The 71480-nt window shown below is 39.1% G+C and overlaps 5 protein-coding genes across 6 annotated transcripts in view; 3 read left to right on the top strand and 2 right to left on the bottom strand.

The window, feature by feature from the left end:
* tmem110l (transmembrane protein 110, like) overlaps positions 1–127 on the top strand; it is a gene marked incomplete at its 5' end in the record, with an annotated part of 13274 nt that extends 13147 nt beyond the window's left edge. The window contains one exon of the mRNA XM_079262806.1: positions 1–127. This exon is cut by the window's left edge and continues 885 nt beyond it.
* Positions 128–2684: 2557 nt separating this feature from the next.
* On the bottom strand, positions 2685–22340 carry itih5 (inter-alpha-trypsin inhibitor heavy chain 5). The gene is made up of 14 exons (XM_079263526.1): positions 22150–22340; positions 22028–22072; positions 21195–21358; positions 20177–20278; positions 16684–16964; positions 16157–16326; positions 15774–15890; positions 12261–12432; positions 11248–11557; positions 6334–7010; positions 6010–6063; positions 4486–4602; positions 3324–3701; positions 2685–3179 (listed from the first exon to the last, which is right to left on the bottom strand). Exons 1-14 carry the CDS (start codon positions 22261–22263, stop codon positions 2920–2922), a joined length of 2961 nt encoding a protein of 986 aa, XP_079119652.1. The 5' UTR covers positions 22264–22340; the 3' UTR covers positions 2685–2919.
* Positions 22341–24112: 1772 nt separating this feature from the next.
* Positions 24113–36700, top strand: itih2 (inter-alpha-trypsin inhibitor heavy chain 2; the record flags this gene model as incomplete). Its single annotated transcript, XM_079263017.1, has 21 exons — positions 24113–24208; positions 24636–24662; positions 24921–24959; positions 27665–27837; positions 27916–28020; positions 28102–28264; positions 28341–28448; positions 29196–29324; positions 29437–29553; positions 29652–29820; positions 29893–30018; positions 30102–30283; positions 30884–31069; positions 31266–31405; positions 32347–32519; positions 32861–33016; positions 33104–33217; positions 34968–35166; positions 35246–35418; positions 36368–36479; positions 36553–36700. The coding sequence occupies 21 exons, from the start codon at positions 24113–24115 to the stop codon at positions 36698–36700; spliced, it is 2835 nt and encodes a 944-aa protein (XP_079119143.1).
* A 254-nt stretch (positions 36701–36954) lies between these two features.
* kin (Kin17 DNA and RNA binding protein) lies at positions 36955–43324 on the bottom strand. The gene is made up of 12 exons (XM_079262921.1): positions 43101–43324; positions 42921–43015; positions 42760–42803; positions 42569–42691; positions 41049–41233; positions 40874–40922; positions 40736–40787; positions 40521–40656; positions 40322–40441; positions 39245–39344; positions 39062–39162; positions 36955–37121 (listed from the first exon to the last, which is right to left on the bottom strand). The coding sequence occupies exons 1-12, from the start codon at positions 43212–43214 to the stop codon at positions 37062–37064; spliced, it is 1179 nt and encodes a 392-aa protein (XP_079119047.1). The 5' UTR covers positions 43215–43324; the 3' UTR covers positions 36955–37061.
* Positions 43325–44067: 743 nt separating this feature from the next.
* atp5f1c (ATP synthase F1 subunit gamma) lies at positions 44068–48814 on the top strand (the record flags this gene model as incomplete). 2 transcript variants are annotated; one of them, XM_079263480.1, is made up of 9 exons in its annotated part: positions 44068–44154; positions 44669–44703; positions 45328–45459; positions 45544–45751; positions 45942–46085; positions 46224–46288; positions 46368–46523; positions 48021–48117; positions 48624–48814. In XM_079263480.1, the coding sequence occupies exons 1-9, from the start codon at positions 44114–44116 to the stop codon at positions 48625–48627; spliced, it is 882 nt and encodes a 293-aa protein (XP_079119606.1). In that variant the 5' UTR covers positions 44068–44113. The 2 variants fall into 2 exon arrangements, with proteins under 2 accessions (XP_079119606.1, XP_079119607.1); XM_079263481.1 differs by lacking the exon at positions 48624–48814 and having other exon boundaries at positions 48021–48121.
* Positions 48815–71480: the final 22666 nt, after the last annotated feature.

The following is a 71480-nucleotide window of genomic DNA, read 5'->3' on the forward strand; positions in this document are numbered from 1 at the left end:
GGATAGTTTTACTTTTATAAAATTAGATGCAAAGTGTGGAATAGGCAGCTTTGTGGTTGATTTAGGTTAGAAAAACACCCAGCAAGAGCTGGGCAGATAATGTCAGATTGGTCGCACATGCAGGTTTTTTTTTTTTCTCAGGGAAAACATCTTTAAAACCCTTTTAAAATATTACTTTTCTAGCTTTGTTTAAAAAATATGAAGGAACTTTTGTGTAATTTTGGCACATTTCCCATGGTAGTGAAAATATTTTTAGATTAAATAAATATGTAATTAAATGTCTTCATATGTTTTATAACAATCAAAAATTGGACTTTTTCTGCATATCAGACATTTGTGAAAATCTAAGACTGTGCAGCCTTATTTAACTGTCCTATTAAATTCAGTCTATTTAGATTAATAACCTGTTCAGTACGACCAGCTGTAGTCCTGAATATGTACACTTTTTACATTATGACACTGCTTTGTAGCTGGGTTGTTGTTTTCCGGGTGTTTTTTGTGTTTGAATACAACTAGATCACTTCAAATTCCAAACCTTTGGAAATGAAATGGTGACGATGGACTTAAGTTACAGAACTGCTAAAATCTGATTTTAAAAAAGTAAAATAGCCGAGTTGCGTGCTGTTGGCAGGGTAGATGGCAAGTGGTTGAAGATATGAAATGTGGTCGATCCATACTTGTTTTATTTCCCCTCGCTGCTTTCTAAAACATCGGACTTTAATATGAGGAAACTCCTTTTTGGACTTTTTTTTTTAAACCTACAATAAACATATTCTGCTGTGGGAAAGGCAAGCCTTGCTGGGGTTGTAAAATCCTACCAGAAGGCTGCTTATTTGTCCACTATGTAGTAAGTCATGAACACTAAGTGCACAAACTCCTGTTTACAATTACACAAGTACAAGCAACAAGGATGAAATGTGAAAGGGCTGATCTAAAAAAAAAAAAAGAAAAAAGAACTTTGTCTCTTAAGGGCTCCTGTAGTATCATAGAACATGGAAAATACCCAGTTACTGCAAAAAATGCCCATTTTGAGGCAATGAAAGCGCAACAATTCTTATTTTCATATGATTCTAAACAAATGGAAAATATAGATAGGCTTAATAAAAATCTAATTCTGACAAAAATAAAAATTGCACATTAAACTTAAACACTGAAAGTGCAAAAATGATCAGTTTTGTTTACTTTTGTTTGAAATTAATTCTCATTCTGAATATGGAAAATTTTCTGCATTATGTCTTTTCATGGTCTAAATTTCTTTTAAAAAAAAGTCTTTAAAAGGAGTATTGAAATAGCAGCGGAATAGCAAACAACCAATCTTTAAAGGAAAATAGGAAATGTGTAAAAATGAAAATATAAAGGCAACCCTCCCAAAACTTTGTCATAATTTAAGTTTTATTTTTGTATATTTTCAAATGTATTGTTGCATAGAGATTATATCTTTCCCAAATAATCTCCTTTTTCAGTAATCCTTTAAGACGTCATTTATATATTTGTCTCCCACATTCCTCATCACTGTTGCTTTAAACCAATTAGGTTTAAGTTTTATACTTCCTGACATTATAAAAGAAAAATAAAATGAAATTTTGAAAAACAGTAAAACAGATGTGTAAACAAATGAGTGCACTCATAAATCCATAAGGAAATGAATGCATAAATGAAACATAATAGAAATTGAAATTAGAAATATTAGTTTTGTCATTTGCCTTTATATTTCCAAATTTGTTTATTTATTTTTAATTATATATTTGTATCTTCTCTTACTCTGTTTTTGTACATATTACTTACTCTTTATGGCACAGGTCATTACATAAAAACAGCCCTAATGTTAGATTTATAATAGTACTCTCAATAGGATGATATAAAAGCTGTTATGGCACATTCAATTTATTTATTCTGTTTATGTTTGAGATGTATTTTTTACTTTATATGTGATGGTTCAATCTGTGGTCAATATTTTGCAATACACAGACCAGTATGTAAAGATTAAAAACAGGGATTTTGAGAGTAATGAGTTTGCAAACTACCAGTAGTAAATGTGTTGTAAGTGTCCGGTTCTAAGTGCAGGTGGTAAACTTTATGCAGGTGGATCATTTGTTCTATTCTTATTGCATTTCCATGACATCATTTATACTTGATTTAAAGGCTTAAATGTCTAATTATATATGTAAATGTTTTACTTGTGTTTAAAAGTATCTTGTGCATTTTTTTTTTTTTAAACAACCAAAATATGAGCTTGTGGATGACGGCAACAGCGGATCCACAAGTTCCTGGACGACTTTGGTGCTTCTTATCGAATGTATCTCTTTACTCTGTACTTGAATAAAAGTGATTGACACATAAAGCTGTGTTTGGTGTTGAATTCCTGCGGTGGTCGGTGCAAGGCAGCGCGATGAGAGACGACCTGTGTGGGACCTGGTCAGAGCACACCTGTGTGGGCGTGGCCTGTAGCCCTGTGACCTCCACCTGATGAGAAGGAAGAATATGGAGCTGTGTGTTTTGTGTGTAGTTGGGTGTTAGGTGTGCCTCTAGTCATTGACTGTGAGACAAAGGGTTAGTTACTCAGGCTGGTCTCCGTGGTAACCAGGTGTCATCTACGGCTTGAGACTGGAGACATGCTGACGTTCATATGAAGTGTGTGAGAAAAACACCAAGTTAACTTTTTATGCCTCAGAAATCAGCCTAGAAATTTTGCTCTGTTTTATTTAAATTAACAAATATATTGAAAAAATATTAAAGATCAAGTTATATAAAAACATTAGATTTAATTAGAAATGGTACAAAAATATATTTAAAGTGGTGGAAAGAAGTTTGAAACGTGAAAACTTGGCGTTTAAAGCCATTTCAGTTCATTTGAATGTGATCATTCTTTATAAAATGGGTTAATTAAAACGATTAAATGGTGGCGCTGGAGTCTGGCTGTCACATTTTGTTGGTCCCGTGGGGCCAGTCTCCTGTGTCAAACATGTGTGACATCAAGTAGTCCTCATACTGTCCATCTAAGAGCTTAGCTGCATTGTTTCGGGCGAACCAGCAGTCCACACTCTGCGTCCCGCTGTAGATCTTCCTGCTTTTGTGAATCACCGGCACTGAGCGGTCCTTCAGCTTGAGGACCGACGAGGGCTTCATGTCTCCCTGTGCAGGAAGCTCTGCCAGTCCCACTTCCTCATACAGGAACTGACCTAAAAGTAAATCAGTTCTCTCAATAATGAAAAAAAATTCAGTATTTTTATATCATTTTAACAATGAAAATCTCTGCAATTCTTCTGTAAAAGTAAAATCCATCCAGGAAAAAAGAGATTGTAGATGGATTTTATGACACCTACCCAGCAGACCGTGGCAGTTGTGCGACAGCCCCTTGCTGTTGCCGATGTAGAACCCCAAATGGTCTCTCTGGTAGGGAGCGGGGTTCTTGTACTGATGCAGCAGGATTACAAAGCTGATGTTTCCTCCAACTGTCACCGTCACATTGGATTTTTCCACAATGGCCACAGACAGCAGGCCACTGTCCACCACCACGGTGGAGTGGCAGGGCAGGACAATGCGGTCCCGTCCGTCCAGGATGACTTTCTTCGGGGTTACTTCAATGTAGGCCCGTTTGGGATGATCTACCACAATGGTGATGGTGCTGAAGTATGTGCGCTGCTGCTTGTGGCTGCCTGGGGGAGCTGGGGCACCGATGAGCTTACCGTTAACTGTCACACCTGAGGAGGAAAATTGGACAAACATGGACTGATGAGCTGCTAAAATCTGGTATTTAGCAAAAAATAGACAGATTCCTCTTTGAAAACTGTCCCTGTCCCCATGTCCAGCAATTCCAAACTCCAGTTAAATCAAGGATTACGTAACACAACAGTAAACATGCCTCTTTCCCATTTCTTTTCCTCCATACTGTTTTGTAGTTTATCAGGGAAGACCCTAAAAATAATTTCTGTGGATTTGTGTCTGTTCCAAAAGGTTTGCACATAGAAACAAATTACAATTTATAATGTTGACAGAAACTACCCAGCTTTGTGGGCAATGCGGGTCCTTTAAAGGTTGGGTTCCTTTAACCCTTTCATGCATGAATTAATAAAAAGGAAAAAGCAATGCAACATTTTTTTATATACAGTATTTTACCTCTACAGACATGTAATGATACTTCTTAATAGCGATATTACAAATTTATCATGATTTATTTATTATGATATATTCTATAAAATATTTATAAAATATATAATCATAATTATGTAAATCTATAAAATATAGCTGTATCATTTTCTTTTCCTGTTTATTGCAAAGGCAAACTTGTGTAACTATATTATGTTCAGTTATATCATATATTTATTTGTTCTCCAGTGGGTGGAAACGTATTGGATGACTCACTAACATCCACTGAAGTGGTTTAGTTACAAAAATACCATCCTCATTCATGAATATGCAAGAAAAAAAGCTTGTAAATCAGTGTCCACTATGCATGAAAGGGTTAAACAGCATCCTAAACCTTACCAGAGTACTTGTGGTCAGACACCAGGCGAAGGACGTGTCCAGGTTCACCGTTGATGTTAAAGCACACGGTTAGTTTACTGAGAGGGAATTCCACCACAAAGTGGGGGTCGCCATCAGCTAGGAGAGAGGTACACAAACGATGCATTTAAGAAGTGCATTTATTTAACAAGGGTCACTGACAATTCTATATATATATATAAATATATAAATACGCAGTCAACACTGATGGCAAAGGGATGGGGTTTAATAAGTTTTGGGGTTTTTTTTTTTACTTCTGCCTACTCCTTTTAGAGTATGTCTGGGTTTGTTGTTTTTTTACTTTTGTTTTTTTCATTTTTTTTTTTCATTTTATTTTATTGGACGTATATCGAAATAAACTTTCCAAACCAAAAAGAAAAGACAGGTAGAGACACTGGACACGGACATTCATGCCTGTAACCTGTTTATCTGTAAAGCTATTTAAAAGATCATGATGTTGATGCCAGACAGGTTGTGATCGCAGTCACGTCTTTGATCATACTTGTGCAGATTTTTCTTAAAGATGGATTTTAAATAGGCTTTTTTCAAGTAGGTAGTTTTATTCTTTGCACGCAACTGTGGTTAACTTTGACATTGTTGATTATGATGGAGAGAACGCCTCAGGAAAATGCCAAGGCTTCTCAACATTTATAGTCAGAAAACCCATTTATTTACAGGTTTTTGTTCAACAACGCTTGTTGTGGTGTGTGGAACTAGTGTCTGCAGTAATAGCTATATACCAGGAGGTGATCACCTTTGCTCTGACCAGACCAAAGCCACAACACAGTCTGGTTTACTGTCGGAAGGGTTAGGGGGTCAGAAACTTTTGAGAAGTTAAAAATACTGTATATATGTATCTACATATACATATCTATCTATATAAATGTGATGTATGTATAAAAAAATTTACAGTAATGAAGTTGCTCAGATTTTTTTTTTTACTGTGCATCCCTGCATTAATTTACTCAATTTCCCTTCTGTGAGAATATTGAAGTCTTCAGCTTTAGTTCTCTGACTTATGAGAACCAGCTGAATGACGAACAGATGAATAGAGGCACAATGAGATGATAGAGCAGCCTTAATGACAGGGTCATTAACCCTCACTAACTGCTTCTGATGGGCTCCTCTGTTTACAGTAACATGTGCACAAACATCCACTTCTCTACTCTACTCTTAACTCTGTCCCATCAGTATTTCAGCTCACATGAGAGTGTACTTGTACAATTAAAGTGCCACTCAGTGCCTGTGTTGGTATTTCAATTAGACCCTATTTGGGTTCAGAAGAATCCCCGAGCCCCTTGCTGTCTGTGTGATCGCTACAGGCAGTCTGACAAGGATCTAAATTACAGGCCACCCATACAGAAAGTGTAGAGAGAGTCTACTCTGCATCCCCCTTCTCCACTCTTTCAAGTTCTTCCTAGTTATCTTGCATCAGCTACAAATAAGGTAACAGCTTATAGGATTCAAAGGCTGTCAGACAGGCAGGAGAAAATGTATAGGAGTCACCTGATGTTTTGGAGATGGTGATTGATTTCTTGGTTGGTTTCCTCCCAACTTGACCTGCAAGGAAATTTTATATTTATCTTGAGATAAATAAGCCCTCATGACTGGTTCGATTTCTCCTGATTAGAAATAGGAACTACTTCTAATTGTCTACACCAGGAGAAAAAGTATAGTTTGCTGTCTTGAGGGACACCAAATGTGTGTTGATTTTCATTCGTTAATATATCAAACCTCCAGTGGCTGCCAAAAGTTAAATATCTTCTAATGTGAATAACAAACATCGACAAACCCACCCTGTACAAGCAGACCTTATGGACACATTCTCACCTTTTTTGCTGCTCAGAGAAGCTGTTTGACTCCCCACCTTCCCGCCTGGTTTCAGTGGCTTTTCAGCATCTGGGTCACCTGGTAGCTCATTGGCAGGTGAGACACCCTCACCAGCAGCTGGTGTCAAGTTGGGTGCTGGTGCCATGGTGCCGTCAGCCTGCACTTCAGGCTTCTCCACCACAATGTTGGTGAGAGGAGTGAGGAAGTGATATGTCAAAGACAGGTTGGTAGCCTGTTGCGTGTGATGTTCCCTTTCTTTGCTAGTTTGGCTGCGCAGCCGTGACCGTAGCTCTTCTTTAACGCTTAGGAAACCCCAGACACGTTCTACAAAGTGTTCTGCGATTTTAGGGATTCCCAAACCCTGTGCCACCCCTGAACCCAAGGGCTTAGATCCAGCTGTCATCGCTGCAGTAGCCGCCTTTACATGTTTCTCGGTCTCAATCTGTAGATGCCTCAGAGGCACATCGGTCTCCAGGACGATGCTTCTGTCATTGTTGCTGGCAGTGACCTGGACATGGAGAGACTCTGCGCTCTGGTTGGTAAGCTTGCCAGCAATGACGATCTCAGAGCCATTGAAGTAGTTGGTGAAAAGATTCTGAGTGACGTAACTCACAGAGTTCTCTGTGTAGTTGATCCTGATGTCAGAGAGCAGAGGTGTTCCGATCTCATCATAGAACCTAGAAGGAAACACAAAGACAAATCTCAGATTACAGCACAGAGACTGAAACTGGTGAAATAACTTGTGAAATTAGAAAAAGGAAACTGTTTTGAATGAGCCTTTAGTTTCAGGACTCCCATCGGGATACCCCGAGGGACTCGGCTTGATTTGGCGGAGAATTCCAGAAATGTTGCTTCCGTTTAGTTTGGTTTGCTTTCACACTGCACTTTACATGGTTTTGTCTTGCTGAGTTAACAATGGAGTCTTGGGTTTTGGTTTTCAAATCAATACAGCAGTTTTTACCAAAAGCTGTCCAGTTTGAGCGGCAGGATATAACAGCAAGCTTTCCGGCATGTTGTGCTACGACAATGTCCGCGTAACTCCCACCACACTGCAAGTAAAACCAAACCAGGGTTCACTTGCAAATGAACCGGGACCCCTGGTTTTTTTTTCAAGCGGACTAGAGTGTGCTTCTTTTGTCTGTACCTGTGTGCAAATGAGTAGAGTCTGTGCCAGGGGTATTTAACTCAGTCTATGAGGTCCGGAATCCAGCAGGTTTTCCATGTTTCCTTGCTCCAACACAGCTGACTTGAATTATTGAGTCTATGTTTAGAACCTGATAGGCTGTTAGATCCATTTTATTTGATTCAGGTGTGTTGAAGCAGAAATACACGAGAAACCTGCTGGATTGCGGACCTCGTAGGACTGAGTTGAATACCCCTGTTGTACACGCCAAACAAACTAAACTTATCTGTGGAAGCAGATCAGGTTTTGTTTAAAGATGACTAAACAGTGCTATTGTGAATGTGCCATAAACTGCAGGGTCCTCTTTCATGTTAGCAATACTACTTTATCTACAAGATTGCATGATGGTTGAACAGATATGCTAAAAATGAGCAACATGAAATCAGTATTTTCTGCTCCAACGTTCCTGTTGGCTAGCTCTGTTTTGTAAGAAAACCGTGTTTTGTTTTATGCATATGAAGATTTTTAGTATTGACGGATTTTGTTTGCACAGGATTTGATTGCATGCTCCCAGAAAACATTAACTTATTGCAAATGGATTCTAGACCGATCCTAAAAATACAAGAGTCCTCAAACAACTAATGGCATTTTTTTTTCTGCTGAGGATCAAGTCTACTTGTTTCTAACATTCACCCACCAAAGCCCCTCTCTTCCTAGATACCTCCTCCTGCTCTTTACAGGGAAACATTAGTGCTTTCTCAAACTGGCCAAGAGTATCTCCAGCAAATCTGGCCTTAGGCCTCCTCCCAGGGGGATATGCCCTAAACCAGGGGTGTCCAAAGTCAGTCCTCCAGGGCCGCTGTTCTGCAGGTTTTCCATGTATCCCTCTTCCAACATAAATGGCTTCCATTCCAACAGCCAATGAAGTTCTGCACAATGACTCATTAGTTTGAGAGAGGTGGGATGGAACAAGGATAAATGGAAAGCCTGCAGGATTGTGGCCCTCGAGGACTGAAACTAGGCACCCCTGCCCTAAACATTTCCCCTGGGCAACATGCATGACCAACCTGGCTCTTCTTGACATTGAATAGAAAAAACCTTTACTGCTCTACAGCATCCACAGCTCATGACCATCTACTGTAGGTGAGACTTGAAACAAGGAATAGTTAGTTCAGTAGCTGGATTAACTCCAAGAAACTTTCCAGTACCCTACTGTAGATAAAGAACTGGTCTTCTGTGTCAGGACCTGAATCCAAGGTTTTACTTGCAGCCAAATATTTTCTCCAGCTCACTGGGAATAAACCCTCCCAGGATGGCTGAGAAGAGCAAACCCCAGTTGGACATTTTTATCAAACAAGGTCTAAGAATGAGCAATTACCAAAAACTCCTCTGTAGTTTCAAAATCCCACCCAGAAAGGACTGAATTCTCTTTATTGTTGCACCTCAAAAGCAAAACAACTGCAGTGCATGCTTTGCATTTTACAGTGTTGCCCAACTTTCCATTAATGCAAAACAAATGTTAACAGCTTATTTCTTTTTGCTAATTTTGTTTGGTATTCATGTAGTTTCCAAACAGGCAATCTACCAATTTTCTCTCCACTCATCTCCATTCCAACAGGAAAAAAAAGGTGCCAATATGGGTTTCATCACCTGGTTTATCTAAATAAGCCACCATCCGGCCTGAAACCTGCTTGTCTAACCTCTAAGCTACTGTCTCCTGAAGCCGAACCTGTGTGTGAATGTCTGTCCTGTCCTAGATGTCACAGCATCATAAACCTCGTCACCTCTTAACCAGCATGTTTGTTCAAGCGGGACAGAGGCTATTATCACCGTGTCTATCTGTTAACCCCACGTACATACTCAGACGCAGGTTTCACAACACACACACACACATTCCTGCGCAACTGAACAAACACCTCATGTGTCCAAGTGCGGAAGAATGAGAAGAGGGTTGTGTGGAGAGGATAGAAGAAAGAGGTCTGAGAGAGAAAGAGGGCGGCTGTTGTAGTCTGCGGCTGCCTCATGTTTAAGTTGATTAAAGAGGTCTGTTTTCAGCACCGTCACATTTGTGGTCTACATTCTCTCTCAGGCTGATGAGAGATGGACATATGTGTCAGCCGGAGAAGGGGAGGAATTAAGGACAGCTAATTGCCTCATAAAAGGCAGATTATATAGAAATGGGAAAGTCACAGGCTAAAAGCTTAAATAAATTTAATATATATGTATATTTGTAATTATGGAATAACTTACAGAAACGGGTCAGTCTGTAACACAAGTGCAACTAAAATAGTTTAAGAAAAAATAAAACCGGCATTATTCAGCAGCTCCAAGACAATGTAAGCTGGTTGAAAGTTAGATTTCAACCAACACTTTCCTCTTTCAGTGGTAAAATCACTAGTCTGGTGCCAATTTAAAGTGGTTTTCAAGATAGTTTTCACACTGTTTTGAGTTCAGTTTTAGACAACAAGGAGTCTTGGAGCAGTTTCACAGCAACTACAGTCCACAGACCAGCGTTAGGCCACTTGCCTTCCGGCAACAGCCTCATGATCAAACACTTATTGACCACTTTTTGTCAAGTATGTTTCTTGCTTTTAGACCAAAAAATATGAGTTTCCACTGAATTTATATCTTCAGGAAATATATTTTGATCATTTTAGATTCAATTACAAAAAAAGAAAAATCCAGAAAGTTTTCCATAGGAAGTGTGAGGGGGGGGGAAGGCAGAAAGTTTAAAAAAAATAAAAAAAAATAAAAAAAGTTGATAGGTGATTTGGATTTACCGTCTGCAACCATCACAAACTAATATAGTCTGATCAGATTGGTGGATCATTAAAAATGGGCCCCACCAGTGAATAATCATCATTGTGGACTGTGGTTATACTTTAAACCTGCCCATTGTTACCAAGGCTTGATTCTTTATGGCAGGGATCAGCAGGTCCAGTCCTGGAGGGCTGCAGGTGTTGGGTGACCCCGCCGCAACACACCTGATTCCAATGAATGGGTCATTAACAGACTTGTGCATAACTTGACGCGTTGTTGGAGATTCATCATTTGAATGAGGCGTAAAAAGGTAGGGAAGCATCTAATTCCTGCAGGACCATATTTGCTGATCCCTGCTTTTGTTCTTTATCAACAAACACATAGTTTGGATTTAACAATGTAGATTATTATTACAATTTCACAAATCTAAAGAAAATTTCCTAAATCACTTGGATCATATGTAATCTATTTTAAATCAGTTTTAGACCGAGTTCAGACAGCTTTTGACCTGCTTTTTGGCCAACTGTGCCAAACCTTCACTCCAAGACAGATTTCACCTTAGTTTAGACCTGTTTCACACCAACACCAGTTTATTTCCAGTTTACTTTTTAAAAAAAAAGTTTTGTCAACCCTTCTTGGGTTCAAACCAGATTAGAATGACTATAAAACCACTTTAGATCTTTTTCAAAACACATTTTTGTCTAATCTTGAATTAGTTTTACACAAGTGATAAAAGATTGCAAAGAGATCTTTTCTGATCACTTTAGAAACCACTTCAGACCAGTGTTAACATGCTTTCACTCCAGTATCAAACCAGGTTCCAGGAAGGTTTAACACCATTTTTTACACCATTTTAAAGTTTTTTGTCACTTATACCAATTCTAAAATAATCAATTTTTTCTTAATCAATGCTGGAGGATGCTGTTCAGAACTACTAAAAGAAAAGCTTGAAATTTTAATAATCCTATTGACAATGTGGAGGGCAGCATGGCCGGTGAAGCACTTATCCAAAGATCTTGGGAGAAACGTACCCTTTAAGCATTGAGCTGGCGTCGGCGTCCTCATGGATGCGCCTCGTCATCCCACAGTTTTCCAGAGACATGCGCTCCAGCAGCCGGTAGTCCACATCATTACCGATCCCAATCGTAAATATGCAGAACTTCTCCTGCACAGCTGAGCGAGTGTTCCCAAGGATGGAAGTAGACTGGATCTCTCCCACAGTGGGCCGGCCGTCTGTCAGGAAAATAATGAGCGACACGCTGTTGGGGCTGCTCTCGGGGCCTGAGATGTAATCTCGAAGCAGAGAGGAGCCGGTTTGGATGGCGTCGTCGATGTTTGTGCCTGCAGTGGAGGGTTAAAATGAAAATTTAGTTCCTGAGTCCAACTTTTGAGGTTTTTAAATCATTAATAATACAAATCTGCCCTTTCAGATTTAAACATCCAGTTGGTTAAATAATTTATGAAACATTACTGAAACCAGAAATTCTGGACCTTTTAAAGTCTCCAGGAAAGTTGGTGACTTTTATTGCCTGATCTTATGCTACGTAACATCCAGCTTATTCATTGTGTACAGCCTGAAGTGATGGTCAACCTGGAAAGCTTGTTGTAGATCAGAACATGTGAAGCAAATGATCGCTGGGATGATCAAGAACAATGTTTCAAGTTGTTCAAACTGAGAACTTCATGGTTCCTGGTGAAGTTATAAAAAAAAAAAAAAGAAGCATGCCAGAGTTTGCAGTTACCACTTTATCACATGTTTGTAAATCACTTCAGATGGCAAGGGTAATGCTGTTGATATAAGCGTATGTGCTGATATATGCTGAAGCCGCTTTCTTGTTTCAAAGGTTTAAATTGGAGCTGCTGAGCAAAAAGCCAAAACAGTTCCTAAATTGAGCTAATTTTGACTTGAACCAATGTTTTTGCTTCGTTCCTCAGGATGTTCTTCTGATTGAATACAAGTAATAAAACAACAGATTTGTAAAATTCATGTATCAGAATGCAACAATTCTGAGAAATGTTAGCTACATGGATGGTAATGTCTCACCTCCAGTCGGTATGAGCATGTATATAAACTTCTTGGCATCTCGGATGTTTAGTGGCGTTACTGGAACCAGACGATTGGGCTGCCAAACTTTAATCCGATTGGAGAAGCTGACGAAGTTAAAGCGATCGCCGGGTCGCAGATCTTTCAAGATGGTGAACAAAGCCTCTTTTGTCTGGGGTGGAAAATGTGCAGATAAAGAGGAATAATTAATGCTAAAAAAAAAACAAAAAAACATGACATGGCATATTTGTAGCCAGATATGAGGATGAAACATGTCCATCCTCTTTTGCAGATGCCATTTGGCACTTTTTAGACTCTAATACTTGAAAGAAGAACAAAAAGGGCCACGTGGGCGGCTTTTCTCATCCTGTTGACCTCACAAGGGAATAATGATTCTGAAAGTTTTAGAGCTTCATGATATCATTGCTTCATTCTGCTGCTTCACTCAAAAATGATAAAAAGAAACATTTTCTTTTCTGTGTGCATGTTTGAGTTTAAATCTGTCCTTAAAAGCCTTAAATCCCACAGAAAGAGCTTCCTCCAGTAAGAGAATAAAGTGTCAACAGTCATGGCATGAGCTGTATACGTAGACTGGGACTGTTTGCTGGTACTTGAACAAAGTGATTAATGAAATTCAGTCTAAAACACTGGAAACGTTTTGTGTGAACGTACAAAAAGGAAAACCTTGTGCCCCCTTTAACTCTTCTGTTTTCTCGATCTCAGCCTCTCCAGGTCTGAGTGTGGGTGAAATGTATAATTTGAAGCTGGGGGAGTGCAGTCTATATGGACTGTACACAGCTGGGATCAGCACCACAAACTGACATACGATGAAACTCTCTATTGTAAAGCCACATCAAAACACATTTGTTCTTTTTCTGCGGCTCACTGGGGTCTTGGGATGGGTGGGAGGGGAGGGCATAGATCAGCGGGTCGAGGGTGCTGTTCAGATAATTCCATTACTCCATAGACGGTGACCTTCCTCCCTCACAGCCCAGCCTTGTGCTGTGTGCTTCCACATATCTTCCTTGCTACAAATGTGTTTTTCAGTTTCGCTGCTCTCCTGGTTCTGTACTCGTTCCTCGTGGCAGCTGCCAGAGATCCGCTCGGAATCTGGCTGAGGGGATTATCCTGCTGTCGCAGATGGAGGAAAAAAGTCTGATATTGATATTCCAGTGTGGGAGGGCGGAGGTGGGGTGTCACGTTTCCTGTCCAGTGAAGTTATTTACTCCAAGTACATCTTTAAAAGAGGGGAAATTACTTTGTCAAGGAGAGAGAAATCAGATTTCCTCTGACTTGTTTGGGAGAAGAACTGAGGAGTTTGTGTACAACACTACTTTTCCAAGGTGGAACTTTGAGCTTTCTTTATGTAAAAACACTATAAGTAATATGGTGTATAAACTAATTTGCATAGTTTTTGCATGTTCTGCTGTATTTACAACTAAAATGGTAAATTATACATTAAGATTAACTGCAGTTTAGACAGTTATGATTTCATCTGAATTTTAACAAAATAAGCTGACATAATTTCTGCCTTAGTTTCCACCATGATCTTTATGATCAGATGGCGTTTGGCTAGAACTACATCTACACCTGTAAAAATAAACATCCATGCACAACGTCGCAATGGACAGAATTTCTTTAGTAATTAAAAATTCTCCTACATTTTCCCTTCCTTTTTTTGTGGTGTTTTTTGTTATATATTGCCTCATTCAAAGGAATTTTAACATTTTAAATTTGCTAAATGATGCTAAAATTTTATAAACCACAAAATTGTTGAACTGATTTAAAAAGATCGGCTGTCTGTGTGAAACTCAGAGTGATCAGTTTTTGCTTTTATTACTACGTCCCATCATATGTACAGATTTTAGGTCAGCAAAATAGCATTAGCTCACAGAATCATGGAAAGAGCAGGATCACTTCTGTCTCAGAGCAGCATAAAACTTCAAAATAATGATTTGCTATTTTTAAAAAAAATGTTTTTATGTATGAGAGTTGTTATCCCAGTCAAAATGTTTCCTGCAAACTAGCTGGCCTACGAAGTAGTGTTTACATCCTTTGTAGCACAACAAACCATAAATTTGTTAAGGCAGCAACGCGGACACACTTTGTTTGGTGAATAGTTGCTCCTAATATTAAATTTTATAATAATTATTATTATGGCTTCTAGCTGTTGTATTTTTACACAATACTTGACAAAATCCAAAAACACTCCCAAAGTTTTATTTATTTATTAAATGTTTTCCAGTTATGTAGTGCCTCAAATGAAGAAAAAAACAAACGGAAAGAAAACAACTTTTTACCCAAAAATATCCAACTTGACATCTAGTGGTCAAGTTGGAAATAGCAACCAGTAAACTCTACCTCTGTTGCTATGAATGGATGGTGGCCATCAGTGGCCAAAACTCTTCCAGATTTAAACCAATTTTATCTGCAAATGAATCTAGTTGCATCAGTTGCAGCAATGACTTCACTACAGGTTTCAGCTTTTCTTATCCAAAACCTTCAGATCTATTCTGCCCAATCAGAAACACTCCAGTAAAAATAGTGGCACAAATATGTCAGCTCTATGTATGTGAACTCATGGTGAGCAGAGACAAATGGCTCATTGTAGGAAAATAAAAGTTGTTACTTTAGTAAAGGGATTAGAAGCAAACAAACAGTTTTTAAATGATATATTGACCTTTGATTTTGTTACAAGCTGCACCTTTGAACAAAAATTGATGTCCATCTGTAGGCTCTTTATGAATGATTTTATATCTATGTCCCAGTGTTCTGCATGAGGAGCCGTGCATTACACGGTTATAATGCACGATGCAGAGTCTAGAACACAACGCGCAGAGTTGTTTAATCTGTTTATACCGTGGTCCCACACAGTAAACATTTTGTAAAAATCTTGGATTACTTTTTTACAACACTTGCTAAATATGCTAAAGTACAGGAACTATTTCATGTTGGCCTCAATGCACTTTTTATTCCACACAACTGCTGTGAAGCTACAGCACATTTCTGTCATTCACCTGTTAAAAGACAGCTAATCTGAACTAGTTGCTTAACGCGTTGCTATGCTGATGCCCCGTAACGGAGGGATGTTACAGTGATGTAACTACTAAACTGCGAACTACGTGTGCATATAAACAAAAATAATTCAGCCAGTTGGCAGTAGAGTTTTGACTGACCATGGCATAAATGGATATGAATCACTGTAATAAAAATAAAATTGGCAAATTAAAAAGATACTAATGAAAACACATTCTCAAAGGTCTTTGTTATTGTTTCTCATTGAAATTTTAGCATCATTCAAATGTCTAATCTCTCCATTTAAAGAACTGAATGCACCCTCATGAAATGTTCCTCGTTTTGTGCTGTTATGATGGGTTAAAACGGAAACAAAGGCACTGTAATAATAACTATTACTTAACTATTACTTGGCATTTCAGTGTAACATTACATAATTATTGCCACCAGCCGTTGTGAAGGCTGGTAAAGTCTTATAAACTGTTGGAGCTGCTTTACCTGTCTGATCTTAGTCCCCAACATGGAGGCGCTGGTGTCGATCACAAACACCACGTTCTTGGGCACAGCCGGCAGGTCTTTGGGGGCAAAGTAGTGGACGAAATGTCCATTTAAAACCTAGTGGAGACGAAAGTTTACAGACCATGAGATCGGTTGCTGATCTGTGCGGAGGACAAATAGCAGAGTTTTTCGACACCAAGTCTGGTGGCAGGATGCCAGAGAAATGAATGACTAACAGGTGGGTGGAGGAGTGTGTTTCAGTGTGTGACAGGATGGAAAATTGTTTGCACGCACAGGAAATATCACAACTATTTTCACAGATCTCTTTATCAGTGCATTCCTCATCTTTTATTCTAATCTTGTTTCCTTGTATGTGCTCCCACCTGGACGTCTCCTATCCCCATGTCTCTCTGGACATCGTAGCGGATCACAAAGTCTCCCAGGATGCCGTTGGTGGAGATCTTTGCTTGTTGGACAATGTTGGGACTGAAGGTGACCTTCCAGACGTTCTTTTCATTTTTGATCTCTGTGGTGATGGGAAGCTCGGGCTTGGCTACAGCAAAAAGACAGGAAGTGTAGAGCTTTTTTTTAAATAAAAAAAAAAAAAACCTGGATCAAACACAAAAAAACAGAAATAAACTGGCTTGGACCTCAAAGCGGATTTAAACTGGTAACAGGGCACTTTTAAAAAACATTACATCCGTGTGCTTTCTGGGCTGCAGGCTGAGATAAACACAGTCTTAACTTTACAATGAGTCACTTTTCCTTATAAAATAAAATGTCCAGCCTAAAAATATTTGATTATCTTTGTTTAATGGACTTAATATATAAATGAAGTAATAAACAAAAGCACCTCACAGCTTTCCTTTTCATGTTTCCATGCTCAACATAATACTCTGTATTCATAAACCTGATGTTTTGGGTGCATTAGGTCCAGCTGCAGTGTTGGCAGAGCCACCAGTCTTGCCGTTACGCAGCAGCAGCACCTCCACATCCGTGATGGGTGAATGGTCGACGATGGTCACATCCAGGCTGAAGCGACTGACCAGCTGCAGGGGTTTCAGACTGGTGATGTGTTCGTAGCGTCCCAGCCGACGCTGCAGAAGCTCCTCATACATCAGAATGAAGACGGCCCGGTTCCGGCCAGGTATGTTAACAACCATTCTGAACACTTCCATCTCAGGCTCTGAACTAGAAGAGATGGTGGGAGTTAGAAGTGTGTATTGGCAATAATCTGGCAATACAATATGTATTACTATATGAGTCAACAATACGATACATCAGGATACTATAAGCAAGACAATATATTGTGATGTTTTCTTTACTGGTAGTAAAGACATCAACTTACTGAATAAGACTCTATATTTCACTGCAAAATCAATAAAAACACTGATCTATATGTACAAGATAAATAAAAAAATGAAAATCTGCCTCATCACTAAAGATCAGTTGTTTGATAAAAGTGATATTGAAGGCTTTTGAATATTGATATATTTTACAAAACATATTGCAATATTTCGAGAAAGCAATATTTTTCTTACACCTGTAATGTGAGTGTGATGCAACTGATTTTAATCAGAAAAGGAATATAAATGCAAATGTGGGTCTTATGGATGTAAAACTTTAGTATGTTTTGGGAAAAAAGTCAAACATATTTGAATAAATAATAAGTGAGCAGCCATCTCTGCAGAATCTTTTAGAAATTTGCATGATTTTAAGCTTCTAAAGACTGGGAGGTATCTTGTCAGCCAGAATTTTGGTAGATATGACTCAGTCCTGCTACAGTCTATGAATATAAAAAGCCACAAACTGTGTTTCACCCCATATTATCATACTCTCACTTCCATGCTTTACTGGCAGGACATGTCAAGGCTCACAGGATATAACATCAAGCACATGCGGTCTATCTGATTAGATCAAGTTTGTCTTCATCTATTCTGGACAAAAAATTTGCTTCTGCTATTTTTCAGCTGTCTGTTAACATCTGTCAGAACAAGCTTCAGAGTGCCGATGGAGAGCTGAAACTGAAAATCACATAATCAGGGGAAAAAACGGTTAACATAAAAAAAAAAACATTGCTCAGTCAGCTTTGAACACTTTACGCATTAAATTATGTCATTACCTCCACCAAGGAGGTTATGTTTTTCATCTGAGTTTTTTTTTTTTGTTTGTCTGTTAGCAACAGTACTCAAAAAGTTATGGATGGATTTTGATTAAATTTTCAGGATATGTTGGGGGTCTCACAAGGAACAAATGAGTACATTTTAGATTCTGGATCACTTTGAAGTTAAGTTGGATGTTAATCACAATATGGTTGGCGGAGGTCTGCACTCTGCGGGTGCTTTTCTAGTTTTTATATAAAATGCAACTTTATTCTTTCTGTGTAAATCTTTTTTTGTCTCAATACAGATTTTCAGTATCAATTGAAATGTTCAATAACAACAACGTGTATATTACACCATGTCATAATTCAATTGATAAAAATACAGAAGCACTGTATATTTGTATATTTTTCCTCACCCACCCTCCCATCTCCTCTGGGCAGGGCTGGTAGGTGTTTATTTCAAGCTTGGGTCCTCTACCAGAGTCCCGGTAGCTTGATGGTCCTACACAGTCTCCCAGCTGTTTCTGGTACTGCACTCTTCTGGGTGGATATGTCCCATGCTTCTCCAATTATCTGATGGACCCACTTTTCCAGTGTGGGGGGGACATGGCCACTTCTCACCTCATACTCTGAGCTGTTTGTCCATTCAGAGACACCGTAGTAAAAATGGTGGGAATGTATGTCAGCTTCCATGTGTCTGTGCCCACAGCAAGTAGATATAAATGGCTCATTAATAGAGAGTAAAAACAACAGTTATTTTTGTAAAGAGAGTAGGACCAATAGAAACACTGGTTTTAATTAAAAGGTAAATTTTCCTCTCATTAAGCTCTGAATCGGTTACATACTGCAACTTTAGGTTTTCACACATTGCATTTTTCTCTTTAGTGTACTTTCTTTTCATGTAGTTGGATCCATATTTGTACTGGTAGACAAACTGGTTAAAGCTTTTTTTTTCCCCCCAAAAGGTATATTCTTGATAAAAACTTCATTTTAACTTGAAGCTTGAATGCATGCACAGATGTAGCTTTTTTAAAGGGCAACAACCATAGACTGTATATGAAGAGATGGACGGAGCCTCCGTGACGTCACCCGTAGGTTTCTGAAGAGCTGAATTGAAGCTCGGTGGGCGGTTCCTACCATCGCCATCTTGGCAGAGGCATGCGTGTCGTCTCGCCCGGACAATACAAATATGGGCAAAAAGGTAGAGTTGAGAGGGGGGGTGAGCGTCATGGTGGATGATTGACATTGAGCAAACTCCGAGCTTTTTGTAGCTAAAAGCTAACCGAGCTAACCCGGAGATGACAGGAGCTAACCAGCTAACAGAGGTAAGTGGGCTAAAGCGAAGTCACGTTGTTAACCGGCTAAAAACCGTGGTTGTTCTACGTTCTTCTGACTTTAAGCGGGAGGTCGGGGACCTGTCAATCAAAAGAACACGCCCCTAAATAAGCAGAATTTAGAGATTAAATTACTTTTAAACAGATGAGTTAGAAAAAAAATTCACTTCCCCCACAGTTGTCATGAAGCTAAACTTGGATTATTAACCAAAAATGAATTTTTGAACCAGGATGTAAACATGTTTATTTCTGCTGGTAAGTTGGTCTTTTTAACATGGGAGTCTATGGGGATTTGCTCTGTTTTGCAGCCCCTAGTGGATGAAGGGGGAACTGCAGTTTTCTGCACTTCACTTTTAACCGCCGAAGGCTCCGTCCATCTTTCATATACGGTCTTTGGCAGCAACACGTACATCCCCACACGTTGCCAGATTAAGTGAAGTGTGAGGGCTGCCTAAACGAAATGGAAACTGTAAATCTGAAATAAAACATGTGAAAAAAGCACACTAAAGCAGTTTGTAAATGCAGGGAGACTTCTGCGTAGCTGGTCCATGTGGTGATATCATCCCTCTGGTGTCCCATGCGCCTCGCTCCGGTCCAGTTCCTCCTCCTCTGTTCTGTTCACAGTGGAGTCTGTGAATCACTAAATCTCATTTAGTGAAATGTCACTTTCTGTATGACAGCTGGAAATGGTATGAAGTCATTTCTTCCACACGTCACTTCTTGGGTCACAGATTTATATGGCAGTTCTGCAGAGCCGTGACCACACCGTCTATCTGCTCACTTAAGAACACACACACACACTCTCCGGCTTGTTTTTTGAGGTGGTCTAGGTTTTAGATGGGATGCCATCAGTAAGTGTTTGCTAAATAAAAACATTGCATGGAGCAAGTGCTGCCCTGTGATTAGGAGGATATGCCAGACTGTAGGCGTGGTCACACACAAACTCGCTCTTTGGATTTTCATACCTTGTATCACTTGACTCTTTGTTCTTGGGTTTGCCGTTCTCCTGTTTGACCCTCTTTTCCTTCGGCATGACCTTGCTCTGGTAGACACGCCCTCCAACAATCCTGGTTTAGGTGGGGGTCAGAGGTCGAGGTTTAGAGTGGGGCACATGTCCAGGACCACTATTGTCACAGTTAAACTATTTTTTCTTGGACAAAGGACACAGAAAATCCTGTCATTACCTATTTATGGGCGCCCTTCCTGCACATGAATGAGCTAATCTGTGCGTGTGCGTTAACACCATTATAAAAATCCATCCTCGCATCTCCATAGTAACTGAAACATCATAAATAATTCTAGACACTGATTCCTGTTGAGTTTCCGCCATAGCATGCCATCAAAAACATCCAAAGCTGCACTTTTTGGATGAAGATAATGTCTGGTTTTATTCTTTTAAAGTTGCAGGATAAATAATGTTTGTTTACTAAAATATTACCAAATTTTCATGTTTTTATGATTTTTACAAGTAAATGTAAATATTTGGAAAAGAAAGGGGGTCTAATAATTTTTCCTGCAACGGATCCATTTATAAATAAATGAATGAAACAGTCATGTTGTTTATATACTACTCACATAACCTTTGCTTGTATTCTTCCTGTTTAAGATTCCCTTCAAATGACCAAAAACCTAATAGCCATTTTACAAATAAAACATACTCAGTGGTGTAGGTTAGCATGGTAACTGGTTAAGGATGGAGCCTCCTGGCTTTCCAATCTAAAATATTTCTTAAATTTGTGAATTTGCTGACATGGAGAGCCCCAAGTAGCCACAGAAAACAGAAATATATCTTCAATTTTATGTAGAAATCCTGCACGCTTCTTTATTTTTCAATTTGTACTCTTAAAAAGTTTTTCCCTCATGACCTGCAATAGAGCAAAAACTCAGCAGTTTTTGTTTTTTTTTTAAATCTCCAGCTTCTTTATAAGCTTGAATTATCTTTGAGTTTCGACCGCCTGATTCAGGAATGATTGTGCTTCTCACATGGTGAAGTTGGATACATATGCGTCAGCAGGGATCTGAAACTGGAAGGCTCCATCAGTGGCAGCTGCGTGCCGGTTCAGCATGGCGCAGTACACTGCAGTGAAGGCGTATCGGGAGATGATGGTGGTCTTGATGGAGAGTTCGTGGATGTGAGGTTTGGTCTCCTGCAAAAGAAAACATTGCAACTGTGAAACTGCAGACATGTCGTCACCTGGAGCAGACTTCCTCAATGCGACATGATTTACGCATCGTTTTGTGGGCTTTAATGACTCATAATGGTAAAGTTGCTGATTCAGTTCATGACTTCCCAGTTCACACACCAAGTGCTGATGTGCAAGATATTGAAACCCCCCCACTCCCTCCCCACCAATGCGCTCTTTCCAAGTCACTTTGGATAAAAGCGTCTGCAAAAATAAATAACTTTTGTCTTAATGAGTTAGAACAGATATAACATGTGACAGTTGTGATATCCACGTAGTTAGGATGAAAAAACAAGGATTTTAACTAAGATCCAGTGCATTACGGATCCTCTGGCACGTCCGCGCGCTTGGCGCATCTCCTGCGCGTCGCGCCCAAAACACGCAAGTTTGGATGACAAAATCTACTTCCAGATCATTTTAACTAGGTCATCCATTTCAGTCTATGCTACACAGCGTATGATAATCGATTCTTTATTATCATTCCATCGGAAAGTTCCATAAACTCCCAAACTCAAATGATCACATATCAAAATAACAAGAAAAGTCACTTCTTATCTCTTGTATTGGGATTTTATGTTACCAAAGGGCTCAAACACATAAAAAATAAACAAATAATAAAAATATTGTAATTACCTTGGCTAGTATAGTTTTCACCTGCCTGGGGACTCTGCGGGGTGCCTGCAGACATAAACAGCGTCACAATGAGGAAAACTCTGAATATCTTCATGTCTGGCAGAGTGTTGAAAATTTCTTACAATCTCCAAATCAAAGTCTTCCAAATCCATATTAACATCATCCTCAAACTGGGATTCCTCCAGCTGTCCCAGTGCACTCAGGCTGAAGCACAGCAGCAGAGCCAACAGCAGCATCTTTTCACTTCTACTCCCTTAAAACTCTTCAACAAGGTAACTGGGACATTATTTCCAGCTCGCAGCGGCTTCCCAGTCCGAGTCGGAATGGGAGTGGAGATCTGACTGGGAGCGGGACGATGCAGAGAGGAAAAGTACGCCCACCTTCTGCAGCCATGGATGCAACTTTCAGTGCGCGAGCGGCTGCTTGGGCCGCTGCTGCTGCCTTCAGGGACCGTCGTAAAAAAATTTCCAGAAAATAATTACAGCAGCCTGATACTTGGTTGGCATGAGCAATTCCAACATCAATTTTTTTACGCTAAAAATTGATGAAATATATAATATATGACGAATTTTAATGAAGTTGAAACTATTTCACTTTAATGTTCACCACAACTGTCCACTTATTGTTTAGTCATGGGAAATGGAGGCATTTGAAAGCAGAATTTCCCAGTTTGGACTTTCATCTCTGCTGGGTGGCTGATTAAACAGCCACAAATGTATCATGCATGATAGAGAACTAATAGGACTGCATATTATAAGTTTTCATGTTGCTTTTGAGTGACAGGAATTAGTTTCATTAGCTGTGAATATTATAGATGAACACAATGAAACACATCTTCCAAATAAAGTCTGACCTAACAGATCATTTAAAAGATAAGAGCATAAATGCTTTTAATATAATAAATTATTCAAAAAGTCTTGAACTACTTCTACAGCCAGACATAACAAAGTGCAGACATTTGTTGAAACATATGTAAATACTGTAAATGAGGTAAAACACTTAAACACTGTACAATTAACTGAAAGTCAGTATTTGTTCTGTGTACATTTTACTCTTCGTGACCGTTTAAAACCTCCTAAACAAGCTTTCCTGTCATTTCTTTAACTAGTCTACAGAACTAGTTCTTAGGCTTCTTAAAAGACCTTCTGAAGCTCCTTTTTGGATGTTTTCTGCCTTTCTTTCATTTCATTCATTACATTCGGCACCAGTCTGGTGGGACCGATGAATTCAGCTTCATATTTAGCAAAGAGCACATGTTTGGTGTTCTTTACTGAGACATGAGCATGTCTAGTGTCTTTATTACATCTGTATGTACAGTAAAGGCATTTATAAAATCTACTTACAAGAAGTACTTGTATAGTACGTATACCATCAGTTTCAAACTATCAGTATAAATATCTGTTGGCAAAATCCCTCTTTCTACTTTTAACAGTTGATTTAAACTCTTATGACTGCCTACTAATCAAAGAATATGTGTTGAATGTGTATTAAATTTAACTGTAAAACCACAATGCACTAAAGTAAAGCCATTTAATCTTTACACATCATGTCTGAAAGATAAAGATTAAATTAGCATAAATCAATTGTTAAGATTGTGACATGAAAGAAGTGTTTGATGCCATCTTGTGGTCAAAATGTTACATTACATGTTTGTAAACTGCAGATGTGACTCATGAAAATGTTTTAATGTCTTTATGTTGTGAGACTATTTGATAAAAGCTGCAGTTTTGCAGATCATAAAGACAAAAGAGTGATATTTGGACACACATTTGCCATGATGTTGTGTTTTATATGCAGGTAATGTTAATGCTGTCTGCATTTAATCTGCAAAAGACACAGATCTGTCCTATTTATCCTGCACTCACTGCAGGTCAAGGTTTCAAAGTTTCCTTCTCCTCTCTGGGTTACACGAAACACAACAAATATTGACAGGGGCTGGCAGTCGATCAGTTCAGTGGATTTTAACCTTCAGTTTTCAGCTTTACTCTGTTTCCAAAGGGCTCCCTGCAGATCGACTCCTTCACCTTTTTTAAAGAAAAATTCTTTTTATGTGTGTGAGAATATGAGCGTGTGAGGTTTGGAAACATGAGACGTCTGCTGTTGCTGCTTCTGGGGCTCCTGATTCCCCGTCAGGGTCGCTGCTTTGAGTTTGTGATAGACGGTGAATGGGAGGAAGAGGCGGTGAGTTGGAAGTCTTGGACAGTTTGTTGACTTTTATTTCCAGCTAAAGACCTGAATCAGAGTCGGGTTAAATACCTTTTATAACTTACAACAGAGCAAAAACTAAATTTATATCTTGTTAAAAGTCAGTTTTAGTTCTACTAATTACTTTAAAGGCATAACTTTTTTTTTTTTTTTTACATTTGTGACATTTATTGATTTCATGAGTTGTTTCAATTACAACAAGGTAAAAATGACATAATTTACAAGAAAAACTTTTATTTTCTGTCTTAAAGTATCACAAAGGAGTGAATTTAACATATTTATATTTTAAAAAGTTTGTATTTTTGTACATTTTCTAAACTTCATTGCTGGAAAACAGGAAAGATGCCAGTTGATCATGTTTTAATAAGTCAGAAGTTCATCAGGATTTTCTCTCTTCCATCAGCTTCCGGATCATCGAGAGAGGCATAAGGTGAGTTTCATCCAGACTTTCTGACTCACATTTCGTGCGTCTTCACAGTACAAATCATTACTGATGTGGCAACACTTTATTGATCTGCATTTTACTGATTAAACAAAAACAAACAAGATGTCATTAACGAATTTCACCACTCTGATCTGATCAGGACTAAATTCTACATCATCTTAAATGTAACGACGTGCTATTTACACGCTCACCTCAGGGAGGGGATTTCATTTTGTTTTGTATATGTTTGGCTTCATATTTCAGAGAGCGATTCTGACCAGCGCAGAGGAGGAAGACTTTGAGGTATGACCCCCCCACCCGCTGTTCAAGCCCCCTCCACAGTGACAGACTTTAACCTTATCTAGGAATCAATACGCTGCTGTTTGAAGAGATCCTCATGACTGACAGGTTATTGACTTTGTTGGCTGCAGATCCTGCTCTGCTTCCCCTTTCTCGTCTTAAGAAATCATGTTTTCTGTGATGTATTTTTGTGTGACAAACTAACTAAACATGCTTCATTTAGACTTTGAATCAAGTTTAAAATAGAAGAACAAATTACAAGGTGAGGTTCAGGAGACTCAAATTTCTGGGAAAAAAAGGAAAAATGTAACTAAATTAATCTCAAAAGTACAAAATGCACTCATGAAAGATACTATCTTGTTCCATCAACTTCCTCTTAATGGTATGGGAACTGATGACGCTGATTATCAGTTTGTCAGAAGAATGACAGTTTGTGCTGAATCCTGTTCAGCTGTTCACACTTGTTGTCTGACTCTCCTCTTCATGATGCTCCGTATAGTTTTCATAGAGACAGATGTGGACAGCAGGCAGCTCAGTCAAACACACACATCCTCAGATCTTCCTGAAATATGCTGCTTTCTCTGGAAAACAGATTAAGTTGATGTCGATGGTCACATATTTTTCTATCCAAAACGACTGCTTCTGCCTTCGTGGTACTTCCACACATATGAGGTCATTCATCCTATTGCACCAACACACATTCCAAGATTCTGGCTTCTGCAGCACTAAAACTTTTCTCATGATATGAATAAATCAGATGTTAGTTTTATTCTCACAGCGGCTTCAGGTTATGTTTTCTGGATGCAGCAACACATTGTGAGTTAAGATGGTTTTGGTTACATACAGATTCTAGATCCTGCCCCGTGTCAACCTGTTGCTGTGTCCTTGGCAAGACATTCGCCGTCCAAAATCCCTTGTGCATGAATGTACAGAGGTGGTTGGAAAGCCAAGGACTGTTTCCCATGCTTCCATCAGTCTGCCCCAGGCAGCAAACCACCTACCTCATCTGTCATTTACTGTATGTTTATGTGCACATTCACAGGTGCATGAATGTGGATGTAAACCAATTTTGGTGCCTCTACAGTCCTCTAATCCATCACAATAATTATTAATATCATCATGATTTCTCATGCAGTTCTGACCGAAAGGTTTAGAGGTCATCCAGCAGTGGTTTGTATCCTTGGCTGTTACACGCTGGGATTTCTACACAGTCTGGGATTTTTTTTCACAACTTTCTGCTCGGTAGAAACAGAAAAGCCAATCTTTTTCCAATTTGTCATTTTGAAAATCCTATTTTGAAGTGGTTGATAATTCTTTGGTGGATTTTGTCACAGAGTGGTGACGCAGTATTTATTCCTAAAAATGGTAAAAGACTAAACCTTTTCTGTATGCTTCTTTTATACTCAGTTCTGACACCCTCACCTGTCACCTATCAACCTTATTATTGTCCAGTAGTCCAGAAAGATGTTACTAAACACTTTATAGATATATTTCTTTTACCCTTTACAGTTTTTTAATGGTTGTACTGCGTTTTAAGTTATTATTTTCAATTCAATTCAATTCAGCTTTGTTTGTATCGCGCCACTTCACAACAATGTTGTCACAGGACACATTACATACACGAATCAACATCCACATCATTTCAAGCCAATTCATACATATCCTATAATAGAAACCAGCTGATTGCATCGAGTCATGACTTCGATCCAATCCCCCATCCTGAGCTGCATGAGGCGACAGTGGGAAGGAAAAAACTCCCCTTTAACAGGAAGAAAACCTCCGGCAGAACCCGGCTCAGGGAGGGCAGCCATCTGCCTCGACTGGTCGGGGTGGAGAGGACAGGAAAGACAGATCAACATGTACAACTGCACTCATTCAGGAAGACCTGCTGCTGGGAAAAAGGAGAAATAAGTTAGAGACGGCAATATTGGCATATATTTATAGATTAGTTTTAATGTATAAATGGTGAGTGAAGACTTAGGTCAGTTAAATAATGAATGAATTGTCAAGATACAGATTTACGTTTTCATTTCATTTTAGAAAACTTCCTCCCAGTTTTTAATATATGGTTTATGTGTTTAATATAAATGGTATAAATTGTGATAAAGATCAAATTAATCCTCAATTAGAAAACAAACAAACAAATAACAAACATACATGTTTTAAGGAAAACAACTTTTTTTTTAAAAATCAAAAATATTTTTTCTTGGTTTTCAACAAGAAAGCTTTTTACATCTGTCAGTTCACAGTAATAACTAAGAAGAGATTGACATGAGAGTCCTGATTAGTGTCTGACAGAGCCATCGATTATATTATAACAATGTATCAAATTTATGCAAAACAAAACAACAACAAAAAATAAAAAGAAAACAATTAGAATATTTTAAAAAAAGAGAGAAAAAAAGGGAACAAAAAACAAAACAACATCTCACCCACCCCGTCACTACCAAAGTAATGCATTCAAACCAGGACCTGGATTTGGTTACATGCAACTATACTACCACCTGATGATCACAGAGCTGGAAATGCATGCAAGAAGAGGAACCCACGTATCCTCAAAGGCACTGGGAGTTTGTTTTAACGAACACTTCATTAAAACAACTATTTTTAATGACAGAAAATTGTCCCAGAAACGTGAAAATCCCTCATCTTTCAGATTCTCAGTTATTCTTAAAATCTCATTTCTTACACGGTTGTTATCTTTACAGGCCATCCGAGGAGATGACATCACCGTTAACAGTTACAAGGTGGAGAGTCGCATCACGTCACGCTTTGCTCACACCACCGTCAGGAGCTCTGTGGTCAACTCGGGCTCCAAAGCTCAGAGCATCGCCTTCAACGTGCAGATCCCCAAACGGGCTTTCATCTCCAACTTCACCATGTGAGCTAAAAGTCCTCCACTCTCAGCAATCGCTTGAACAGCACCGACATCATTCAAATTCTCTGCACTTTTTCACAGGAATGTGAACGGCATCACATTTGTGGGTTCGGTGAGGGAGAAGGCGGTGGCCAGGAACCTGTACGCCCAGGCCAGAGCGAGAAACAAGGCAGCGGGCATCGTCAGGTGCCGGACCAGCCTCTTGGAATGAACTCCATCAGACAGCTAAACGACAACATCCAAATGAAATATCTCTTTGCCTCACAGGGCTAATTCCCAGGACCTGGAGACCTTTAAAACAGAGGTTCATGTCCCACCTGGCAGTAATATTGAGTTTGAGCTCCACTACCAGGAGATGATGCAAAGGAGACTGGGCTTCTATGAGCATTCGCTGTACCTGCAGCCTGGGAGGCTGGTGCCTCAGTTCCAAGTGAGAATTTCATCATTTATATTCAATTCTGCCTCCGTGTCATCTTGCAACGCCCTCTGACCCCATCTGTTTACAGGTGGACGTGTACATCTTTGAGCCGAAGGGAATTTCCACGGTCCAAACTCCAAACACCCTCGGAGCACAGTTCGAACAGCTTTTTAAAGTAACAACTTCTAAAGATAAGGTAACATTCAGGGAGACCCTCCCTAAAGAAAATATGTCATATTATATAATAAGACCACCAAAAGTGAAGCTTACCTACCTCATTTGTCATTCATTGTATATTTTTTTTAGGTGCAATTAGGCAATAAATTTAAGTTCTTTACCATTTTAAAAACATATCCATCAATATAAAACCTTTTGAGCTCAGTACATATTTGCCGATTTGAGAACAGCCCCCCAAACAAACTTTTTGTGGCTTCTTTCTCATGTAAAGTTATAAAAACTTTGACTATTTGTGGTCGTCTTGAGGCCTTTTAATGTTAGTTTCTGTCAACAGCAGATTAGAACTCACTGCAAACAATTTTATCAGGATTCTGCTCCTGATTCTGTGCTGACCAGTCTGCAAGTTCATCTTTGTCAGGTTTCTATTTGTGTTCAATGTAGAAACATCAAGCCACTTAAAACAAAGAAAAAGAAAGGCATTTGTTGTTGATAATATTCCATTTTCCACTGGAAAAGAAACTCAACGGAGAAAGAAAAAAGCTTTTTATTTATTAATCAATTGAAATTACAAGGCATAAATCTATCCAGACTTGAATGTAAGACATTATGTTTTTGGTAAACAAAGAACAGATTGGTTTGTTTCATGTTTATTTATTTAGTTTAATAATTCAAGTTTTTTCTCCTTCTTTTTAAATGCATTTTGCAGAGGTCCATCTTAAACATTCATATCATTTGCAACTTTTAAAAACATTTTTTTTGTCCTTAGGCTCATATTGTCTTCAAACCGAGCTTAAAGCAGCAGAAAAAGTGCGAAAACTGCACAGCCAGCGCCATAGACGGCGTCTTTACCGTGAAATATGATGTAACCAGAGACAGCAATGCTGGGGAACTGCAGGTATCACACTCCTACTAATCTAACATCAAGTAAAATTACTTCTGTTTCTTCACTTTAACTTAAATCAGAAAAACAGTTTGTCTACAGCTCAAGCTTCCGATGTTCCTTTCAGGTTTCAGATGGTCACTTTGTTCATTTCTTCGCTCCATCCAACCTCTCTCCTCTTCCTAAAAACATTGTGTTTGTCATCGACGTCAGCGGATCCATGTGGGGAGTCAAGATGAAGCAAGTGAGTGGCAGCTGTTTACATCTGGATGGAGTATTTGGTGAAACACTGCCATCTGGTGGTCATTTTCTAAAACGCACCTAATTTTAAACCGCTTCCAGACAGTGGAAGCCATGAAGGCTATTTTGGATGACCTGACCATGGAGGATCACTTCAGCATCATAGACTTCAACCACAATGTGCGCTGTTGGAGTGAGGAGCTTGTTCCAGGCTCTTCTATTCAAGTTGCAGATGCCAAGAAATACATCCAGAACATCAAACCCAATGGAGGTAACGACAGGTGAATAACAAGAACAAGTGGGACTGCGGTCTTTTTCTCATTCTTATGAGCACTCCATCCAGGTACCAACATCAATGAGGCGCTGATGAGAGCAGTCCAGATGTTGGTGAGGGCGTCCAACCAGGGGCTCATCGACCCTCGCTCTGTCTCCATGATCATTCTGGTGTCTGACGGAGACCCCACCGTTGGTATGAAAATTTCCAGATTGGTCATACTGACATATGTTGTGTTCACATGAAATCAGCTGTCCTAAATTGTATTACCTCTGCAGGAGAGATTAAGCTCAGCACCATCCAGAAGAATGTGAAGCGAATAATGAGAGAGGAATTCTCGCTCTTCTCTCTGGGCATTGGCTTTGACGTGGATTACGACTTCCTGGAACGTATCGCCATGGAGAACAGGGGCATGGCCCAGAGGATCTATGCCAACCATGACGCTGCAGAGCAGCTACGGGTACGACAGATTCAATCCGGTTATAACCAGATTGGGTTAATGTTTCCCTCTTAACTGAAAAACACATTTTCATGCATCTTTTTTTTTTGGTATTTTCCTTTTTTTAAAATTTTTTTTTTTAAAGTCCTAAACTTCCTTTTTTCTTGTGAAAGATCAATCTTTTTTTTAATAGAAAATCACAAGTTATTCCTACTTTTATACAGTTCTAGCTCTAGTTTATTTCCATTTTGTCAGATAGCACCAAAAAAACACACTCTGAAGATATTCTTTTCAAACATTTAAAAATATTTCTGCTTCATCAGAGACGATTTCTCATCAGAAATATCTTCTCTATTTGTAGGGTGAATTCCATATATGTTACTACAGAATTAATTCTAATATGGAAAAAACTGATAATTTATAATTTACCTTAAAGATTCACCTTTTTTCTCGGAAACTGTGAACAGAACCACAAATATGAGGTGGAAATGCCTGCTTGTGTTGACATAGATTCACTCGTGATGAACTGATTTAGGATTTCAGTAAATATAATTCAGCTACAGAGGAAACGTTTGTCCAGCATGTTTTAGTGCAGCCTCAGCTTCTCTCCTCTCTCTGCAGATGTTTTACAGGCAGGTGTCCTCTCCTCTGCTGAGGAGGATAAACATTCAGTTCCCAGATGATACGGTCACAGAAGTCACCCAGAACCGCTTTGACAAGTACTTCAGCGGTTCGGAGCTGGTGGTGGCTGGAAGGGTGCTACCGTCGGAGAGCAACACGCTGACTAGCTTCACCACTGCATCAGCTGTGAGTGAACACTGATAGAAATCCTTTCTGTATACTCCTTCTTACTGGCACTCATGTTCAGAGGAATTCTCCTCTTTCTTTTGTTTTTACAGTCACTAAAATGATCCAGTTGTTCCTTCGCTTTTGCACTTTTCTGTAGGCTTCATATTGTAGTGGTGCAGCAGTAACAAACACTATTTTCCATTTCATTCTGCAGGCCCGTCTGGACATCACCTTGGAGGTGGAGGCGGACATGGCAGAACTGGACATGGAGCTAGCCAAGCAGCAGCACTCGTTTACTGGCTTTGCCAGACAGATGTGGGCGTACCTTACCATCAAACAGCTCATCAGTGAAAGGTGGCAGATGGATGCTAAGTCCTTACATTTTTATGAATCCTTTTTTCTCTGTATCTTAGCTAAAAAACAAAACAGAACAAAGTAAAACCTGCTGATATTTGGCTTTTGAGTGCAACAGTAAAGTGTTTAATCTTCCTTCAGCTATGAGTCACATGACTCTGCAGTAGTACTGGCTTCAGCTCCAGTCAGCTAATGGGAACAGATGGGTTCACTTCCGGATTTTCCTTTCATCTGTGTGACCTTAGCATTTGGAAAAACTCACTTTGTCTTCACAGAAAACGGTTTACTGACTGTAATATCTCACATGGAGGTTCTTTTTGGGGCTGACGTCTTGTGACACGCTCAAAATAAACTGGTCGATACAGTACCTAAAAAAAAACTGTACTTATCAGTAACTGTGGGCCAAAATATGTTCTTCCTTCATGATCTTGGTCTGAAGTTACTGGACTGGTTCTGAATGCACCGGAGCCCTCAAAGCACTGGGAAAATACTCCCACGCTACTGCTGGATATGGCCGAATAAAAAACATTCAAGTGTTTGTTACTTTCAAATAGAAAAAAAGGATAATTTTCCCCACTATTTGGACTAAAATTCAATTTACCAAAAAACACATTTTTAAAAAATTTTCTATATTCCAGCAGTGGGCAGAGCTCATGCAGAGTGGCCAATCAGAGCAGAATTGATGTTTTTACTACTTTAGATAAATGCATGGCACCAGCATTCTCGTGGTAACTTTAGATAAAAAAAAAGGTATGTGCAAAGATATCAATAAGAAGGTCTTAATGAAGAAGCACAATAACTATCTTTAAATAGAAAATCCACGTTCCAAATTCTGACTTTCCAAAAAGTCAGAACCTGGAAAATTTGCATGCAGATATTAAGAAAAAAAATAATGTCAGGAGCCCTGTGGAAATAAGTTATTTAAAAACGGCTCTCTCCAGGTCTCTAGCGACAACATTTGCCAAAAAGAAGAAGATCACCCAGCGCATCATGGCTCTGGCTGTGGAGCATCAGTTTGTTACTCCGCTCACCGCTTTGCTGGTGGAGAGCGAGGACGCCAAGGAAAGGCTGCTGGCTGACTCCCCGAAGGACCCCAAACAAGGCTGCTGTGCAGGTGTCTGACAAGAGGAAGCCATATTTTGTTGTATTTAACAAAACTGAAGGTTTAAAGCACGGGTGTCGAACTCCAGTCCTCGAGGGCCGATACCCTGCAGGTTTTTGTTGCCTCCATGCTCCATCACACCTGACCGAAATTCCTACACAGACTGACCAGAAGCTGCTGGATCCATTTGGTTTGAATCAGCTGTGTTGGTCGAGGAAACAACAAAGACCTGCTGGATACCGGCCCTCCAGGACCGGAGTTGGACACCCCTGGTTTAAAGGAAAGAACAATCAGATTAGCAAAGGGAGCTGCAGCAAAAGTAACTAACACACGTTCTACTTTCTAACATGTAGGAGGGGGGATGACTTCATCATCAGCGATGAGTGGTCTTGATCCAGTGAAGCTGGTGTACCAGCCTCCACCCTGGGTCCAGATGACCACTCCATCCCCACCGAGTCAGGTTGAGAAGGGTCCTGAGGAGATGGTTGTGCCTCAGCAGGTTAACTTAGGTAACAAATACCTTCCCTTTCAGATCATCATGACATTTCCAGCTGGGACCAGAGGTTCATTTTTAATCAGCTTGCTTCCCTTTCCAGTGGACAATGACCCTCACTTCATCATCCACCTGCCTGCGAGTAACATGGACGTGTGCTTCAACATCGACTCCAAACCCGGTCACATCCTCAACTTGGTGTCAGACATTGGAACAGGTGCTACATTTACTGTAAATTGGTTTTAAAATTCTCGTGTTTTGCTTGGATTTTTCTTCCCAACAGCACATGTTAAATCCAGCATGTGGCATTTCATTGGTTTTAGATGATTGCAATCACAGCTATGAACAAACAGAACCACTGCAGCATCTGCAACCCTAAAGCCAAGTCAGTTTTATGGATGAATATGGTAAATATTTTGAATCTGGTGTAGAAATATTTTGTTTAGCGACAGAAAGGACTGGCACGAATATGTTGCCCTAATGGAACATAGAGGCCCAAACCCACTGGCTTCTGTTTTATAGGGATAAAGTGCACCTTTACTTGGGGGAATCAGAGAAAAAGTGATTATTTAGCCCTAAACTGGAGCACTGGAGGTCATTTGTAGCTGTTTAATCCCAAAAGAGAAGTGGTTGCATTTCTTGCAAAAGCTCATTGGTAGGGCCAACTGGAAAGACTGACAGTTAGACAAGTTGCAGTTACATGCATTCATTCATTCATTCATTTTCTGAACCGCTTATTCCAATTCAGGGTCGCGGGGAAGCTGGAGCCTATCACAACTGGCTTTTGGCGACAGGCAGGGTACACCCTGGACAGCTCGCCAGTCCATCGCAGTTACATGCAGATAAAACAAAATGTAATGATTTGGAAATCACTTAAATTACATAAATTAATCATTTTAAATTATGTCAAATGTGATTTGTGCATGTTTATCGCTATGGTGCTTCATCACATTTGCTTTGTCTTCTAATACACACTGAATGTGCTTTGTCTTGCTGAAATAACCAAGACTTTCCTCTAAAAAGAAGCCATCCAGATGGGAGCAGGATTCACTGATCATGGATGATCATTCTCTTCCTCATGGAGAAAAGCCGATTTCGGTACTGGCCAATCGATGAGCATGATTTTCCTCTTCTTGGTCAGAGGTGGTTTAGGACAAAATCACCCCTAGCGAGCAGTTGTTGATGCTGTGTGTTGCTGACCAGGCGGTTCTGTCTGCATGAGTAAATTTTGCATTTGAGAAGGAAGATGGGGAGGGCTTTAAGATTTCCCTGCAAAGCTGCACTGAATGCTCTGGACCAGGGATCCCCAAATCTGGTCTTTAAGGACCAGAGTCCTGCAGGTTTGCCAAGTGTTCCTGTTGGAACACACCTTACTGAGACTCAGTCAAGCTTTGTACATGTCTGCTCAATACACATTGATGTGAATCAGATGTGGTGCAGCAGGGGCACTTGGAAAACCTGCAGAATGCCGATCCTAGAAGACCAGGACTGGGGGTCCCTGCTCTGGACTATCTTGGTGTGAATGTGCCCTCATATTCCCTCCATCCCATTTCATTAATAGGTGAGGCTGGGGAACCCTGATGTAGATCAGATCCACAAACACTTTGCAGTTTTGGGAATAACTCCTGAACTGTTGAACAAACTGAACAATATTCAACAGTAGTGCTGCTGTTAATGCAAAAGGCACTTTCCCAAACTGGGAATGGAATTAAAATTTCAGGCAAAATGATAAATCTGCTGCTTATGACTTCTAAACAGGCCTTTTCTTTTTAAAATGGCATCCTGACTTTTATTAAAACTAGATGATCAAGAAGACACTGTAATTTGTCTTTGTTCCTTTTAGCCAAGCCTGAATCCCATAATAAACATCTACATGCATCTATTATCTAACGTCCCACATCTCCAGTTTGATGCTGACTAGATTTTCAAGCACAGCATGACTTTCTCACCTTTTCCCTGTCCTGAAGGTGTCACAGTCAACGGGCAGTTAATTGGCTCCAAGCAGCTGAACAAAAGCAAACTCAGCACCTACTTTGGTGCCATCTCAGTCTACTACCAACCCGAAGGAGTCAGCCTGACCATCAGCGCCAACGACATCGCCATGACCGATGGCAGAAACAACCACTCCTTCACTTGGGCGGCCACAGCTGAAATCACTCAGGATGGGTAACAGGAGCATCTTTACCTCCACTCCCTGCCTTCACAGCCGTGTTGGTTTGCTGTAAAGCCGCATTTTGTGTTTCAGGGTGAGGCTTTCCATTGTGAAGAACTCTCATGTCACAGTCACGGTTAATAATAATATCCAGGTGATGGTGTTGCTTCACCGCGTGTGGAAGAAGAATCCTGCCAACGTCGACTTCCTCGGCATTTACATACCTAACGAGAATCAGTATTCACCTCTGGTACACGGACTCATAGGTGGGTCTGTTAAACACACCAAATCTCACAGTATTACTGAGATGCTCCAACAGGGAATCTCAGAGATGGACTTTAAGCTTCAATCTGCAGAAGAAAAGGCTAAATTTCTCATGCGTTCATTCAGCCACTGTCAATCAATCAATCAGTCAAAGTTTATTTATATAGCACTTTTTATACAAAAGTAGCACAAAGTGCTTTACAAAGTAAAAAGCAACAATATAATATGTTAAAAACCTTCCATCACATAAAAATATAGAATTTACCCAGTCTTACACATACTCACTTTTCACACACACTCACATACATAAAACACTCATCAAATTAATCTTAGGAATCCACATTGGCACACACACACACAAAAAGTAAATAATTTAAATGCCAATCAGAAAAGAACAGTCTAAAAATAGAACTAATTGATTAAAAAGATGGGTCTTGAGCCCACTTTTAAAAACCCCAACAGTACCCATCATCCTCAGGGCCTCTGGCAGACTGTTCCACAATGTGGAGTATAAAAACAAAAAGAAGACTCACCATGAAATTCTTGGAATTTGTAAAAGTTGCCTATTAGAGGACATGAGGGCCCTGGATGGCTCGTAGTACCTTGCCACCTGCCATCCATGATTTGATTTCTAAAATACATTTCAACAGGACGTCAATTGGTTTGGTGTCATCAGGAGAAACGGTGACATAAAGCTGCGTATCGTCAGCTGTGAAAATTTACGCTGTGCCTCCTGATGACATCACCCAGAGGCAGCATGTAAATGTTAAACATCACAGGGCCCAGAATAGAGCCCTGTGGGACACCATAGTTTTATTTATAGATCTGAGATGAACAGTCATCAATGTTTATAAAAAAAAAAAAAACTCTCTCTCACTTAGATAGGATTAAGGATCTGTCAAATCCTATTACACTGAGTGGGGTAAAACTGAAAAAAATGTGACCTGACAGGGCAGTTTTCAAGAGAGCCTGAGGTCAGCATTTACGACATCCACGAAGGAGCTGATCCCCTGAAGAAGGAGGCCACCATGGAGGTGAAGGGCAACAAGCTGCTTGTCACCAGGTACTTTGTCACGCGTTCGAAAGCTTTTTCCTTTCATCTGTTCCAACTCTAACGTCTTGTTTGCATGTTTCAGGGGCTGGCAGAAGGACTACCGACGGGATAAGAAGCACGGCTCCAACATCTACTGCTGGTTCATTCATAGCAGTGGGAAGGGCTTCATCGACGGCCATTACACCCAATACATTGTGCCAAATCCAAACAGCTTCCTCCAGATGCCGTGAGCAGCCACGTGTGCGTGGTGGTGTTACGGTCAGTAACACTCTGAGATTTAAAGGCAGGTGAAAGTTAAAGACGACAGCCTTGATATCGCTCTTACTGGGTTTCATCATTTCTTTTGTTTACAAAAACAGTATTTTCCACAAAACAGAGGTGACATTGGTCAAATTTATTTGGATAAAATTTACATTTGCATGAGTATTGTCACAAAATAAAAAGAAACTAAACAAACTGAACACATTTCTCAAAGTTTCCCTGATTTCTAGTGCAGGTGAATTTTGGGATGTGTGTATGTACAGGTGAATGTCTGGGAATTAACTCTGACACAGTAGAGTCTCTCAGCCTAACGACTAAAAATGAACTCTTTCAGGCCAGTTTGGAAAAATCCTCGTAGGCGATGTCCACGCTCTTCCCTTTCTGATGACCCTGTGGATGGAGAAGAAGAAACTTAAAGCGTGATTACAGCCTAACATATCATAAGCATGATGTGCGACATCAATAATATGTTAAACAAGGGATGTCCAGCTCTGGTCCTTAAGGTCCACAATCCTGCAGACTTCCCATGTTTTCCTGTTCCAACACACCTGACTCAAACTAGTCACTGATGTTGCTCATTGGCTGTTGGAGCTATTTAATGGAAGCCTGGTGTGTTGGAGCAGGGATACATGGAAAACCTGCAGGACTCCTGTGTTAAAGCAGGGGTGGGAAACTTTGGTCCTGCTGCAACACACCTGGTACACATCAGACTTGTGCAGAGCTTGACATCAAGTCTGCTAATTCCCCATTGATTTGAGACAGCTGTGTTGCAGCAGGGAAACTCCTAACATCTGCAAAACTGCAAGTGCCCCATGAGGACTGGAGCTGCCCACCCTTGTGTTAAAGTGACTGCTATATTCCTCACAGCTTCACTCAGAGTCGGGGTTTATTTAATCCACATGTAGAATTTCCATCAGGTAAGTGAATGTAGCAGCGGAATATTTTAACTTCTTTGTCGAACACATAAGATAAATGCAACCTCGTCATTGTTATGCTTGTCTAAAGCTGAAATCCACTAGAATGGCCATAAAAACACAAACTACTTTGAAGCTGGCACGCTATATGCTAGCAAGAAAACAACAAAACAAGCGCAGGGAAAGGGATCCATGTCAGAAGTGGCTCCAGGGAAGAATCCAGCCGATCTCAAACCAAATCCAAACACACACATTCCCTTTAAAGCAATGCTGTTGTTGTTGTTCTTTGTTCTTGTACAGGGTTTCTGATCCTGACCCCTCAGGTAATGTCTGTAGAATTCATGATGGTTCAGTAATGTCACACTTAAAACCTGTTTCCAAAATGATCTCAGTCTGAAGACAACCCCGTGCTCTGATGCCCTTCAAGGAGTCAAGTAAAGCCAACAACAAACGTTGCCTTTTAATTCTTTACTGTGTGAAAGACACCAACTAGAAGTACTAAAACGGCACAGAATAAGCATATTCCAGCAAACTCCAGAATTCATTTTGCCATTTTTGCCACCACAATGAATTCTGTGATGATTGCAAGATGGATTATCAAGGAAATACCAAGATAAAATGAAAATACCAAGAGGCAACTCTTATTATTTTGCTTTCAGGAGTAAATATTAACAGCTCAATCCAGAGCACTATCAGATTTTTTATTTCAGTTCTGCACAAATAGGCAGAACTTCTGAATCAATCAATCAGGCAAGCCCCTCCCTCTCTGCTGTGCTTTAGCTGGGCATCCAAATCCCCACCTTGCTGAGGAGGCTGGCCTGCATACATAGACGGGCGAAGTATACATCCCGGTCGGCGCGTGACGATTGTTGTAACAAATACAACAAAATGTTACAAGTTTTACTTTAAAGGAAAATTTTCCACAAACTGTTTCAACTGTTTTTAGCAAATACATGACTATGTCATAGTTGCAACTCTTTATCATTAAACTATCATTTCTTCTTTGTTATTGTTTAAAATTATTTAAAGTTTGAAATATAATTTATCATTTCCCTTTGAGGATTAATGAAGGATATATTCTGTCCTTGTCAGAGGTGGCAACTCCTGGTCCAGGAAGTAAAAGTCCTGCCATGTTTTTGGATCTACCTGTACATTTAGAACAGGTGTTTTCACCAACAGGCTCGTTTACCTGGCAAATAAACTCTGCAGCTGGTTTGGTGGCTGGTTGGAACAGCTGCCGGACTGGACTTTTACTTTCTGGACCAGGAATTGCCACTTCTGGTACTTGTTAGAAGAATATCTCAATTATTTGAAGAGTTTTTATTGAACAAATCCAGTGACCTGTTTGTCTCAGAACACCTGATAGACGACGAGCATCTGGTTTAGGTGATGAATAAACAGCTTACAGACACTTACCGAGTCAAGTGTGAGGGTGGCGCTGAAATTCTTCTCGTCTATGCCCTCCAGCAGGGCCCCTGTGTCTCTGTAGGGGCCGTTCAGGATCAAAACCCGTTTACCTGCAGCAAGATTCACAACAATTTTGATACCGTTTTATCTTCCAACCTACAGGAAGCTGCTGTGTGTTGAGTGGCGGCTTACCTGGAGCGGGTATAACCGTTTCCAAGTGACTCTGGTCCAGTCTCAATTTGTCCCCCGAGTCGATCATTTTTACCACTGCGGCATATTTGTCTCGGACCTCCTACAGTCAGAAATGATCCACAACTATTACCAACAAACATCTTCCTCCTTAACAAACGGTTCGCCTGAATGAATACTAGGCCTGGGCGATTAATCGGACTTTAATCTCAATTACGATCTGGGTTTTCAACAATCATAAAAATAAAAGTGTGTGATTATTTCTCTCTCTGCAGTTTCCTCTCCTGCTGTCTTCAGCTGCTAATCGAGCGTCTCTGGCGTTGCAGCGCTGTGCTGTAAACTCCTCCCACAGCCGCTTTGGTTTCATTCAGACACTGTTGCCAACTTGGAGACTTTCTCGCTAAATCTGCAGACCTTTTTTTTTGTTAAAAGCGACATATCTAGCAACTTTTACTGGAGTTATTAGAGACTTTTCTGGTGTTTTGGCGACTGACTTGAAGGCACATATTGTTCTGCAGTTACTGTAAGGAAGGAGCAGCGGGAGCCTCTCCCGTCCTAAAGCACTCCCAGTCGGCCAGTCTCAGTCGGCTCCGGCTGCAGGTCAATGTAGAATAACTGCAGTAGGTTGTGGAAGTTCACCTAAATATAGTTTATACCATTGTCAGTGACAACTGGCTGCATTATTTTCCTATACATAGTGAGCGAGTTAAACACTGTAATATCCCTCCGTTACGGGGCGTTACCATAGCAACGCGTTAATCAGCTGGTTCAGATCAGCCGTCTTTTAACAGGTGAATGAGAGAAACGCGCTGCAGCCTGACAGCGGTTGTTTGGCATGAAACGTACATCGAGGCCAACATAAAATAGTTCCTATATAAGCGGTAAAAGCGGATAAAACAACTCTGAACCGTGCATTAGACGGTTTTAATGCACAACACGGAGTCTAGAACACCACGACGCGCAGCGTTGTTTAAAAATACTGGATAATTGTGTTAACTAATCGAGATCTTAATTTCAGTCAAAATAATCGTGATTATAATATTTGTCATAATCGAGCAGCCCTAATGAAAACACAAATACCAGGATGACGGCCTTTTTCTTGTGGTACTTCTCTCCCAGCCTCTTGGTGATGATTTTGACGATGATGTTGGGCTGTAGCCAATAATCTGTTCTGGTTGAATGTTTCTTCTTCTCCTCCATCTGAAGAAAAAAGCATCATCCTTCAGATCAGAGCTGTTTAGAACAACCACAGCTGATTAAACACAAACACAATACCGACCTCGATGATCTCCTCCAGCGCAGATTTCTTCTTCTTCTCCCCTCTGACGTCCGAACCGGAGGATGTGTCTTTTCGTTTGACTGAGGATGATGATGACGATGCTGCTGCTTTCAGGGCACTAACACCCACAGCAGAACTGAAGGCAGACACAAACACCCTGTCAGACTCCAAGCCTAAAACACACACTTAGGCAACCTGCAGGAAAACATCTGTACCTTGACTTGGAGGTCCCAGCCACAGAGCAGGAGGCCCCCAGGTTGAAAGCAACTGCAAGAGAAAAGCACAAAGAGCTGAGCAGAAAAAAGAAAAAGCTTCTTGCAAATACTTTGGTTGCATAAGAAAACTGGACAAACCCTTTTCCTCTTCGCTCTCCCGTTTCAGTTCTGTGTAAACTGGAGCTTCCTACAGAATCAAACACAAGAAAAAAAAGTCTGAATCTGTTAAAAAAAAAAAAAAATTAAATAAAAGTTGGTTTATTTGGTTTTAATCAAAGACGCTCATTTTGGGGGTGTTCCTGTTGGTACTTACGCCGGTTTCCTTCCCATCTTGACCCCTTCGAACCTGCTCCTCGATGAATTTGGCGCTCCTCTCCTCATCATCCAGTTCATGCTTCTTCTTCCTGGCCTGCTCCTCTTGGCGGCGGATGGTCTCCGGGTCACGGTCGATGTACTGGATGTACCAGCCTTTAGGGGTTTCGTCAACTTTGCACAAACCTGGAAATGACATGTTGTTTGGCACGGCAGCTCGTCCAAATGAAAGGAGCACTATATCTGACTTCTGAATAACATCTCATTTGGGTGACACAAAGGAATTCAGAGCAGACACACAGTTACAGCAGGTACAATTATCAAGAGTCATCGTGATGAAGGTGATGGGGAGGAGTGAATCCAAGCCTCTCCAGTCGATTTATGAGCAGTCTGTTCTCAGTCATCTAAAAACCTTTTGTTTCCTGCTTCTATTGAAGATCTACAGAATCTATTGCAGGGATATCACAAGTAGTTTGCAACTTACTAGATTTAGCTGTAAATGCAGCCCAATTTCCCTAAGGGGACAATAAATTCTAATTACTGTCATCTAGATCAGACTTTCTGATAATTATTCTACCTTGTAATGATCAATATAGAGTGGCTCTTTAATTTAAATGTGAAAAAACCAAAAGACACCCAACAACAGAGGTTATATTATCTCTATGATGTATTCTATATTTCTTTATGCCACACTTCCAGTGAGGTTGGGCTGCTATGATGAATGTTTACAACAACAAAAAACACAGAGACGAGTGTGATGCTTTGCAAATATTTCAAACCTTGCATTTAACTTAAAATATATGCAAACAAGGTGGAGAAAGGCTGAGACAACAGAGACTGTATTGTGTTTCTAAAGAGATAACAGTGGCAGCAAGAACGGGCAAGCTATGTAATGCTAAAACAATAAACAGTTCCAGGATTTTCTGATGTAAACACTAAGTTTGTTAAAATTCCACTAAAAAATGATTAATAAAAAGAGACTGTTGGCATCTCTGATGGTTCATTGGTGCTTGTCACAAAAATAACCTGCAGATCTTCAAACTAACATTAAACTAAACAGGTTATGTAATAGTGTGCGCTGTGTTCCACACAGTTTTCTTTTATTCAGAGAAAATTTGACATATTTTTACAAACCAGCTCACCTGAAGCTAAACTTTTGAGCTGCTAGGTTAAACAAGAAAGGAGAACAATAGATGGTCTCTTCTCTTCCCAATGCAGAGGTTTGATTCCTCTGTCCCCAAAATGTTGCTGCCAAGTATCACTTTGAACCTTCAATGTTATTTGAACCACTTTCAATTAAAATAGAGGCTTTAAATGATCCGTATACCATTGCTTTCTACGTGGATTACACTCCGGTAAAACAACTTTAATCAGATCGACTCTGGTGAGACAACAGAGGTTTATCAACCACAAACTTTTAATATATGCCGTCTTTCTTTGGTGCAATTTGTGCAGGATGGGTTGCAGAAACCGTATGACAAGGATGTTTTAGAAATTACATCAACACAAATTCAGATTTACCTTTTCTGCCCAGCCACTTGGTGAAGTCAGTAAGCGTTTCCCACTGTGTGGAGTTCATATGGATGTGCTCTCTGTGACTGATGTATTCGTTGTACACAATATTGTTGTGAACTCTCTTGGTCCCTGTAAAAGAGGAAAATGTGAGGAACAGAAACTTTCTGGAGGCTCAAATTGGAGGAATAATTTCTCACCAAAACGTCTTCTAAGCAGCTCCAAGAAGTCACTTTTGAACTCACTGTTTTTGTAAAAAAAAAAAAAAAAAAAAAAAGGAAAGAATAAAACAATATGCTCGATCAAGTATATTTTTGTATTTCTAAACTTATATGTAAACACATCATGGTGATAAGCTCACTCAGAGAAGTAGTCCAGGAACTTGTTTGGGTTTTCTGAGGCCAGCAGCAGCTGCCGCTGGTGGGACTCCGACATGCAGTGACATTTGAAGCCATTCTATCAACAGACAGACCAAAAGTACGAATTTAAAACCCCATCAACAAAATAATTAAGTAAGAAATATTTTTTAAAAGCATCTTACCTCATCTCGGCATTGTTTCTGACACATCTGACAATACCACCTTAACTTCTGAAGCCCTTTGGCTTTTATTCGGTTGCTAATCGCTTTAGGGGAGAGAAAATCTGCTTTCCCCATTACAGCCGATTAGAACTAACAGAAAAGTACAGAATATGATTAGGAAAACTGGAAAACAGTTGAAGATTTTCTTTCAAGATGTGTGTCTCAAAAGCAGGCATGAACCCGCGGTCGAGGTAAACAGTTTCCGTGTGAAGAACGTCATAACCTCAAGCGTGAGTTTTGAAAACTCGCGATAGCACTTGCTACATTTACGAGCTCCTCGTAAGCTTGGAAATTACGTAATTAGTTTTGTGCGTGTTTGTGTCTTATATCTTTTAGGACGCACTTTGAGTTTCAGAGAAACTCAAAGTGCTTGTTTTATCTGAGAGAGTCAGCTTCGACAAGTAGAAAAAGCAGTTTGTAAAATACATGGATGGTTTTAATTAGTTACTAAAGGGAAAAAAGAGTAATTCTACAGAGAGCTTCATACAAGACGCTGGGAGGCAAGTCAATTTCGACTGCTGAGCTGAAATGTTTGTGATCCGTTTTCACGCTGCTTCACGGAGAAACATGATGAATAATTTCCTGTTGACATTCAAGATACTTCAAAAAACGGCGAGTGTAAAAAATTTAATTTGAGATTTTAAAAAATTGTACATGTATCAATTGATTGGGGGGGGAGGAATCAACCAAGTAAAATAAATGTGTTCCTGTGCAAATTAATACTTTTTTTTTTTTTTTTTTTTTTTTAAAACGGAGAATGTACTAATCCTGTATTTTAATCAATAATTTACACTTTGCACGTGACATGTTTGACTATAAAAATATTTTTTCTTTTATAAAACAAACAACCGTGAACATTATTTCGGGTTCGGCTTTTTACATTTTTTGAGAAGTCCCTGAAGGCAGCGTACATCCATTTTGACTTTAACTTGCGCCTGCGCAGTCCTGCGTGTCTGACCTTCATAGGACTAACCATGTTCGCCAGGACCAGCGCGTTGGTGTTCTCCCCACAATGGTAAATACTTACGTTTCTGTAACATTTACGTCACTATTGTTTGTATTTCGGCCCTGAACCACGTATATTCATGTGAAATAAATAATTTGTTTAGTTTTTGCATGGTAACACAGTTTTTGAGTGCAAGGACGTGCTAAGATGCAGGCCGCGGCTAATGAATGACAGCAGAACCGGCTAGCTGCTAATGCTATTTGACCTGAGATTACATGCTAAGACTTTTTCTTTCTTTATTTTTACATTGTACTGGAGGTTGCAAGAAAATAGTTTCTCTCTAAATATATTTAATGGTAAAATAAGCTGTTGGCAAACTTTTAAAGCTATTTATAGTCATGGATATTAGCTTAGGCTAAATGATGCTAGCTCACTTGCTGCAATATCTCTGTTGTACAGTTTCTAAATAATTATTCTACGTGTCTTAATAGATATAGGCTTATGTTGATATTTAACCTCTTGAACAAAACTGTAGCATGTTATTTGTACACTAAATGCACATATGTCTGATTTCTGTTCACAGTGGGCAGGTCAGGAACATGGCTACCTTGAAGGACAGTAAGTATTGTTGTATACGACTCAATAATCTGAAATACAGACATAAATATTATCAGAAAAGCCTTGAATCGTGGAATGAAAACATTTTATACCATTATTTCTAGCAGTTTCTGCCTGAATGTGGTGCTTTTTGTGAATGGATTTCTGTGAATGCTAGGATTCACCTATTCTATGTAAGATGCAATCTACAAAACATGTTTTATTTTTCCATAAATATGTGCATATGAATCCTTGCACTACTGTTTTTGAGTTTAAAGATGATATTTCAGTCAGATCTTGCACTTGGATGTGTATTTTAGTGCAGTTCGGTTGCAAAACTTGAACAACTTTTACCCAGAATTTATACTATAAAGGTTTTGTGATTCTTAAATTCTGTATAATATAAAAGATTTATATAAAAATGGAAAAGTTGCTCCAAAAAGTTAACTGTCTTGTTAGTTTTTGTTCAGAAGATGATACACTGTAATATAAGTATCAGACAGCTCACAGATGTGTGTGTGTGTGTGTGTGTGTGTGTGTGTGTGTGTGTGTGTGTGTGTGTGTGACAGACATGCCCTTACGTATGCGTTGTAGTTGTACAAATAAAACTGTTTTTGAATTAATTGAGATATTATTTCTCTTTAGTCACCATCCGGTTGAAGTCCATCAAGAATATTCAGAAAATCACAAAGTCAATGAAGATGGTGGCTGCTGCCAAGTATGCTCGTGCTGAGAGACAGCTGAAACCTGCACGTGTCTATGGCACCGGTGCTTTGGGTATGCCTTTGTTGTATACTGGGCTCAATTCAGTTTCTTATATTTGATGAAAATTTAATTTTTCACCCTTCCTTTGTGTCTCAGCCCTGTATGAGAAGGCTGAAATCAAAGCACCCGAGGAGAAGGCTGGCAAGCATTTGATTGTCGGTGTAACCTCAGACCGTGGACTCTGTGGTGCCATCCACTCTGGTGTGGCAAAGGCCATTAAGCATGAGATCGCTAACCTTACTGGCGCTGGCAAGGAGGTGATGGTTGTCAATGTCGGAGACAAGCTGAGAGGCCTCCTGCACAGGTATGAATAAAGATTACGCCCCAGATTTCCCAGTCTTATCACTGCTGTTTTTTTGTAAATTGAATTGTAGTTTTGTTGCTGTAGCTTAAATTCTGAGCTTCAGATATGTCCTCAAGTCTGTTAAATTTAGCTGATATCTGGGTGAAAGTGCACAGCTTCAAGACTTTAACTTATTTATGGATTTCATTAGAACTCACGGAAAGCACATCATGCTGAATTGCAAGGAAGTTGGCCGCAAGCCGCCCAGCTTTGGCGACGCCTCCATCATTGCTACTGAACTTCTTAACCATGGGTATGAGTTCGACCAGGGCTCTGTCATCTTCAATAGATTCAGGTATGAGGCTTTGTTTTTTACCTTCTTTATCATTCAATTAGGATCTAAGTGAAATATTACAGAAGATGCCTTAATTTTTTTTTTTTTTTTTAAGATGTTCAAATCATAAAAATGAATCAAGCTGTTGTCCTTGTGCAGGTCTGTTATTTCATACAAGATTGACCAGAAACCACTGTTCTCCATAGACACAGTTGCTAACTCAGGTAGTGCTTGTCATTTTATTCAAATCATTTCAGCACAAAGATAGTCAGAGTTGCTGATCATTCATCTCTTTTCCAACAGAAAACATGGGCATCTATGATGACATTGATGCCGATGTGCTGAGGAACTACCAGGAGTTTGCTCTGGTCAACGTTGTGTACTTGGCTCTGAGGGAGTCCTCCACCAGCGAGCAGAGTGCCAGAATGACTGCCATGGACAGCGCTAGCAAGAATGCCTGTAAGATTCTGCCCTTCTTCCCCAAAACACACTGCATGCTTAAAGACACCTGAGAGGGGGATGGTGGGGCTAGTTGTGGACTGATTTTACTGATACTCCAGGCATGCGTAACATTTAACATTTTATTTTTCCAATCACATGCAAGCATTTGTTTTAAAAATGGAAACATTTAAAAACAGAAAACTGACCTGAGCTCCAGTTATTAAAGTCTTAAAGTGATATGGATGAATAACAGGGAAATTTAGGAGGTAATAACAGGAATTAGGATTGGGATTGGCAGCATAACTGTTACCATATTGAGTTGCTTCCACTGGGAATAGATGGTTTTGGTTGTATGACCTCTGCATTGGTTTACTGACTCGGACGACTGTAGTTTACACAAAGTTGCAAAAAGGCACTTTACGTAATGAACTTGGAATCTTTTTGCTGTTTTGTCGTGAACAAACCATCAGTGGACTTTTTTTATGGAGCAGTTTTAGCTCGCCAGTTTAATAAATATGTAAAATTGACAGTTGATCTTATAGTGAAAAAAAACACAAGGTGTTTTACCCAGTTTCTGTATTTTCCCATACCAGTTTATCTGTAATGAATGAATGAACTTGAAAATGACATGAATTTGAGCTCACTTGAGAAATGGATGACATTCCAACTTTGAGTTTTCAGGTTTTTGTTTTTGCAAAATGAGAAAAGATGGAAAATAATTTGTAATTCACAATCCTGTCAAAACAAAAAAGGTGATTTGAATTATTTAATTCCATTTTTCCCTAATATTCTGGGAAGACTGGGATTAACTGATTAATTTTTAGGCTTTTAATTGTTCACACTTGTGTTGCAAAACTGTTTTGAGAGGCGTCTGATTCAGCTACATGATGCAGGAGCTGTAACTCCGACTACCTCTCAGGTGCTAAAAGATAGTGAAAGTTTCTTAAAATCCCAAGTTTCTGACATAATCGGAGTACTTTGTTATTTTTGAAAGGATAGTTGGTTACAGTGATGCTGAGATGGAGATTTCTTTTGTTACATATTTTCACTGTGAAAAGGGCTTTAGATTTCTTTGTCTGGTTGTCTAAAATTTGAGCAATTTGCTTGGAAATGGAGAAAGCTCACATTCCCCCTCGGTATGCAGACCTGAGGATTTAATGTTTATTGACAAGCAGCCCACAAGCTGTTATGACTTTGTTTTATTTAACATTTGGCTTTTTGGAAAATATCTTTAAATCTTGCTTCTTAACTCAGCTTTTAGCAAAGCAGGAAGGACTCAGTTGTTGAATTTTGAAAATAATTGATCAAACTAAAAAGTAGTATTGACAAATGGAGTGAACTATCTGTTTTTTGTGCCGAAAAAGCCTCTGATGTGAAGAAGCAGCAGAACGCAGGCTGATTTTGTCAAAGAAAATGTTTTTTGCTTCCCAGGAATTTTTTCTGATCCTTATTCTTGTTTTTTTAAATCATAATGAGGATTTATATTTGACACTGACTTTTCTCTTCTCTCCTCAGCTGAGATGATTGACAAGCTGACCCTCACCTTCAACCGTACCAGACAGGCCGTCATCACCAAGGAGCTCATTGAGATCATCTCCGGAGCTGCTGCTCTGTAAGTTACTCATCATGTCGTCAATCTTATTCGCTATCTCCACCTCATCTTCTCCAATTCTACACCTTTTTTTTTTTTTTTTTCTATCTTCTTTCCCCCACATGTGTATTTTTCCTCTTACTCAACCTGTCATTATGATTCCCCTTCTTTCCGCTAACTTTCTGACTTCTTGTGAACCTTGCTTGTTTTTTTCCTCGTTCTCAGCTTTGAGTGTCTTAAATTTTCAAAGCTGTAACATTATGTCATGACTAATTCTGTGCTCTGACCTGATTTGCTGCTCCTCACCCTCTGCTGAACTCAGGGACTGAGGCTTGTCTGAACTGAGGAGGTAACGGTGCAGTAGAGTTAAATGTAGGGGTCTTTCCTCAGATACTTTTAGCTTTTAGACACAACAGATTAGATGTTCTTTAGCTTTACACTGTAGACTCACCAGACCAGGTCTGCACCACTTTTGAGATTTTTCTTTAGTATTCTCATGCTTTTTTTTTCTTTTTCTTTCTTTACAGATAAACGGGTGATGGCGTCTTTTCCATTTCCGCTCTTCAAAGTACTTGGGACATGTTGTCGTCCGGTCTAAATGAACATTAATGCTTCTATTTGTAAAATATATGGAGAAAATAAACCTCTTACAGAGAAATGTCACCTCTTCATCAGTCCCTGTATTTGTTTTCCTCACAATAAATTCTAATAACTGAGATTGATTTGTCACGTTTGTCAAATTTCAGTGCCTGTTTTTTTTTTTTGTATTTTATCGGATAAAACTCCTAAAGCTGAAGGCCAGTGCTTCTCAAAGTAGATCTAATGTGATCAAATCTCAAAACTATTCATGTAGCGTGTTCTCAAAATACTGACGGTCCTTTTCGTTGGTCTAGTGCAGCCCAGGCAGAAAATGGATATACTATACTATACTAACGTGTTGTGCTCCAATAAAGTTGTTTGGAATGTTTTCTAAGGACAGCCAGATATAAATGGGCAGCGTTGACAGTTGGATAATTGGCCAGTGTTGTCTAGCTATTTACAAGTTGCACGATGCTCAGATCTTTGTGTATGTAACCACTTGTTAAGGATATTTAATATTTAAGAGTACCTGGGGCTGTAAAAAAAAAAAATTAAAAAAATTAAAAAATTAACTTTTAAACAGACAACTTGCATTTATAGGACCGTAACCATGGCAACTGAAAAAAGCAGCAGTGCTTGACTGTCACTGTTTTGACTAAAGTGAGGTTATATTAATAGAGCCCAATCTGGGGTCCGTAAGCACCAGTGTGATTTCAATTAAATCAAACAATTTGACGTGTATTTGCATTTGTTTCAATGTGGTAAAAGGAACCTGTGTTTTTAGGTTAAGCAACATGTTGGTAACTGGATTAAATTTGGTTTTATCAAAGTAAAAGAATTAGCTAAAATGAATCAATTTATCGTGACCAGCTAACAGCAGAAAACCAAGAATAGTTTTTAACACAGTGGTCAACAGTACTGTAGGTGCATGAAGGGGGTTCTTGGGGAAAATAGGATGAAAACCACTGTTCTGTTACTGTGAGTGTTGCATTACATGCATTTGATAGGAAAGTAAATATTGTAGATGCTCCATTTCATTTGTATGATAGATTTTTATCTAACCTGATTGATTTGCAGATGTAAATGATTTATTGCAAAGCAGGTTTGTTCAACATCTTTTTCTTACCTTGTTTTCTTTTTAATTGGAAACCTGTTTTGTTCACTACATATTGGAGTAGTACTGTGTAACATTATGACCTCAAATATGTGTTTTTGACTCTGTTTTGATGGCACAGAGACACTTAATGTATTCACTCCTTGAGCTATCATTGCCTGCAGCGCCCCTAATCTGAGAAACTGCATCATAACGTTTCCTTCCTGGATGCTGCTTCATATTAAAGGTCTATTTCTTTTTACACACTGTGTCACGTAGCAGCAACTGGCTATTGACATACTGGCCTTTCTGAATATATACAGTGACTGCCTTATGTTATTGGAGGAAGACAGGAAAAGAGACAGATGACTCAACACTGGACTGACTTTTACTGACTGGAGAGAGCTCAGGATGAAAGATAAATTGTTTCTTTTAATGGCACTACAATGGCTCCATACAATACAAGCTTTATGTGATGTTATGTGATCATGAATCACCTTAAATGGATTATCTCAGAATATTGTCAGTCGTAAGAATTTTAGCTGCTCTACTTCTCCAGACAGTGAAAACAGATTTATCAGTTGAGAGAATTTAAACTCAGTAATTATAGTTGCTGACCAGTCCTGAGTTTATGACCCTAAACTGAATTCTGAAGTCACAAATTTACATTGCATTGTATGAATCTCAATTTAATCTAAACGTTCTTTGCCATCGTGGCCAAAAGTAAATTGTCATACGTTTGTCATTCTTCCAAAACTAAAGTATTAAGATTTACTAAAAAGTTTTGGTAATTTTTATAAACATTTGTTTTTTGGTTTTTTTTTGCATTTCCACACATTCAGCAGTGGTAATGAAGGAAAGGTTGTTCTTTTAACTCCCACCAGGTTGTGCTGTCTCATAAGAAATGTAGGGTTTATTTGTCCCATGCTACAATCTGAATCCACTTAAAACGGACAGTTTTCAGTGTGGAGACATGAAATAATGTCTTTTAGCTGCATACAATAATAAGTCTTGCCCCAGTAAAATGACAAAATGCAGTCAGATTCGATAAATGATCTGATGGCTGCCGGTTTAATTCAATCATGTGGTTTGTCATGTCATTGCTCAGTGCAGTGAGATGTTTTCGGTCTTTAGCAACAGTTCCTGCCTAATATAGACAGAAACCAGAAGGTTCTTGTGGTTTGGATTTATTACTGTGTATGCTTTTGTGTGTGCCCATATCTGTGTGCATACATGTCCTGCAGACCTTGTTTGTCTATTGTATTTGAGCTTGTTATTGTTTACTCCTGAGGGGAGTTGGGAGCGATTGCATCTGAACACTGAAATTACAGCGATGCCAGACTCTGATAAACGCAGTCAGAGAGCAGGAGCCTTCTCATCTCCCCCTTGCTGGTGATGCCAGGCAATCTAAAATCACATGAAGGTGGGGGACAAAGGGTGAGGAAAGAGGGGCTGCAGGGAGAGAGAGACGGGGGGGGGTGTCATTTGGAAATCTTGAAAAGTTTCGATGGCAAGTTTAGGAATTTTCCTGGGTGCAGGGTTCTGGATGGATGAGGATGTTTGTTTTTGTTTAGATTTTGTGGTGATTATTTTGTTGGAATGAGAGCAGGGTTCTGTTAGGAGGATGGATGGAAAACAGGAAGTTCAGTTAAAAGGCTTATTGACCCAAAGAGACAGTTCACTGTGGTTTATTCTCAGTTTCTTTACAGCTTAACTTTCCCACTATGTCCGTCCAAATGTTTGCAAAAGTTAACTCAGATAAATAAACGAATACAGGTCACATTGTTTAATAGCTTTGCTGTGAAATCCAAATGAAGTTGGACAGAAGACTTGCAGGCCTGAAAGACTTTGGTTAGGCCGAATGTCTTTTTTTTATAATTAGCTGGTCCGAAATGTTTATTCATCTTTGAAACAAAAACTTAACCACAGATTCTGAAAACAACTAACGATAAATGTGCAGAAATGAAGCATGACTATCCGGGCACTTAAAGAAAATCTGAGATATGTCATGTGAGATGTGACTTTTTGAGGTAGAACCATTTTCAGTGAAATGCTCAACTTTTACAGCAGAAATAAACAGGTTTACAGAGTCGCTGGGAAACTAACAAGAGTAGAAAACAATTCTCCACTTCTCAAACATCACTTCTAGCACGGAAAATAGACGGGGTGAACACCAATTCTATAAAATGGGAATCCACATACTAACATGTCACCATGGAAACATTCATCTAATTCAGTTATGCTACTTTTTATACATTTTAAAGCTGTTTCTTAATGCATCATCTCTTCCTTCAATTGTGAATTCATGACTGATTTTTAACCAGTCCAATGCTCTTCTTATTCCATATTTGTGACTCATGAAACGTTACCATTTCCAAACCCAGTGGTCAGGAAAGTATCTTTCCTTTTTATATTCCTAGAAACCACAAACATGGGCTATTTTTTTTTTTTCTTTTTTTTTTTTTTTGTGCATTTAGTTTTTCATTGCTAAATGTCTGTTTCCTCACCTAACAGAAAAAAGGACCTTTTGCACCTGACGAGGGACCATTGTTCTCCAGCTTAACCTTTTTAATATCGCTCCTTACATCCTCGATTGATCCTGCTAGTGCAGTGTGGTTATTTGGTCTATAAAAACACAAGCAAGTTGGTTTAGTTTAGGAAATAAGGTGTAGGTTGGTATGTAGGCAGAAAGATGTATGGATAAATAGAATATTTTCTTTTACAGCAGTAATCAGGGAAACACAGTGGTTCCCAAACTGGGGGGTGTAAAAGCCCTGATAAGGGAAGAATTTGTTATGAAATACACGGACACCAGCTTTCCTTGGCTCCTGCATGTATTTAACTGAAACTGTGTTATCACAGGGGCGTGCGGGGCAAGGCTAAATAAAACTTGGGAGATTTTACACTGGATAAATCTGTAAAAGTACTCGTAGGGAATTATGATAAATTAACAAGAGAGACTTCAAGTAGTAAAAAAAAACCCAAACTATGATGGAGCATATCTGTTAATGCTTGACCAGTAATAAAAATAATCAATGGTGGGTAATAATGAGAATGCAGTCTTTTGCATGTACCAAAATATTATCATCTAATATAATGAAGTATGGAGCCAAACAAGTTCCACCACCACTTGGGTACATTTCATCCTCAATACAAAGGAAAGCCTGCAGGTTACTTTAGAAATAAACTATCATATCTAGAAAAGCAGCTTTGTCTCATAGTAAACTTCACTCACCTAAAGTCATTTGCAGAGATTCCTGGTTTAAAATGTTTTATACTTACGCATAAGAATGGATAATAATACTGACATGGTTTTAATTATAGTTACCTACAATACAGCCACTAAAACTAAAGAGGCATTTCTTAGTATGTTTCTGTGGTCCATGTGACTGGTGGGGGGCTCGACATTATTGTCGTTGATGAAAAGGGGGCCCTGCAGAAAAAGTTTGGGAACCACTGGGTTAATAGATATTAGAAAAGTAAAATAACAAATAAAAATGTAAAAAGACACAATAAGGACACGCAGAAACACAATAAAATAAGAAACCAACAAGTGCAGATGATGTAGCTACAATGAGGATTATAAGAGGTTCAGATCACGGAGAACAATGTCCCAAACTGCAATAAAACCTAAGATAAGGACGAGAAACCACGACTTTGCATAAATTTACAAGCCACGACCTTCTGAAAGTCTTCCAGATGGTAAATAGCTCTTTTTTTTTTTTTTTTTTTTAAGTTATTCTTTTGTTTTAGGAAGAAATCTGCAAAGTGTGTCGCAGATTTGACACTTGGCACCACAATGAAACTGAATAAAGAAAAAAATGAGTGTATCAGCAAGTGGATTTCTGCATTAACCTGTGTGTGTGAGTGTGTGTTTGAACGAGTGAAGACATCTGAACATTGTGTTCGGAGGCCTTGCCGCTGCTCTGTATTAGCTTCACCTCGTTATCGTTATCACCCTCCTCCATTGTGGCATGACGGGCGGAAAATGATTAGAGGAACAGGTGACAATGGAGGCAGAGATTTGTGCCTTTACCCGGGGCAGTGCCTCTGTCAGGTACAGCGGCATTATACTCAAAAGAAAAGACGCACAAAAGAGCTCCTTTCTTACTTTAAAACACTCATGTCTTCTTCAGGAGTGCAGAATGGTGGTTCGGGGGAGCCAATTGACTCCTTCCCATCACTCCATCCTTCTCTCAGGTAATCACAGAAAGAGGGATGCGAGCTTCAAAAAGGAAGATGTTCCACCCCTCCACATTTTTTTTTTTTTCCCCTTCAACTCTCCTCTTTTCATTACTGGAGAAGGAAGGCAGCAGAGATGTGATGAAGACGAGAAGTGAGGTTTCGGGTTGTTTCCCACCAAGACATTTGTATGTGTGAGCGACATGGACTCTGATGTAGCAACGCCAGGGCATCTCATTCACTCCTCCATCCCTGCTATTCTTATCTCAACGCGTTTCCCTCCCTCTTTCCTCTTTCTGCCTCCCTCCTCCCACCTCAGCCTTACACAAAGCTATCTGCTCTGTGGACTTTTCTGACTATTTATGTCGGACAAGGTCAGGATCGTTTAAACCGCTCTGCCTCTCTCAGCTCCTGCAGATGAGATAGCACAGGAAGAAGGAGGGAGAAACGATCGATTCCCGCCACCACGCAGATTTATCCCCCCCCTCCTGCCTCTCTGCCTCCCTCTCACTCTCCCAACGGGAGCCAGGAGGGAGGGTCACCACTGCCTCTCGTTGGCCGCCAGGCTCATCAGTCTCCTTAATACCAGCGAGGTTTAAAATACAGTAGCAGCCCTTAAACTGGCCACTTTTCTCCCAGTTCAAATGAGAGCCATCCTCCCATCAATCTGGCCGGCTCAGGTTTCTGAGGAGCGTGAATGGTGAGGCCTGTTGGGAAAGGGAGAGGAAGAGATTTAGACGGGAGAAGTGGCAGTTTGTATCATTCACACGGATGTTTTACAAATGAAGTGGGGCACTTATTCAGGCTGAGGGTTTGATTGTGGAGCACGCTTTCTGGAAAGTGGGATGCAAAGTGTTTGTCAAGGGGATGCTGATCGTTCCGACTGAAGTTGTTGATTATGTCCTGAATGAAGAGGTTTTTATTTGTCTTTCTTTTAGTTCTAAGTACATTTTTACTGAGCTGTAATTCCCACATGCAACATTTACTCTGTGTTAAAAATGTCAGGATCCGCTGAAAGCCGGGATGAACACTGATAATGACAAGTAAAACCTATCCGTGTGTGTGTGTGTGTGTGTGTGTGTGTGTGTGTGTGTGTGTGTGGAGACTGATCATATCGTGTCATTAGACTCGCTTCATGTTGAGGTTTTCTCATACAGCCAGTGTTCCATGAAGACGCACGTCGTCGGCTTTGTCTGAGCAAGTGTTTTGTTTGCCAGAACGCCGACATATGTCTTCTTCATTGTGTGTGTGTGTGTGTGTGTGTGTGTGTGTGTGTGGTGTGTGTGTGTGTGTGTGTGTGTGTAAGTGTGTGTGATGATCTGCCACTCATGTCTTGGGTTACTATGCTTCTGGCTGTATGATAGATGGCTTGGCGCGGCCTCTGAGCCCCCGGCCTGCGCTGCCGGACAGCATGTCACTGCCAGTTTCCGCCAGCTGTGTGTGAGTGTGATGATGTCTGTGGTTCTGTGTGTGTCTGGCTGGTTCCGACCCCCCACTGCAACAGGATAGGTGGGTGAGGATGCCCATGCAGTGCGTTTATACAAGTGTGTGTGCAGTGTGAACTGCGCAGGGTCTGTGTCCTGCTGAGTGTGGCGGCCCCAGCCCTTTCCTGTCCAGACCACACGTCTAACCAAAACCCAATGTGTCCTCATGTTTCTGTGTGTGTGTGTGTGTGTGTGTGTGTGTGTGTGTGTGTGTTTATGAGCTTCCCTGTTCAGGAAGGACCACTGCTAATAGCTATTTATGATATAATGATTATTTGAGTCATATTTAGATTAAAAAAAAAATGCAAGTATTGAAACAATGCACTCTGAACTGAGATGGTGGACTTTATTAAGAGCAAAAGTTCAGATTTGTTGCATTTATGCTCTAAATGTTGGTTTCTGATCTACATTTATTCAGGTCATTTTAACAGGAGGCTTTTGCCGCAGACTTAGTTTTAATAAGCGAAGATATTTTCATGTTGTCTTGCTGAAATGAGCTGAATTTTATTCCTGAAAAATGCCTTTTGAATAGGAACATGTGACTCCAAAGCCTTTCCTGTTGTCGTCCATGTTTACGTGCACCAACGCACCAGACTCTGGGACACGCTGTGTGTGTCTGTTTAACCATCAACAACCAACTACCATACCATACTGTGGGTATTTTTGGACAACTTTGGGGTTGGATGAGACTTTAATTTGACTCTTTAGTATAACAAACATTACCATTAACCTCCTAATATACTTTCCTTTTGTACATGTTTGTACATGTAATAGTTGTGTAATATTACATATTAAATTTGTGACCGATCCCCACAATGTAAAATGCAGGGATGTTATGCTTCTAAAAGCAGATAGGAGACTTTTGTAGGTCATAAAATGTAGCAAATGTACTTTTTTTTTTTTTTTTTTTGCTTCATTTTAAACCATTAATGTTTTGTACTGTGGATTAACCCCTTACAATCATGCGATTTCTGCATAAAATGGATTTTAATGGATAAAAGTGGTCCAATATTGTGACCTTTGCTGATGTCACAGCAAGGGTCAAAGTATGATCTGCTACGGGAGTACAGAATGGCCTCAAACATAAATAGCTTTTGTGAATGGTCTGAAATAAGTGTTTACTGAATGTAAAGTTATCTTTGTTGCCTGGAATTGTATATCTTCAAATGGATCTTCACTTTCCTGTGGTGTCTAACAGGGATTGTCAATCCAGGTCTTCGATGGCCGGTGTCCTGCAACGGTTTTCAGAAATCTCCCCCACTAACCTGAGCCAACAATTCATATTGGTTTGTTCAGTGCTGTCTCTGAAAACCAATCTGAGTATTTTGAATTTTTGGCTCTGAAAAAGCTGAATTATCCCTGTTTAGGTTCAGGAGAGGTAAAAAAAAAAAAAAATCCACTTGTTTAGACTATCTAGAAATAAAACACATCAATATGCAGATGTGGATGGAGCAAACTGTGTTCTTCCATGTGGTTTTCCTGAATGTATGCAGGGATTTCAACTACAGAATATAAGAATTCCACTACATGCTAATGGCGTGGACATGGATATCTGCTAATTCTTTGCAACTCCAGATTGACAAATTGCCATAAAGTGTTAAAATGTTTCCCTTATTCCTCTTTCTTGTAGGACGTTGCCCTACATTGTCACAGTCAACCTGAACAATCCATTCAAAAACATTTCATGTCTTCTCTGTGTCGCATTTTTATAAAAACAAGTTTTTGGCTTTTAATTAAACCTACGCTGAAACACCAAGTTTATTTGATGTGCATCTTCTTTTAATGTGTTAGAAAATATCCAAACATTTTAAAAACTTTAAAAGCCAAACCTAAGAACAAACGGGAAGAAAATTCTTTCAAGTCTTTTCTTGGTCTTTTAACAAAATGTCAATATATTTAGCTTTTTTTTAAAAAATTTTTTATTTTTGGTCAAAGTATTGTAATGCAGATTTTATAAACCATGGAGCAGAAGGCAAGCATTTGATTGCATAAAACAGAGTTTTCAGCTAAATATTTACGCTAAAGTGATGCAAAAGGTCTCAGAACACAGTGTGCAACGAATATGACTAAAGTGTTCAGCTTAGCTGGGGCAGAAAAACAGTCAATTGTAACATTTTACATAAAATGTTTGAGCTAAACAACTTTAACTTCAGCTGTTTTAAACACTTACCTGTAAGTGTTCATCAGATTTGTTGCTGATTAATGAAACAGTTGATTGATTGATGTCCTTCTAATCCACCTCCTGAGCTCCTCTCACCTTCCGCCTTTCTTGAGTTTTTTTCTTCCTGAACAGTAAATTTATTAATTATCTGTATTCCATTAATGATTTAGTAAAACAAAAAAAAAAAAAAGACTTTGGTTCGAGATTTTTATCTGACCAGAGTCACAGTTAACATATACAAAAATTAAAATGAGTTCAGGCAGCAAAACACAAATATGACATTTTTACAATAAATTTTGAGCTTTTAAATCAGCAGTATTGTAACAGCATTGACCCCCCCTTCTCTCTCTCTCTCTCTCTCACACACACACACACACACACACACACACACACACACACACACACACACACACACACACACACACACACACACACACACACACACACACACACACATCGTTTTCCATCAAATAATTTCATTGGAAAAACTTTTTCCCTTCTGTTTTCTGGGCTCCGTCTCTCCGCAGTCTTTAAACCAGATTCTTAGATTTTGCCGCCGATAGCAGACAAACAAACGGCACCTAGAGGAGAAGGAGAAATATGTAGTCAAATCCTGCCCCCCCTCCTCCCCTCTCTTCTCCCCCTTCCTCGCTATTCTTCCTCCCTCTCTCCAGTGCTGCCAGCAGACAGTGTGTTTCTCAGCGTAGTGGAGATTATAGCCGGGAATGACAAGCACGCCGTCTGATACCATATCCGCTCTGAATTACAGATCAGCCCTTTTTAAATGATAGTTTAAATACTTGCTGCAGGCTGCGAGTTTTCACAGGGTCTTATTTCATTGTTATTATACTAGTACCATATTTTTGTTAGAAAATCAGTGTTGGCGCTTATTTAAATGAGGGAAAGTGGAAACCGATATACACTCTAGTGAGTTATTTTACTGTGCCACTTTGGAAAATCCCTGAGCCCCCCCCGCTTCTCTTTTTCCCCTTATATATCTCCCATACACCCACCACCACCCTCCTTTTTTCTTGTGTATTTGCTGGGAATTAAAGGGAAGCTCTGAGAAAAGGACAAAAGAAAAAGGACAAATTGTAATTAGTTTGATTTTGTGTGTGCGTTTGTGCTTTCTGTGAGGCTGCTGAAGCCCATTAAAGGCTAGATTGCCACACAGAGAGATGATGGCGTCTTTTATTACCTCTTTTTCAGGTTTAAATGTGTGTGTTACGTTTTGAAAGGGTGGTTGGTTTAATCAAGCAAACGCTGATGTGACTCATTTTGATCATTAATGTGGGATTGGACGTAAAAAAAAGGCTTTGTTTTCTTTCCCCCCCCACATGGAAACAGGACAGGTCAGGCTGCAGAGGATGGAGAGGTGTAGTGCTCACCGTGGCGTGCTGGGTGGCGCTGTTGCCCCAGTGATGCTCCAGCTTTAGAATAAAAGGTCCCTCGGTTTCAGTGGAAAGCTCTGAGCTCTTTGTGCTTTGGCGTTTCATGATGGGATTCTCTGGAGAGCAGAGGATGGAGAACGACACTCCTTCCCCCTCTAACCCTCTTCCCCCTCTTCCTCACTCGCTGCTGGAATACACCCCAACCTTGACATATTGAGAATGAAAACGACGGTTCCACATGCCATGCTCGCTTGTTGACAGCATTAACACTCTTTTCATGTGTGTTTTGATTGCTGAAAATGAACCATATTAGAGTGTTATGAGAAATTATGTTTAGCCAGTGTGTGTATATCAGTGTAATAGCACATTTATAGGAGTGTATATGTTCAGATAAATCTGTTTTTCTTTATTTTAGTCACAGGATCATCTATACGTGCTCTTACGGAGCCATCTCTACACACATGAACATTATGTGCGCAGCACTAATTGTGCTTCTTGTTTGTTTATTTGGTCTGGGAGAAAAATATGTTAAATAGGCCCAAGAGAGCGAAAATGCAGCCAGTAGAGCCAAACCAACTATTTTAACCCTCTCAACTCTTTTCTCAACCAGCTCCTAAGTTTCTTCTGCACCTTACCAACAGAATGGGATTTAATATGCTCTCTTTCAGGATGCTGTGTATTTATTTATTTATTTTTTTTATATTTATGAGCAATATTCATCAAAAGACCTTTTTTTCCCTTTACTTAAACACTTAAAACTCAAAGATAAGATAACAGCATCCACAGATTTGGTGCCAGCATCACAGTCCATTTATGTGAAAGCAAAGAGTTTAATCAATCCAGCTGTTTAAAAGGTAATATAATCCCAGATGCTGCAAAAAGCTGCTATTTCCTGCTGATACGATACTGTACTAACATATAGTCATGAATGGGCCAATAACAAGCTTATTTTTTTAAATGATTTACCCCTGAAACATTTTAATACATAGAAAAAACCATTTCTATCTCAAAGCAGAACTGAATATGACAACTGTTGCATCAGACATTTAAGAAGTTTAAATTTGTAACTATCTTTAAGAAAACAGTCCAAAAAAGCTCATACTATGATCAATTCTTGACCTTCTTCATCCCAAATCAATACCATTCAAATTTGGATTTGACTTCACATCAAGTGCATCAAGTTTCTAAGAAAAACACCATCACTTGAGACATTTTGAGAAGCAGTTTTCTCTGATTTGTTGTAGAAACCAACCGGGGGATGCCTGTTAGGTCAATCGCCTGCCGATAATAATGCTGATGCGACCGCTCATGTTTAGTAATGGTGATGCAATTGCTAATATAGATGTAAACAAACGATTGCACCTCTGATTCCATTCATACCATTAATAATTGTAAGATAACAAAACCAGAATTACATTTAATCCCTAATACTTGCACACACTGCAGTCTGGTTCTTCTCAAAATAATACATGCAGCGCTCGCTAGTTGTGATAAATTCTACAAGAGCAGGAATCAGTCACTGCTCCTTTCACATTGCATCATGACATAAATTTTGAGATGTTCAATTCTGACAGAACCACATCTGTATTGAAACCGCCGGTCTGAGTAAAACTGAGAGCAACTGTGCAGACGGTGGAAACATGTTCAACATTAACATCCTGCTCCAATAGACTCCTATTCTAATGATGCTGACCCCCCCCCCCCCCCCCCCCCCCCCATGTTTGTGTGTTTTCCTGTCAGTGTTTATGTTCCTTTCTGCTCTTATGAGGGCTGTTACACAGTATTTACAAAAGTATTTATTTATTTTCGGCTTGCTTAGCGTAAACCTGCCAGTTCCAAAGCCGACATGAAGCATTCATAGCCAAAAACGCATCTCTTACTCACTTCTGAACAGTTGTGGTTTTGGTTTTAATAATGAGACAGGTTTTTTTTTTTAAGCTTCAGAATGACTTTCTGCAACTCTGTCTCAAAATGCAAGACTAAAGTGAGCTTTTTTTTTTCTTTTTCCATTGTAGTGGGTTGTGTAGGTGCTTGTTCTTTGCTATTTTATTCTCACAGCTTGACGCAAAGCACTTCATTGTCTGTAATAATTGTTATTGTGATTAGTTGGCTTTGCTTTTAAGGTTATCAATAGAAAAGGGACAGAAGTCAACATTTTTGGTGCAGGAGTGTGTGTTGTGATTACCTTTTCTCACACCTTACACTTTTAAAGTTATGTTTTTACTTTTTCTTTTTACTAAAAAATTGTTTTAATGGGTGGAAAAGTACAAAAATGAGCATCTATCTGGTATCCTGACATAAGTGTGTGAATGATGCAGTGAGTCATCCATCATTTCTGCAAAATGTTGTGATTGAAGTGCATGCTGAGCATCAGCAGATGCATCGCACAAAGCAGGTTTACATTTCTCTCTTTTCACTCTCCTCTCATAACATCATATCAGTTTGTCCTTCTCCTCCTTCTGACTACTGCCACCATCTCAATTCTTCCTCATCTCTCACCTTGAGGTTTTATTTTCCTTCTCTTAGAGACCATTAGCTTAGCTGTTTCTGACCTTTTACTTCCTCTTCTATCTTGTTTCTTTCAGCAGTAAATGGACGTCCCCATGCATGAGCGTTCATGTACAGAAAACATACACATGCATGAAAATGATTAAAAGTCCTGATGTGTGCTGTGCATGAATTTTGCACATGCTTTATGTATTTTTCTCTAGAAGTTATGGATTGCCTTAAGGCCGCAGATAAAAAGCCATTAAATCGGACATTTTTCACATTCCTCTGCATATTGTCACGGCTTGGTTGAAGCCTTGCATTTTTAAAAGTGTCAGTTTTTTACACTGCAATGCAAGAAACCACGTTTTAAAAAACATATTTGTTAGGTTATTTTGTAATTTTGTCACCCTACACAGAGCATGAATCGGTGTGTCTGATTAAATTGAGTAAATTCTGCATAGTTTGGCACTTTGTTTTTGAAGGACATGCAAATGCTCTGCCGAATGTTGTTATATAACTCAGATCCTGGAAGATCTTTCTATATTTGATGGAGATCTGTGTGTAAACTTAAGCTTGTGTTTTGATAGAAAAGCAACTATAAAGATTCAATGATTGCTTTCATGACCAGAAACACACACGAGTCAAAAAGAGGAAGAAATGTCTTCAATGGGCTTTGAAGATTCTACAACTTCCTTAGAGAGAAACGTGGGTGATGTGCTATGTGTTTCATTTCTTAAAATCTGATCTCAGCAAATATTTTAGAATAAATAGATATCCCCTCATGTGATAAGTTGGTCCAAAATAGATAAAAACACACGTACACCCATAGTCCCCTTTTAACCCACCCACAACAACCCTCACCTATTAGCCCCTATGACAGTTAAAAGAAGATGAATGGCCTGGTACATTTGTACCAGATGTTCTAAAAAATGGCCAATAAAAAGCTTCAAATACATAAACATAACATATCGTAACATATCAATCATATATCATATCATAACATATCAATTAAATGCATATGGAAGAATATTTTGGGAAATATTTTGGCTTCTATATGAAGATGAAAAGATGACAAACTATGAATGTAAACACACCAGTCAGTTATAAATGTGTGTCTCTTTATGGGAGACATTCTCTTCAAATTGGTGTATCACAGTAAGATGGATGTGATACAGCCTTTATTTGTTGTAGTGGAGTCTCAACTTTTCATGAACCTTATTTCATGAGCAGAACTTAGCTGCGCTAACATTTGCATGCTAGCTGGGGATGCAAACCAGTTGTAGAGCAGGGCAAGCTGAACTTCAGCATTTTGATGATCAAGTTATTATTTTTGCTTGGAATATTTATGCAATTGTCTTTCCTTAAATGGCAGTCAGATTTATCCGGCGATTCTGTGACATGTTAATTAAAAATATAACCACTTTTAAAATGGCATTTGTGCCCCACAAAATACTAGCATGGTACTCTCAACCAACACAGCTTGTAGGAAAGTGAATACTCAAATCCTCTAGCTGTCGATTCCCACACTCATTCCCCCCTTTTCCCTCCTCCATGGTGAGTGAAGTCCAAATGAAACAGAGATATTCATGGCTCCTCTCCGTGAACATAAAGACCTGGACCTCCTGCCCTGCCCATTCAATTAGCCACTGTGGCCAGTGTGAGTGCAAACTATTGCCCTGTCTGAGCAGCCAACCTCAACTAAGGGCCAGGCTCAAACACCGGCTTAAAGCTAACCAGGTCACAGTTGATGGTGTGAGAACCCGGACTGTGCACATTTCAGTGTGTGTGTGTTTGAAGGAAAGAAGTACCGTAAATCACCTTTCTCTATGTTGTATTTATGCAGGTGTGTTGCCAAAACCAATGCCTAGTAAAGTGACTACTTTCCCATGACATCGGTCAAGTTTGGAGGGCTGTTAAAGCTGTTGTACAACTCAAGTTTATGTGTATTTTTTTGTTTATATCTGTGTTTTTTTTCTTGCTGGAGGCAGTTTGCGTACGTGCCTGCCTCGCTGATTCAGTCTTGTCTTTCAGCAGCATGTGTGTGTGTATTTTCAGAGGAAAGTCAGGCTACACTGATTTTCTTTGGTAGTTGTTGAGTAATCAAAGCCCCTGCTTCTCTTGTATTCTTCCTTCCTCATGCCAAACACATGACAGGTTTTCATTGTTTAACCAGGAACTGAATGACAGTGTTAATAGAGCATCTACAGGTCAGAGTAGTTTATTTATTTCTTGCTAAATCTGTCGAAAGTCCTTGTTGCATTGGGTTTTGGTTTTATTAACTATGACTGCATTCACTTTGGTACATTTGCATGTGGGAGATTCCAGCTACTATATGTGTGTATAAACTGTGGTTCAACTTGACTTGCAACCTGAAAGCACTCAAATTAAGAGCTTCAAATTGGAAAAAATATGAACGTGTGTACTTAGTTGACAAAATTTTAAGTAATGTTGAAATTAAGAACGGGTAGAACCCTTCTGTATAAATGCCATCTATTTTAAATATCCATAAACAGCTGTTTTTGTACATCTTAAAAATGTCCCCATTCTTTGAATACAAATGAACCTGTTTGCTTTCTTCTCACATCCTAAGAAAGTGACATTTATCATTACATAGTTATGCCTTATGAGTAGTATGCATGGATATCTACAGGCTACATTTATGTCAAACCATGTCCTTGCCTTGTGTTGTGAGACAACTAGCTTGTCTGAATTTTAGAATAAATATAGTCTAACCAGGCTTCAAGATTTGTGAATGATTTAGGCTGGAGTTGCAAGACCACCCAGCATCCTGTGATTGGATTCTAACCCTGGCAAAGCTTAAAACTGACCCACAAGTCTTCCAAACAGATTTTTGTGGTTTTTGTGATTTTCGTTATATCAGAACTGAAGAGCATTTAAATAAAAGTGGAGCTAAGAATCACACTGGAGGTCCTGATGGTGATGCTGTGTCTCTTTTTCCCATATGGCGTGAGATATGTAAAAAGAGCTTGAAATTTAACATACATATAATATCCTAATTTTAACCTGATTTATACCTTTGCGCCGTATACTTTTAACCCAAACAAAGTGTGCATTTGGTAGATTTTTTCTTTGCTGTGTAAATGCTTCTCACACATTTGGAAATTTTGTTTATTTCCTCTTTAAATGGTGCCACTTTGTAAGGAAAATGTATTTATGGATTGAACTATAGAGTTGAGTGTGTAAGTTTTGCCCATGAAAAATAACCTGCCATTTCTTTTCTGCCAATATCAAAGTTTATTTTGTTACTGACTCTTTGGCTGTTGCACCCTAGGTGCTGACATTCAGGTGCAGGCCTGTTTTGTGCTGATGTTTGCAACATGTCCACTGGAACCTGGACCCACAGAGGAACCTTATGTTCAGTGATAAGTTTAGATTTAGCATTTGGATCACAGAGTCAAAGTGTTGAGAAGATGTGTACCTTGCTATACTCCTTGCGGCACTGTTATGGTAATAGGTTTTGGCGAAGACAGTTTGATTAGACAGGTGAGATTCTGCAGCCAGTGGCACACAGTCTGGGACCAAACTCATCCAATAAGGCAACATTCGCCACCACAGAGTTGGTTTTATGAGAAACTACCACCAAAATTTGAGAGTGGAGAGGATGAAAAAGCCTCTCTTCAGTCCTGACCTCAACCCAATAGCAAACCCCATTGTGGGATGAGCTTGAGCATGTTTTTCATGCCAGAGTGCCCAGCACAACCACACTGGCTCACTTGCAACTAATGCTGGTCGGCGATCCCACCACAATGTGTGACCAAGCTGGTGACCAGCACGAGGAGGTAATGCTCAGCTGTAGCAGCTGTGTATGGTTCTTCAATATCCTACTGTGGCCCCTGTTTGGTAAATAAGAAAATGTTCAACTCTTTAGGTGTGTTGTCTCTCCAGATGTCAACCACCTTATCTGATTAACAACACCAGGATAAACTGGCATTCGTAGAGAATGGGAATATAATACATACTCAACATTGGGGCTCATTCCACAAATGCACTTTCCTTAAGAAATACATTTGCCCCTATAGGTTGATTTTATGTGTTTAATGTGTCCCTGACAAATAAGATATTAATTAAATATAATTTAAAAAGGAAGGAAATAGGCTTTCCAGTGGGATGAGCATTTTATTCCCAGCTAATCAATGACAAATTATTTTGACATACCTGATAAATTATAGTAATGATGTTTATTTAGCTGGTTCTCTCTATATTACTCTCTCCCTGTCTCTATTTATGGATATATATTGTGTGTATATATAATAAAAATGATTAATTGGCCCACAGTTGTGTGAAGTTGAACCTGCCACACACTCAGAGGGAGGACCAAAAAAAAAACCCTTTTCCTCTTTTTTTATTGACAGGTATTTCCCACCATCAGGGACTGGAAAGTGTGTGTTTCTATAGTCTGCCATTCCCAAAGTTGGCGGAGTGTGAAAACATGTAATTGCTTCATGAAACCTAACTAGGTGATATGAATAATCTGTCAGTGGAGGAGGCGACCTAGCCCCCATGCCAATCACTGAGGTGTCCCAGTGTAGCGAAGCGTGGCCAAAACCATACCTGTCCATCTGGGGAAAAAAAAAAAAAAAATACTGTCCTTCAACTTTCCCCCGACCAAACTGCTGTTATCAGACCAAAGGGCATCGTGTGTGTGAAATCATTGGGGAGCCTCCATGCTACCATGATCAACTCCATATCAGATTGAGGACTAGCCAGTGATTGCTGTGAGGCTGTGTGTGCTTTTCCGACTCAGACACAGAATTTAAAATTCCTCACAAGACATCGAGAGAAGAGACAAGAAAGGGGCACAATGAAAGCAATTTTGATAAATGGACTGATAACGTACACCAAACTGGTCAAGCCTGAGGTCAGTTTATGGCAAAAAGGGGTGGTGGTTTGGCAAAAGTACTCAATAAATAAGCCAAGTGATTAAAAAGAAAAACATGAAGAAAACCTATTTAAAATAATCTTTTGATAGAACATTATTTAAAAAATTAAAATAATTTGACAAAGACTGGAAATAATCTTAGAATTGCTACTACACCTTTAAGTGAACCAGCTTTCTCACTGCTACATACGCTACAGGTATGCTTTGCTAGAACTGAGATGGACCCCCTTTCGCCTTCTGCTTAACTCTTCATGGCATAGACTGGAAACATTTAGCTTCATATAAATGTAGCATCACAGTTTCAGCAAGTTTGTCTGCTTAACGTCCATGATGGAAAATCCTGGTTCACCTCATCCCAAAGCTGCTCTACTGGAGTGGAATCTTGTGTTTGTAAAAACGGGTGGAGTAAAGTGAACTCATGGTCATGTTCAAGAAATCAGTTGGAGAATATTTGAACTAGGACATGGTGCATTATTCTGCTGGAAGTAGACATCAGAGGATCTGATCACAGGATCTGTTTGTGGTCATAAATGGATGGACATTGTCAGCAAAACTATTTGGGCAGGTGGTGGCATTTAAACTATGTTCAGCTGGTACTAATGGGCCAATAACATATCTCCCCATATGAAATGAAATGAAAAATACTTTATTAATAAAAAATGTAATAATAATAATAATAATATATAAAATAATAATAATTATAATAATATATTAAAATAATATAAGACCCCCAGCATGCCATTGATACAAGACCGGATGGAGCCATTCTTTCATGTTGTTTCCATCAAATTCTGACACTATCATCTAAGTGCTGCATCTAAAATTAAGATTTAGCCAATCTATATTTTCTAAATTTTCTGTTGTCTGATTTACGTGAGCCTTATGAAGTTGTAGCTCTAACTTTGTTTTTATTGAACAGGAGTGACATGTGGTATTGTTTGCTGCTGCTGTAGCCAATCGGCTTCAGGGTTTTATGCATTTTGTGTTCTGAGATTATACACTGTGTACCTTTACCTGTCTCTCTTAACGTGTGTGTGTGTATGTATGTATATATATATATATATATATATATATACCCAGCTGCATGTCAATAAATTTAAACATAACCAAAAAGATAAGCACATAATTATATCTTCATCACACAGACATGTATTTCAAGTGTTTATTTTCATGTTAATGATTAGAACTGACAGGAAATGAAAACTCAAAATTTAGAATGTCAGAAAAGAGTACCTAATATAAGACAAGTAAAACAAACAGAAGTTTCAGAGAATTTGGACTGTGAGATATGATTCAATAATTAAAAATATGTAACTTTTTTATTCCATTTTGTGATAGAAAACTGACTTTTGGTGATGTGCTAAGTTACTTTACACCTGTGTGTGTGTGTGTGCATATTTATATATATATATATATATATATATATATATATATATATATATGTGTGTGTATATATGTGTGTATATATATATATATATATATATATATTTATACATATAATAAAATCATGGATACAATTGTTTAAACTGATAACAAGGATCTGTCTCTTTTTGCTTTACATATAATGAGGGAAATAAGACCCTTTCTAACATGATGTGGCTAGGAGGTATTGTTACAGGTAATGGCTTTCTATTTTCCTGCCTTTCCTGTCATGCACAACATAATTCTTTCATATAGTCAAAATGTGTGCTGTACTAGGCATATCACTTCATTAGTCATTAGTCATCAACCTCCTATGATAGCATTGTGGTCAAATCAGTAATGCTTGCCCTGAGAGGGACTTTGGGGTTTCCATTTAGCTGTTTAAAGTCTATCATACAAGCTTATGATCCTTCTTGACCACTACATTCCTCTAAGAAACATAGTCCGATTCTGCCACCCCAAACTGCAAGGGTCTCTTGGTCAAAACAATTTCCATTTATGCTTTCATGATATCATATGTTTTATAGTGAAGAAAGGCATAAAATATTATCAGTACAAATTCAGGGCTTTCCTCTACTGTGCTCTCAATAATCTCGATTATTTCTAACCAAACTACCTTCCTTCTTCACACCCTTCAGCTGAGAAGATACTTGTTATTTAACTTCAGGTAGATGTGTCTAAAACACAGCTGGAAGCAGCTCTGTTGTCGGTGTAACTGGCTGCATTTACATAGAGATTGAATGTCCAGTCAGAAAAAAAATGCATCATTTAAGCTCCTCAACTCGTCCTGTTTGCCTCAATTTGAAAGGATTTTAAGTTTGATTGATAGAGGTGATTATACCTTTTCACCATCGGATCAGCTTAAGAAAGTAACCAAGTATATTCTCATTCTGATTGGGTCTATGGTGTATGTTCTTTGTGTGAACCCCGGGGGATTAGGTAAATTATAAGTTTCAGGGAGAGAGTTAAGCATTGATCAGCATCATGCTGGTAAAAATGTTCAAAATAATAACAAAAAAACTTTTTGCTAATTAGTAAACATTCAGCTTGTCAAAAGTGTACACACAACTTTAAGAAATCTAATCACATGAACACATCTGATCACATTATCTGGTGTCCATGTAAACATGTCAGGTGGATCTCTGATCAGATTCATTTCAAGCAGATAGATGAAATATTTCATAGTAAATAATGTTTACATACTCACTGGAACTCGTACAGGATTCCACAGGAGGGGGCTTTTTACCGAGTCCTCATGTAAGTTTTAGTATTTTTTGGGATCCTTTTTGGAGAACGCCTTTTCTTCAGCATGTTAAGCAATAGTCTCCATACTACAATGTTGTATTATAGCAGATCTACTACTACATAAAGACAGTTATACTTTAGGTTCCTTATTGTTTAATACTGATTAATATAGTTTTAGTTGACTAATATCTAGGGGTGGGAAAATTGAATCGAAAAACCGAAAATCTGGATTTTTTGCTTCACAATTTTAAAATAGATTTTTTTGTTAAAAAATCTACTTTTTTTTAGATAAATATAATCCATTACAAAATTTTGGTCCTTTTTATTGATCTTTTTACTTGTCATCATGGGCATTATGGCAGCTGAATGATGATCTGGTGAATGTGTTGTTTTTCCCAATTGAAATCAAGAAAAATGACAAGCAAAAAACAAAGTTTTATTTATTTATTTTTTGCTTTTAATCTACAAAAATTAGCAATTTCGAAGAATTGTGAGAATCGCAATTTAAATCGAATCGGCACCCAAAAAAATCGTAATCGAATCGGGACAAAAACCTATCGTCACAGCCCTACTAATATCATTAACATCCGCCTTACACACAAACAGATAAAGATAAGGGCAAAAAGAAAAAATAAGAACAAAAACTAAATACATCTTCTTGAAATGTCATTTTACAGATGAAAAATTTACCATAAAGTGTTACAAAATGGAGATAAACAGAAGCACACTATTCAACCTAAAAGATTAATTTCAAAACAGCTGCTGCATCTTTATTTGGATGAAACACACATAGTTTATGTCTAATTTCATGACGAAAATTCTGGATCAATTTAACTAAAGTAAAGCTTTTTTTTCCTATAGAAGTATTTACAGGTTATAATTTTATGGCAGATGTAAGGCGGCGCTGAAAATAAATATACACCTGCACATCTCTGTGAATGATCCCTTGATTTAACTGCGCTTCACCCCCAGCCAGCTCCCTCCACCCACCACGTAGACGCAGGTCCCCCTGCTCGTCTCACCGATCTTATCAGGTCCATTTCATTTGCTTTGCTGAACTGGTCTCCATGTGTCATTACTGAGCACACACTCACACACGTCGACTTGCATGCATCCACATGCAGACTTAATTCACAAAATCACAAATACGGAGAAGCATTTGCTTTTCTGTCCGCAGTGAATATGTGTAACATTTGCTTCATAGCTTGTGTATATTTATCTGTGAAAATGCATGTATACCGTGTGTGTACATGTGTATTCAGCCATGCGTGCTTTTGTGGGTATGTGCGTGTAGATACAGTATGCGGCGGGTATGTTTTTATCGGAGATCTTTAAGCTGGGTCATGTGTTGTTGCTTCACATTTCATCATCCTGCTCTCTTATCTTCTGTTTTCATACACAACTGCTGTAATACTGTTATAACACACACACACACAATATACCAGACTCCCACCGCATAATGGTAAGCTGGTGTGAGGATAGTTTGTAGGATGGAGAGAGAAGGAGTAAGGAGGCAAACTGAAAGGAAGGGAAAACCTGTTTTTGTTGTTGCAGATGTTGGCGACTGATGTGTAAACATATAAAGGCTAGAACCTGTCAACGATGCGAGGAATGAAATCTCTGATCATTTCTGTGATTACGTTTTCTTCGGACAGGCATATCTCTTCCTGCATGCTCCACATAGTGTTGTTTTGTCTGTAGAGTCTTAAATATGGCTGTTTGTGTGATTGTGCTCACTCACAGGGTCATTGCTGGGTCATTACGGCTCCTATTTACCTAGATATATGAGGTGTGATGCTGACACCGGCATGTATTTTTGCAGTGGCGCTTATTGCTTTCACAACAGAAATCCACACAGAAGCATTCCCCACATTGTTAAAATCAAAAGTAATTTAAAATGTCTGAACCACAACACAGATGTAAGAGCAGCAAAAATGACTTTTCTTTATGTAGTTCTATAAAACTGGGTTGTTACATGAGCAATGTAGAAAACTCCACTGAACCGTCACATCTATAAAGGACTGTACTCACATTTGACTAAACGTTACTTGAATTCAAGATATTAATAACCCACATATGGTAAACTCAAACAAAAATATCACTACTAATTTTCAACAAAGGTTATATTATACTTTTAGAAATGGTTTAATTCGAACCAATGAAAATCAATGATAAACACTATTGATCATGTATAATGTGCAAAATGCAGTTATATTAAAAACATGATCGCAATTCCTCCACAGCAATTCAAAAAACTATGATACAACAGTTTAGAAACTTTGGACACTCAAGTAAAATAAAATGGAAAAAAAAATGAAGAAAAGACTTTTTTTTTTTTAAATTTTGTTTTATAAAAAAGAAAAAAAAAGTCACCTTACTTGCAGCAGAGTGATAGTCTGGCAGCTTTGTTCTGCTGAACAAATGTGCTTTGCCAAAA

This window comes from Telmatherina bonti (genome assembly GCF_933228915.1).
Source record: "Telmatherina bonti genome assembly, chromosome: 23".
Lineage (NCBI taxonomy): Eukaryota > Metazoa > Chordata > Actinopteri > Atheriniformes > Telmatherinidae > Telmatherina > Telmatherina bonti.

What these genes read in the sequence shown, in the direction of transcription:
- itih5 (XM_079263526.1), bottom strand. Translation starts at nt 22,263, where the DNA reads ATGCTGCTGTTGGCTCTGCTGCTGTGCTTCAGCCTGAGTGCACTGGGA. An exon ending in TGGGGATAGGAGACGTCCAG is followed by an intron (nt 15,891 to 16,156) that starts GTGGGAGCACAT and finishes CGTCTCCACTAG; the next exon opens with GTTTTAAATGGACATTTCGT. An exon ending in TGGGGACTAAGATCAGACAG is followed by an intron (nt 12,433 to 15,773) that starts GTAAAGCAGCTC and finishes TTTCCACCCCAG; the next exon opens with ACAAAAGAGGCTTTGTTCAC.
- kin (XM_079262921.1), bottom strand. Translation starts at nt 43,214, where the DNA reads ATGGGGAAAGCAGATTTTCTCTCCCCTAAAGCGATTAGCAACCGAATA. An exon ending in GGAGAGCGAAGAGGAAAAGG is followed by an intron (nt 40,788 to 40,873) that starts GTTTGTCCAGTT and finishes TTTCTCTTGCAG; the next exon opens with TTGCTTTCAACCTGGGGGCC. An exon ending in AACGGTTATACCCGCTCCAG is followed by an intron (nt 39,163 to 39,244) that starts GTAAGCCGCCAC and finishes ATCTTGCTGCAG; the next exon opens with GTAAACGGGTTTTGATCCTG.